Below are 71768 nucleotides of genomic sequence, written 5' to 3'. Positions count from 1 at the left end.
GGGCACAGAAATGCTCCGGGGGCTGGAGCCCCTCTGCTGCGAGGCCGGGCTGGGAGAGCTGGGGTTGTTCAGCCTGGGGAGAGAAGCTGCAGGGAGACCTTATTGCGGCCTCTCAGGGCTTGAAGGGGGGCTGTAGGAAGGGTGGGGGTGACCTCTTTAGTAAGGCCTGTTGTGACAGGCCAAGGGGTGATGGTGTTAAACTAAAGGCAGGTAGATTTAGACTGGATATAAGGAAAAAAATTCTTTACTCTGAGGGTGGTGAGGCGCTGGCCCAGGTTGCCCAGAGAGGTGGTCGATGCCCCATCCCTGGAAACACCCAAGGCCAGGCTGGCCGGGCCTCTGAGCAACATGATGTGGTTGCAGATGTCCCTGCTCACGGCAGGGGGTTGGACTGGATGGCCTTTAGAGGTCCCTTCCCACCCAAACCATTCTATGATTCTATGATTATTTTGCAGTTCTATAAAGTGTGTTGCTGGACCAACATTGAAATGGGAAAAGAGAAGCTCTGAACTTTTTCTGTCCCATGTAAATATCTCTAAGGCAAGGGTGAACCAAGGACTGGGTAGCTGGGGGTGCTTTGCTGTGAAGATTCTCTGAACTTTCCATATCAAGACTCAGTAGCCAGTCAAGAAAGTGCTCAGGCATCAGTATTTGGGATTCAGGTGTTACATCTGTCTCACCATATGGAATATTTGGTGCCACATGGAGTGAGAAGGATCCCTAAAGTGGCTGTAAGACAGACACAGTGATCTCACAATAAATACTGCTTTACCAGATAGCACCTGAGATTTTAAGATGTTTTACCCTTTGGCTTCCACTTATATTGATTCAAATTAGGCAATCCATTATGTTTAAGGGTGAGGGTCATGAAATTCTTATATTGTCTTACTCCCAGGGCAGCCCCCGTTCTGACAACTTTGTATTATCCTATAGAAGAGTGATCAATAAAAAAAGCTTTCTCACTCTCTCCCTGTTATGGGAACAAGAATTCTTATTCCAATATTATCTATGCTCTTTCATCCTCATAATGTAAAAAACCCCCAACTTTTAATTAAAACAGATGTTTTATTTTCTTCACAGATAAGAAAATGAGGTCCCCTGCTCATTAGTTTGTTATGTTTACAGGAAATGCAGATAGAAAAAATTCTTCACCCAACTGTAATGACTTCTGGGTAGATTTAATGAAATGCAAAATTCTCTACTCTCTCCCATTCCCTCACGAACAGTGCAGCTAACTTGCAAACATAAGCTCTCAAAGCTTGAGCAACATTTTTTTACCAACCTAATTTCCACAGTTTTTGAGCTCAGCTTCATCCTTGTCCTCCTCCTCCACCCCACCAATTCCTTTTAGGGTTTGCTTTAAATGTCTGAGTAGCATCCTGAATGAGGTTGCACCTGTGGGGATGCCATCTGACCCTACTACCCCAAAGTGTAGGCATCTGAGTAGGTGGGTGACTGAGGGACCCCAAGGAAGAGACGAGACAGTGGGTTCAAGGTGAAAACAGAGGCCGATTCCCCCATCTTCGCAGGTTTGTTTCCCACACCAGGGGCTTTAGCCCAAGTTTGGTGTTTTTCAGAAGCTAATCTTAGTGAAGAGCCATCTGATCCTCTCCTTGACCTGAGACTCCATTAAGACTGATTTCTTGAAACCTCAGACTGGATTACAGAGTGGCTAATCCCCGAGGGTCAAGCAGCTTTGTGAACAGCAACAGGAGCAGAGCACCACCACATGATCTCGGCGGTGGTGTCAGCTATTCAGCAGCCTAAGATAAAGGACATGAAGCCAGCATCGCCCTTGTAAACAGTTCATTATGTTCTTTACATCTCTGTGTTTCTTTTTCCTGCTGGCTTCTCCCTCCTACACTCCCAGACTAGATAATTACTTTTATCACAGGCTAAGTATGCAGTCGAGAGGTTCCAGTTGCCATCAGTAGTGTATTTTTAAGCTTTTGCAGCTGACATGCCATTTTAAGATTCAGGCTGGCTTATCCTTGGCCTTCATAACGTTGCATACCCTTTGGCTGGGAGGCAGGAAGAAGCGGGAGAAGGGATGAAGTAGCCCAGCGAAAATGAGTCCAGACCAATGGGAGACGTGGGATGGGTCAAGTAGCCAAGGAAGGGAAGGTCATGAAAACTTAATTCAGGAGCTGCAGGGAGTGAATTCAGCCTGGGATGAGTGGTGAGAAAAGGAAGTGAAGGAATAGGACATAACAATTATCGGATGAAAATCAAGGGAAGGATTTGGCTCAGCTGAAGGAGCAAAATTAGTTTCTGTGTAAGAAAGAAACCACATTTCTGGCCTTCTCCTGCTCTTGTGCATATTCTCCTGCCTCTGTTACTGGTTTGGCTCAGCTTCATGTTATGACAGGACAGCAGGACTGCTCTGTCTCCGGACACAGTCCCTGCTTTGATTCTTGAACAGCAACCTGATGCACCCTGAACTTCCACATTCTCCCTGCTGCCCACCAGCATGTTTACAGATTCACCTTTCCTCCTCTTTGCGCTCTCGCGCACTCCTGCCAAGGACACGTGCAACACAAGCATTCAAGCCCTTCATCCAGAACCACCCATATGCTGCTTATCCCTCCATCTCTCCCTCCAATGTATCTGTTCAAATCTTTCCAGAATGAATATTAGTTGTCCTCAAACTTGCATTCTAACAAAGTTCTCAGGATAGGCACATCTGTGCATCCTAATAATACATCAGATGCCTCCTGAACTCCTTATGATGCTCTATGAGACACCACAACTTCTGATCGAGGTGGTAAATTAATGATGCAGTGAAGTAAAAAAACCCAGCAATCCTTTGTCAATCTTTCCAGCGATCTTTCCCCTTTAGGGTTAAGACTGTTTATTGATTCCTGCTTTGCAATCCACATGAACTAAAGAACTTCTGAGTTTGTACAGCTGAAATTACAACAGGAAACATGTCAAGACTCGGAGATCTTAATCAGGATAAAAATCAATAGTGTCCAATTACTCTTGCGAGATAAAAGATGGTATCCGTAAAAGAACGATTGATGCCACCACCAACTTTGTGTGTGTGTGAACTCATATCTGTTGCTGTTCTGCTCTGGGAGATGGATAATCCAGCAGACAGCAGTTTTCAGTCACTGCTGCATCTGTCTGGCTTTACATCAGGGCTGAGAGCTTTGTGCTTTGTGGCAATGCCAGTCCTGCTAGAGCTGCCTCGGGTTTTCCAGCATTTGTTTTTATGGTGCAGAACATCCCCACTCTGTTGAAAGAGGCTTACGAGCTTCTCTGAGCGCAACTGATGCTGCTTGCATTGGAAATAATGCACCTTATAAAAGCTAACTGCCATTTAAATAAACACTTGCTAGATTACGGTAGCTCCCATCAGAGGCTCATTTCCAAAAACTGCTAAAGAAAACCTTGAAGAACAAGAAAGCAGGAGGCATTCCGGAAAAATTACCTTGAGTGTCGTGGTTTAATTCCAGCTGACAACTAAGCACCACACAGCCACTCACTCACTTCCCCCCAGTGGGATGGGGGAGAGAATCACAAGAGTAAAAGTGAGAAAACTCTTGGGTTGAGATAAATACCACAGTTTATTTTTCTACTCTGTTTTAATGAGGTACCAGTTGGGGATATTGCACAGACGAAATTGCATTTGCTAAATGGGTTTGTATCTTACCTCACCATTTCCAATCTTCTAGGATTTCCTTCCATTGGATTCTGGGGAATTTACACTATGTTAAGTGCTTTCTTGGTATGGAATAGAGGAATCCTGGTGGAGGCGTGTTTTGTAAACATGCCTTGGCTATCGGAACAAAGTTACAGCGAGCACGCAAGCTCGATGACTTTCTGTTGGGTGTGCAGTGTGCCTAGCACATCTGAAATTCTTCTGTGTGCAAACACGCGTGTTTCTCAGTGCTTTGGACTACTTGAGATGACAAGCGCAAGCTGAAAGGATGATTTTCTTTAAGTAAAACATGCTATGTAATAATAGCCCAGGGACATTTCACATGCAGCTGTTAACAGCAGAAAGCAGAACAAATGAACGCAATACCCCTGAACACTAAGTGTTTGCAGAGGGGAGGGATCAGGCTTTCAATATATCCCAGATTTTCTGATCTGCAAAAGCATTCCCTGTGTGTTGGAGCATGTAGAAAGTATTTGTATTTGCTAAGCTCCCTTCTTAATTCATGAAGAAAATCAGGTACCTCTAAGAGGTGATTCACCTCATCTTAAAACCAGAATGTAAGGTCAATTAGAGTAAGCCAAGCCATTCAGCTGATGTGGGGTATTTATCCATTACTGCTCTAAAGACCTTCTTGCCCAGATCAACTTCTCACAGTTAATTTTTCTGCACATATTTCTATCTATCATACGCCTTAGAGGAAGCTGTCTCTCTCCAGCTATCTACTGACTCTATATGCCTATGGACTATGCTGGCTCTTAATCTTCTTCCTTTTCTTTGTGGACTTCAGTGCCAGGTTCTCAGTGCCAAGGACCTGGGAATTCTTTCCTGGGAATGTGATATTTTGGAATTACTGACCTGAGAGACTCCGTCAGAACATGTCTAGTGTTCAAGGCACTGGGAGCCTCCAGAAGCTGCTATGAGAGGAGTAAACTAATGCAGCCAGATGCAAAACGTAGTTATACATTCTATTTTCCTGACTGCTGGGAGTAGGATTCATGTCGCTTGAAAATTAAGCACTTAGTCTAGGGAGGTTGTCTAGGCTGCGCTCTCAGGGAGCGGGTCACCTAGATTAGACACTTGAGTCAACACATGTTTACTGATGTGTAATGTTTATATGGATTCAAAATATGAACAAGTTAATGACAGCTAAAAACCACGAAGTTTACTATGTAAGGATACTCACTCCAGGTCAGGAAGGCCCTGAGGCAGAAATTTCTGGAATGTATTTTGAGGATGCATATTTCTTTTGATCTTATATTCTTCCTGGGCATTTACTGTTGGCCAATTTCCAAGCAAGACTGTGCTGGATGGATCAGAGTTCTGACCCACTGCAGTTCCTCTTACATTCTTTTTTTCTTTTTTTATTCAGGTGGGATGAATCACTCTCTGGAAGTACGCATACATTTTCGTGGCTAGAGAGAGAGCATGGATCAGTTGTTGCTGGACATGAGGAATGGGGTTCTCATCTAGTGTTAGGTAATGACAATGTAGACTTCTGCACTGTAGTTAGTCACTCACAGCCTTCTCCAGTCATTGTAGAGGAAAAGGGCTTTTTTAGAGTGCAATCCATCTCATGTTGAAGTCTGTCTCTTCTATAGACCAGAAACACTGTCCCTGCAAAGGTTCTATTTCTCCCCTGCGTATTTTTCAGACAACACATCTCATCCTAACTTCTGTCCTTTCTGCAGACCAGGTGCGTTGTGACCTCAGGGTTTCTGTTTCTCTTCTGTTTCTTTCCCAGACATCTGGGCTACACAACCAGTGGTAGGTGAGATGAACTCCCACTCCATACAGTTAGGTAGCTGAAGATAGTTGCTGTGGATCTCACATTTCTTGTCCTTGTTCCAGATATAACTAGCCTGTTTCATGCTTATTTTTCTCATAGAAAGAACTGATTTTGTTTTCTAGACTACACATAGCCTGCCTTTGACTGGTAATTTGGTCCTCATGCCCAGCGCAGTGGTCCCGTGTGATGCTGCTTGAGTCTCTCCGCCAGGGATATACAGAAGGCCTCCTTTGTTCTTTGAACTGTCCAGCCCACTGCGTCGGTGCACCATTTTCCACACAGCTCCCGTCATGGTGGACAGGGAAGGTTTTGCCATGTTGACATAACATGGTTTCCATGGCATCTGATTAATCTGTGATGTCTTTTTTGCCTCTTGGAGCAAGAGTAGGTACGCATTAGAGGAAACATTCTCTTGTGAGAATTACCAACCCCTATTCCATGGGGCAGTAATCAGGGTTAAAAAATAAGGTGAATTTTTATTGTGTAGGTCTTGCAGGAGAAAGCAATGACCTCTTAAAGGTCTTCCTGCTCCTTTCAAGACTTTGCATGACCATCTGACATTTTTTGATCAGCAGTGCCTATTGCTTTATATAAAAAAACAGGATCTCTCCAGGTCGTCAGGACAAAGATGCCACATCCACAGGTCATCTTGCAAAGGCAACAACCCCGAGACTCTCAGGCTTTCCGCAGTATGCAGTTGTCACACGGCAACACAGCAATCCTTGTTCCTTCTGAGCAATTTCTTTCACTCACCCAACAGAATCTCCTATATAAGTGGGATGGTGGAACATGCTGTTAATGTTTATTACTGAAAATTTGAGGGAAACCACATGTATTTGCTAGACAAGACTTACAAAAACAAGTTGCAATAAAAACTTTATAGCAACTCCCCCAGCACCCTAACATAGACTTCCTTTTTGTTTATGAAACATATGCATAAACTGATGGGCAAAATCTGCCTCTCTGGCTACATGGCAAACATCCATTTCTAACTCTGATCATATGCACCAGATGAAGAGTTTTCCTCTTACCACTGCATTTGAAAAATCTGCATTCAACACACAACTGAGATTTGCACTGCATGGGGCAGAGCTGCAGGAGGAAGCAGAGAGGAACACTATGTCACTAGCATAAATTCCTTTTATTTTACTTCACTTCTTTCTCCCTCCACATTGCGGACATTTACTATGAAACTGATATGTGTGATTCTGACGTCAGATTGGACAACTGTAAATGGTCTGATTATCTCAGCTTAATGAGCTACCTGTGACAGACCTCATCAATTTATTTCAAATGCCAAGCATGATGCATTGAGCAAAGGAATTCTTTACATAGCATGGCTCGGAACACATGCAAATACAGTAATTTCCCCACTTGCATTTTCCTTTCAACTTCAAACTAGTAATACTCAAATCTGTAGAGGGAAAAATATTAATATTTTGTACTGTTGCAGTACTACACCAAAGGAAGCAATTCTCCATATGGCTTGGTGCTGTATAAACTCGAAGTGGTGAAAGTTCCTAAGAAAAATGAACAGAATCTGCAGTGTAAAAATAACATAGTGAAGAAAGGGCTAGAAAGTTATTTTCAAGTTCTCATTGTCCAATCCAGATAGGCCAAATAGTCAGAGGGTGAAATTACAACAAGGATGAATCAGTTCAGGCATTTGTACAAAAGTAAACAAACAAAAAAAAATCCACCAATAATCTGTGTAATGGCTTGGGGAAAGAAACCTTCTATGCATTACTTGGGAAGACAGAGAGTTTCCCATCCCTGCAGATTTTAGGTACATTCCTGCTGGGAATGACAGGTAGACTCAGTCATCTCTTGGCAGAGGAGACATGAGTGAGATGATTTTCTGAGATTTCAACCAACCCAGCAATTGCAGAGAAAGGGTTAGTTTTGCAAATATTTTGTTAATTCTGCATTTGCTTTTTTTGGCAGGCAGGAAAATGAAGCCTTGTTAGGATGAAGATTTATAAATAAGATTAGGATCAGGCCTAATGGAGCAAAAGGGGATTCTGGTAGCTTTGCTATTTGACAGGTCCCGTCCAGTTTTCTCCCATATGTCAAGTAATGCTAACAAAGAGTTTCCTGTTGGAAGAACACTCTCAGGAAGTACTGCTTGAAATAAACCTAAACAGAACAAATTGATTTTGTCATTCTCTGGGGGAAAGATGAGGTCTTATAAACACATTTTACTTGCACACAATCACTTTGACTTCTGCATTTATGTACGTGCAATGATCTGCCTTTTACCTGATATAACATGAGCCAAAATGATACTCAAAAGTGGAGGAAATTGGCTTTTGCAACTCTGAAAGTGGGTAATTCCTATGACAAGCTGGGCAGCGCCAAAGGAGATTCCATGGGAGCAAGGAGAGATGGAGCCAGAGACTGACTCGTCTCTCTTTGACCATCCACCATGAAGACCGAAAAATTTCTTGCTCTTTACCTGCTTCCACCTTCTATCCCTTCCTGACTGTTTGCTGCAGATCCTTCTTTGAGGTTAACTGTCTTCGCGGTTTGCTTTGGAGCAGTTCATATGGGTGTTACCTTTCACCACAAGGTTACCTCTCTTTGTGCTGAAGTGGGTTAAACAGTGTCTCAGCTACCCTAATTAGGCTGTTTGCAAGGGCTTGAGGTTTCTTCTGGGGACAGGGAAGAACAGACATTGTGGGGATGCTGAAACCACACCAGCTATGTATAAACCCAAGCCTTCATCAGCAAATCTTAATGACTTTGCCTGGAGTACATAATGAATGTCAACATTGTCCTGTGAGCTAGCAGGCTGCAGGAATATCAAACAAACCTCTGTCTGATGAAGATGGGGTGCATTCAGACAACTGAAAGCACTAACATTTTTATCCAGAAGAACTAGGTCTGGAAGAGGTCCTCTGTCCACTGACAGCTGAACCTCTGGTCTGTCCCCAGGGCATGATGGCTATCTAGTGCTCTTTTTCTCTATTAGTGGTGAATATTCTCTGACTGTTTGTGCGATGAAATGTAAGAACTGAGATGTGCACATGAAAAATTGTTCAGTATAGGAAGGACAGTGAGGAAATGTGATCTGACATGAGACTGCAGCCCTTTGAATATGGAGATATCTCAAATCCCTTTCAGAAAGGCAGAGATATGTGACCTAAATTTAACAGCTATCCACCTTCTGTGCTTGGCTTTACAGAGAAAAACTCCTTTGACTTCAGCAGGTCTTGGACTGGCCCATCTGAAAAACCACCAGAAAACCACATTGAATTCAAGCTGGGAGAAACCTTGAGAATGAATAAAATCAGTACACATACCCCAAGGCAGAAAGGGGCTGGCTTTAAGGCAGTCTTCTGAGATGATGGACCAAGGGAGGTTATGGCAGGCCATTTCCCCATCTACCATCTTTCTCTGTTGGTGAAACAAGCTGAGGTTGAATATTGCTAGGCTTGGTAACAAAAAGTCTAAGGCTCTAATATCTGCCTGGCTGGCCCTGTGGTCATTTGGTCTCCTTTCCTTCCTCCTTTGCTTCTCCAGCGGATTAGTGAGAAAAAACTACTCTAGACTCATGTGACTCCCTTTGTTCCTGCTGGGACAGAGAGGATGCGCAGGTAACTGCTTCTTTCTGACTCGTGGGCCTTGCCATGTTTTTATAGCCTGTGCAGTTCTTAATAGCTACTCTGGTCAGGAAGGCTGTTCAACAAGAAAAGCTGGATCCCATCTGTATGAAAACTTCCTGGGGACCTGGGGAACCTGGACTGCTGTCAGCTTACCTGACTGCATAATTGGTACGCACCAGGCCCAGTGGTCTGCACGATGACTGCGGTGGTCAGAAAATGGAAGAGCCTGGAAGACCTTCAAGACATGTCCCAAGATTGGTTCACACACACACATAATCCTCACCAATAAGCTGGGGGACTCTCCATGGCCACGGCTCCTTTCCATGAGGTCACCTTGGTTACTGAGCCCATCTAGGTTTCAACGTGATGCCTTCAATGCAAACCAGAGCCCAAGGATCAGATGACAGCAATTGCTCCCACTGCATCCAAAACACTGTCTCTCAGCAGAAAAATATGTCTGGAATCCACCATCATTGTATTACACCGGGGTGCGATTTCACTGCAGGGGATACAGTAAACCCCTGAAAGATGTTGGCCGATCAACAGATCATGCCATAAGACTCTGCTCAGATTGCTTTTGGCATGGCCGCCTTGAGACAATTCTAATTAAAACCAGCTGGCCCTAACTATATTTAGTGATATTTATTTGGGTTTTGATGCTTCTTTTATTCTTCTGTTTAATCCATATGGCTGTAAAGAATTTTTAAACAAGCAAGAACAAGCATGTTGTTGAACAGCTAATGAGAACAAGAGCTGGATAAAAGGGCAAACCCAACCGAAGGGCACGATATACCAATGAACGGGCCACAGGCAGTATACTGAGCTGTCGAGATTTATCTGTTGTAGGATTGTGACTGGAAACTAAGTGGCTAATTGTCATGCCTGTGTAACTGAGAGGGAGGGATTACTTCTGATTCCTAGTGGGAATCCCAACATCCTTGCAGACCCTGAAAGACCATCCAGTCCCAAGGCAGGAACAATTGCATCTATGCTCTTTCTGACAGCAGTTTATTTAAACTCACCTTAAAGCTTTCCAGAAGGCAAAAGTTTTCCCTAAGACAGATTTCAGCACACAGCATTCGTCCTAAGACAGAGTTTCTCCTAATGTTTAAGCGGAAAAGTTAACTGTCCTGCAGTTTAAGCTTTTGATTAGGACAGACATTGAGAACAGAGTGGTTTTGGATACTCTGAAGGATTTTTTTAATGTTCTTGAAGGTTTGCAGTTTCTTGCCTTCTCTTCTTCTCTCCCCTGTCACATTCCTCTTTAGCCCAGATGGCCTCAGTTCAGTCAATCTGTCCTCACAGTTCATATTATCGGGATCTCTGTTGCGTGGCAGCATCTGAGGGAAGTCCCCGCTTCCCCTCCCTACACAAACAACAAACCTACTCCCGTGCCTCAGTCTATCTGTCTGCATGATTTGATGGGTTGCCGTCTGGGTGAGATGGGTGGGCTGCATAGCACGTGGCTATCCCCACATCACAAGCGTAGGTGCTCACCCCTTACCAACCAGTACTCATCGGACGAGGATTTACTAAACTGGAAGCCCCTTCTCTTCCTCCCTCCCTTTAAATCAAGTTCCGAGCTAGTGTTGTAACAAGTCAGATGGTTATATGGCTCCTATTACCCTGGGATCCAAGCAAGGCCCATCGCTTCTCCTAACACCTTGTGAGTGGTGGCTGGGGATCTGATGTTTTGTGAAACCATGCGTTTCACAGCTGATGAACCAGAAGGGAAAATCTGGTAGACTCTGTGTTTTATGAGACTGGGGAGAACAATGCTGTCAGCAGATTGCACTTAATCTTTCCCTCTTGGCAGCCCAGATGTTAGAGAGGTTGACATGCTGCTTTGTTTCAGACTGTGCAGTGCTGTTGTGAATATGGCAGTTCTCTCTGCAGCTGTCATTCAACGTGACACAGAGGGGACAAAACCAAACTCTACAAGACTTGGAAAACCCACCTGGCAGGTCCTCCCTCTGGCCTGTTTGTTCTTCTTAAAACCCTTTTTCTGTTGTTTTCCTACACTGAGTGGCTGTGCAAGGGGAAAGATGCCCAGCAGGCTGATGTTGACTGAAAAATGTTCATAAAATTCATATCCATAAGCAGTTGTAGGCGGTTCTCTTTCTCTACAGATGTTTTTACCAGTTGAGGATGGGAAATGGGGTGTAGCAATGTCCACTTCCATGCCTTACTCTGCATTCTTTTCATTAGGTTTACTTTGCACCCTTAGGTGAATCCCAGAAAATAATCTTAGTTCCTTATTTTTTGAAGACACACTGAACAGTTTATCATGGTTGTTCTTACACCGCGGGAGACCTGAACCACTCACAGCATCCATCTTTTTACTCATGCTTGTGGAACTGAGACTTGTTCACCAAATAGGTCTCTCCCTGCCCAATATAGGATCTTCTGCAAGGCTGACAGCCCGGGACCGCGCAGCTCCTCGGGCCTGAGCTGAACAATGAATATTGCCATCACCACCCTCAGTAACAGACAAATCTCTTTTTATTATTATGATTCTCCTTTACCAAGTCCCAGATCTGCTTTATTATGCCAGAAGGACTGTAGATCTTCCTCTACCGTGCTTTCTGTGCCAGGAATTTCAGGAATCTTGTGTCTATCCAGTGCTCCTGGCAGAAAATATGGATGGAGCATAAAACCCTCTGGTCACTCAAGAGCTAAACCGAAAGGCAGATTTTGAATATTTTTTTTAAATGACAATGTTAGTAATGCTTTCATATTGACTACACACATAATAATATATGTGACACACAAATTCATATATATGTATTTTCATAGATGCAAAATTTCCTTGACAGATTAACCAAAATACACTGTATTTTTAACTTTCTGCTATATGTTTATGTATTTACGCAGTAACCTACATGTATTCATAGGCGTGCTAAGACAATGCAGACACACAAATATACATATATATATATATATTTCCGCTCCAGATAAGCAAGTGTAACAAGCCAAAGAGCAAGTAAATGCTCTTTGATATCAGAACCTCAGAACATTCTTACAGCACCACTTTTGGGTTTGGAGAAATACTTTAATATGGTCAAGCATATCTCTGGTTTGTTGACGTCAACAAGGATGAATTGGAGTCATTCTTTCCAGGAGCTGTCCTCTTTTATTACGTCCTTGCGGTAAAACCAAGATGTGACTGCCCTGAGCTACGGGGGATCACATGTCTTTTATCCCATGAGCTGGAGGCCAAGGTCCGCTTGTGAGCTCAGTCCCAGCGTATATTAAGTTTTGATGTGCTCTCAGACACTGCTTTGGGATCTTGAAAGGGATACCCAGACCATCTTCAACTGCTGTCAAGTGCTAACTACTGGTAATAAATAGCTATTTTGGGAGGCAGAAGGGATTGCCTTTCTGTGTGGTGCGTGCAGGATATCCTGCAGGCAACACTCACGCGACATGGCTCATTAGTTTCTTCTGTAGTAGACTGATATCCCCTGTGGGCATCACAGCACAGAGAGGGACACATGATGGAGTGCAGGTTCAATGTTGTATTTCCCATGTCCTTAGCCCAAAACATCTTTTGGCCTTCTGTACAACATAATCTCTGGCAAAACTCTTGTAACTGAAACTGGGCAGGACCAGGCTATTATTTATTTTATGTCTTTTTATTTATTTCCGTCAACACTTGCTACAGAGATCTGAGACATCCTCTGTTGGGGTGGGCTTATTTGTTTTAATTTTGACATTTGTTCACTAGGTATGCTTGGAGTAGGTGGTGTCTTACTGGGAGAGTTCTGCCTTTTAACATATCCTGCATAAAAAGTGTAACCCCATAAGAACCAACATCCTTGAAATCTCTTTAAACAGAAAGCTGAATGAGTGAGGAAACCTGAGACAAGAATATCTATCTCTTCCTCATGTGTCATCTAATATCTCATTCATAAGACCATTGTGACACACAATCTACCTACATTTGTCTTACCACTGCAAAGTAGTCTTGGTCTCTGGCAAAGTCAGATGGGTAGGCTTGGCAGATGACTGGTAGGTCAACGTACTCAAGCCATTTTGGACAAGCGCACGAGGATTACAATGAAAGAGGAAAAGGTTCTTGAAGTTGTATCTCCATGTGGAAGGGTATCCACCACAAGACCTTTTTGAGATGAGCAGAGCACAATGTCAAAGGAAACACTTCATCCTAAAGTACCACTTGAGAGGTCAATGATATGTACTGGCTTTCCCAGTTAAAAATACATATTAAATAGAACTGACTCACGTCAAACAGCTTTCCAGGTCCCAAAATCTGTGCCTCTCTTATCTCAAAAGAGATTCAGTGAACGTTAGCAGTGGATCAGTTGACAAATCATAGAGCTCGTGCAGTCTTTAGTCATTAGATATCTGTCCAAACCTGAGTGCAGCTTCTTGAGCCTGTATGTGGGAACTTTCTCTTGGCACAATTAAAAAGTTAAGGGAAGGAGAGGAAGAGTACAACAAAAAAAGGGGAAAAGCGTAATTTTTGAAGAACAATTAAAGTTCAATTAGATGTCAAGACCAAAAATATGTGTTTGGTGGATACTTTATAAAAAAGAGCTCAAGCTCCTTCAGAAATGTGCCAGCTGATCAACAAAGAAACAAGAAATAAGAAGATAAGATGTTAACTAAGGCAGAGCAAGAAATGTAACTAGAAATACACCCAAGGGCAAGTCCTGAGTATGAATATGGGGTTTAGCATGGGATCATATTGCCCGTTCGTGGGCTGAACTGTGTCTGTATATCACGAACAGATCTATGGGCAGATCTGGATCTCCACATGTTTTGCATGTACTTGAATGCTAATTTGGCTGGCGGAGCTCAACTCTCTTTTCACACCTCCGTGGCTTCTCTAGCCAAGCAGTGCCTGGTGGAGGGTCCCCAGGGTTTCAGGAGCAGGGAGGGGAGCTAGCCCTTGAGTCCTTCAGCCCAGGACATTCCTGGCGTTCCTCTGCCAGCCGACTCTATGTGACTATTGTTCCCAAGCTGTTGATTCAGATTGGGTTACAGCCCTTCACAGGCAGGGTTAGGTTTCACAACCAGGCCAGAAATTCCACTGCGTGAAAAAGGAAAACGAGTATTTTGGGAAGTGGCAGTAATGTTACACGTGTGACATCACAAGAAAAGACTCCATGTTCCTTTCTGATACCCCCTCTACTTATTAAAACAAACAAACAAAAAACCAGCATCAACACCAAGTGAATTATTTACTCTTAAAGCATTGCTGTAAGGTTTCATGAAACCGTAAGGTTTCATGAGTATGTTCCCATCACACACACTATGTGCCTTCTGCAGGAATTGTGTTCAGCTCCCTGGATGTATAGTGTGGAAACATTATGAGAAATTTGTTTATTTCCAAATTCTGCCACAGACTATCTGACCTTAATAAAATCATCTATCTGCCCACTACAAAAAATAGGAATAGGATAACATCCCCACTCTGTTTTTCTCCTCCCGTAACTTGTATGTATATTCAAATTTTTTATATTTTTATTTCTATATTTTACATAATTTTTAATTTCTTTCCCCCTCCCTGTCTGTAACTAGAAAGCTGGAATTATGGTTTCTGTTCAGACCTCAATACAGTCCTGTGACTAAAATGATAATGGTAAATGATAGCAAAGCATAAATGACTCTCATCATCACTGCAAAAGTTGCCTTTATTGTTACGGCCCAGAATTTTAAACATCTCTGGTAATAAAAAAAGGAATAGAGAAATGAGTAACAGGGCCAGATCATGAGTCTTTATTGTTCATTTGAAGTTGTTCATGCTCATCTGCAAGCAGGATTTGGCCTACGGGAAACAGAAATGAAAGAAGCTGGGTACATCTATTTTTGTTGTTGAACAGAAAGTTCCAACAGAGGTCTGGCTTGTTGAAGGCTGTTTCTTGTGATGTGGGATTTCTGCCTTCATCTCCCATCACATCAGGAGATAACATAAGCGCAGAGCTTCCCAAAGCTATGCTTAGTGCTATAGCTGTGTATGTCCTGGGAACTTGCTCTGATGGACTCCGGGCTCGGGCTTTGGTAATGGCTGGAGTTGAGACAGCTACCCAGAAAATTCATGAATGTCTCTTGCACATCACTCTGAGAGCATCAGAACAGAAAAACAAGGGAATCTCAGACTCAGTCTGGGACCTTTGTTAACCCCAAAGTCACAATGCTGCAGCAGTTACCACAACTTCACAGCTCAAAATCCAGGTTTATTTGGCTGGAGCTCATTTCATATAATTATCCGTCCTGATTGATTGGTCTTCCAGGCTTCTTGCCTGCTAAGTGGAGTGATACAGATGCCTTTGAAAAGCAAATAAGACAGATCTCCAAGAAAGTGTGATAAGCTCCTCTTTCTTCATGGAAGTTTTTCTATTAGTTCCTAAAAGGGAACCTGAATGGACAATAACACAAAAGAATATGTGTATTTACGAGGAGGGAGGAAAGAGGGAAGGATAACTTGTAGATCCAGTGTGGGAGCTAACTTGGCTTTCACATTAATGTGCTGCCTTTTGGTGTCCAGATAAGGAAAGAGTCAATTGGAGGCCCTGACTAGAGCTTTTTTTTGAGGTTGAAAGCAAGGGTCTTAATTACTTGGGGTATTTAACAGTGGCCAGTGCTCAGACTCTGGAGGTGACTGGAAAACTTCAGTTTCTGGAGGACTTCAGAACAAACTTTGCTTTAGGAGGTCTGATCTACCACTGTGATTCATCTTCTTTGGGACAAAAAAAAATCTGCTTTTGATGATGGGTCTGGGTGAAGATGCTTCCCAGAATACCTACCACATTTCATTCGGTATGTGGTACATTGGTTTAATTTAAGTGGCAAGAATTTATGCTACAGCTTTGCTTGCATGTGACTGTTCAGAGAGGAGTGGGATATTCAACTTTTTATAGAAGATCCCATAAAAGAGGCTGTAGGATTAATTATCTCCTGTGTCCAGTACCAGATCAGAGAAGTCTCGTGACATGTCCTCTTCTCAGACTGTGAATCCAGATAAATTGCGCCTTGTTTTTTGTCCATCACTGGCCCCCTTTGGGTTGTTTTCTTAGTTTAGAGCCAGATCTCTGTGAATTCACTTCGGGTTGCTAGAAGAGGGCAGCTGTTACTTACAGTCCCTGGGATTATTTTTCAGTTAATGCCAACAACACAGCTTGGAAGAAAGGAAGAAATCCACCTTTGCCCACCCCTTGCTCTGCAGCTGTCTTTGGTAGTGGTTTAGCAACGACTTGAAATACTCAGCTTTGAAATTTACGGCAGCCACGTTGCAGTACAAGTGGGGACAGTCAGAGGCTGTAAAAATAGTTGCAGTGCCATATGAGCTGCTGATCTCATACAGTACCAAAAAAGAGAGAGCGAAGGAACAGAAAGGAGGAGAGCAAAATGCCACAGCCCCACGGAAATCAGCTGCATGGATCTCATTTTTCCTTAAAACGGGCTTTATAAAGTTCAAAACACAAGGTGATGATGAAATGGTGATGGTAGTGGGGACTTCTGGAGAAATCAACTTGGATCTACCACTTTTGCCTTCAGCATCTGCTCTAGGATCTGCAAGGTCACCCTGAAAAGAAGTATTTTCTTGCCTGCTAAGTAACCAGTGATCAGGGTATGGGTAGTAACCTGTTGTCAGCCTGTCAGTCGCTGAGGCTGATCGTTTTACTTTGTCCCTGAGAAGATCAGGAGTTGACTTGCTCATAGCCCATATGTATTCAAAGGAGAAGAATTCTCAGACTGTTGAGTCCCAGAGGCAAAGGCATAAAAACTTGTGATGGATGGAAGCTGGGGGTAGGTATACTCCTTTTGGAAATAAAGGAATGCATTATTTTATTCCTTTCCTGAAAAGAAGATTGAAATATCCTAGTGGGGATGAAATGGGCTGTATGAGTATGGAAATGTGGAATTTCCTTACTATAAGCAGCTGAAGGTTAAGCCTCCAGTGTGAACGGCTGGGACTTCCTTTGCCAATGTATGTAGCAAAAGAAAAGTCTAGAAGGATGTTCACCCTACCTGTTAGAAAGACCCAAATTTGGAAAGAATGACCATCTGGGAGTGTTTCTTCATTCTGACAAAGAAAAGGCACAGCTGATCGCTCATCTAAAAGCTAGACATTTCATCGATGCTGAAGTTAAATGACATCATTCTCCCCTAAAATTTCCAATAGGAACTAGATGATTTTCTGGAGAAAATAGAAGTCTATACTTAAAACAAGTAGGCTATCATGAAGCCTGCAAAATAGCTGTTAATTAGTCCTTTTAATTGTCATCTAACATTTTTTTCTCTCAACAGCCAGCTGTCGGATCCTGTTGATTTTTGTAGACTTCCACTTGCTTTGCAGCAGGACTTTAAGAGTTTGCTAAAGCTGTAATGCACAAAGCACTTCATTTCTGTTCCTTGTCCTTGTCCTGGTACTTAAATAGTCTTAAGATCCATGATATACTAATTTTCTACTAAACCCCACATGTAGCAAGGGCACATTCCCCTGAGTTTTGCGTCACCAGTGCTGCTTTGCTGCTTGTTATCTTCAGTGTTACATTTTCTATCTAGATTCAGCTATTATTTTTTTTTCTTTTCTTTTTTTCCCATCCCTCTCCCTGGCCCAATGAACAGCAAACATGTGTTCTCCTGATCCTAATAGTCAGAAAGTTAATGATGGTTACTGCCAGACAATCTACTATTCTGGTCCATATCCACAGCTGGTATAAATCAGCATAGTTCCATTGAAGTTAGTGGAACTCACTGATTTATAGCAGCTGAAAAGTTAGTCCAAAGGCAGGCGTTTGCTCTTCTTTTGAGCTGATGTTCCTATAGGGAGCAGTGGTAATATTGGTCAGACAATTCACCCTATGGAAACTGGGAGCAGCAAGAGTAATCTCAGAGAAAATTCTCAGTTTTACCTTTATTTCTGTCCTCCTCCACCTTTGCTCACAGCAGCTTCCCATCAGATAAACACCCTCTCGGTTGGCCCACTACATCCCTCTCTCTCCATCTGGATACAACCCCTTCTGCTGTTCCTTCCAGTATCTTCCTGTCTTGTTTTATCCGCTCAGGTATTAAGGCAAGGATGGAAAAACTGACAAGCTCCAGAGTTAACAAAAATAGGGAGAGAAATTGAGATTTCTCAGAAGTTCCCTATCTGGTTTTCTTTTTCTTTGGTTTTTTACTTTTTCTCCCCCCTTTTTTTTTTTTTTTTCATCAACTATCTTTGAAATGCCATTGCTGTTTGAAAATATCTGATTTTATAACTTGGTTATATTAAAGTACAGAAGTTGAGTAGCGTATGAGCAGATGTGGTTTGCAGCTTGCTTTCTTTGTCCAACAGCTGACAATACATCTGCTGTGCTGGGGACTGAAGGAGCAGAAAAACAGATCGTCTTCTGGTTTCAAATCTAAAAACACTTTTTCTCTGTTCTCTGGGGAAGACACTCAAGCTGCGACCATCTTACAACTCTAAGGACAGCATTCCTTATTGGGAAACGTTGCACAACTACTTTTGGTTGGAGAGAGAACATCTTTGACGTGCTCTCAACCTCTCATTTAGAGATGTCTGGAGAGTTTCCATCAATGGTTGTTTCTGAAGAGAGAATTGAAATTTAAATTCAAAGATTAATTTTATTTTTATTTCTAACCCCAACCTACTTGGGGTGTGTGTCTTAGTCTTTTGAGAAGTCAAAAATCAGAAAACTCAGACATTTTGGCCCCAAATACTTCAATTCAAATATCCCACAACATTATTTCATGAAAACTGTTAACTTTTCTCAGGTCGTTGTTTTCCTCAGGAGGAGGCGATTCACATTCTCTATAGTCTCCTCTACTCGGTCTGAGGGCTAGATAATCTCATCTAGGCTCCCTTTCCTATGAAATGTTGGACCAGATGGTCTTTTGAGGTCCCTTCCAACCTCGGCTATTCTCTGATTCCAGTAAAGCTGGGCTGACAGACTTATCAAGGACCAGAGAATCATAAGGCACTGTGGCAGTACTCCCAAATTTAAATGATTCAGATTTTGGCCAGAATATTTTGTTTTCACTTCTATTTTTTCTGGTTCTCAAATTCTTTTTTATTTTTTCCTGTGGGAAATGTCTTGAGCTCTGTTCTCTTTCAGAATGATCCCACTCCATCTCTCAGGAGAAACTTATCATAACCCAATGATCAAGAGAATTTTAGAAAATTCACAGCTAGACTAGCCTCTGCTGTAGGACTCTAGGGTGACTCTGGAATAGCTTTTTGGCGCTGAGATCTGCTGCTAACATCTGTTGTGAGCACAACTGAAAAACTGAAGAACTCCCCCCCACCCCCTGCCCTTCAAAACCTATTAATAGGAAAAGGGATTTTTGGTCAGGGTTTTTTTGCAGCTGCTGGGACTCTGGGGATCCTCAGGGAAGAGATGAATGGGGGGTTTAGGGCAAGATAAGCTGCATTGGTTTGGCTGTTTGCAGAAGGATTTACAGGGCATTGGAGTACCTTTAATCTGTGGAATTGATCCAAGACATCCAACAGTGGTTATCCAGCCCTGCAGGTACTTAATACTCATAAGGTACCTCCCTGGTTTACCTTGACATTGTATATTTAAATAAAGATAAGCATACATATATGCAGTAATCGTGTAGATGGTGTTACTGCCTGCCATCTCCGCTACTTTGTGATGAAAAAACAAAGTGCAGCTGTGAGAAAGAGCTGATATGAAGGTATTTTAGTCATCAATAGGTCTACATGAATAAAATAAACAGACATCAGGAGGGGATTGGCCATGGGTCTAGAAGAGGAACAGACAGGTAGGAGGCCGCATAAAATCCAGAAGTATTTAACTGATTTTTTGGCATTGCCAGGTGCCTCCCCTCCACGCAGAATGGACAATTTACAAAAAGTGGCAGGATACTGCAACTATTTTGGTTTTGACAGAAGTGCAAAGAAACTTTTCTGTGAACTGTGCCAACCAGATGTATTGTGAATATACTTTAGCATGAATATATAAAAAAATATATGGAGATAATCTTTGTATGACACTATGACTACTGAATTTTGGCTGAGAATCACACTGAGGTGAGCCTTTAGCCACCTTTCTGGATCACCTTTGCCACTATTTCTCTAATGTCTTTTTATTAAAGAACAGCTGAGGGGGAAACAAGAAAAAAACACCAACAACCTCCACAACCACGGCTGATTTGTGGAATTCAGAAGAGAAAGTGAAATATCACTCTCCTTGTTATTTTGGTCTCTTCTTATCTTGCAGAGGTGGAGGTAACAAGATCCCATGCTGCTGTTGAGCTGCTGCTGGCATCTTAATTGCCTGGTATTTTCCAGTGCTGTTTTCAGTTCAGGAATAAGATCTGGTGGCTTTTTCAAATGGTGTGTAAAACACACTTATGTACTTAGGCTGGTGCCTGCTCAGATGCTGTCCTTGTGGTTACGGCTGCTCCCAGAGAGCATGCTAATTTGCACTGCAGTACTGCTGCTTTGAATTAGCAGAACCCAGAATTTCCTGGGTCTGTGCTGGTTCCTGCGATGTCAACTAAGTCTGTAGTGGGGGAACCTGGTGAAATTACTCCCTGGCGGGTTTTTTTGGGATGGTAGAAAGCTCTTAAAAGTCTCTAGCCATGACTCAATTCGATGCAGAAATCAATGCAGCAAAACTTTTTACATGGCATGAAAACAAGGCATGATTTGAGTTATTTCTTCACAGAATTATCTCCAGCTTGCAAAATTTGCAGAGATTGCTTATTGTCAGCAGGGTACATGAGGTACTTTCCACACTTAATTCTTGTTCTGGCAGAAAATGGGCAAATGAGAAATAGAAACCTGCAGAAAAACCTCTACTCTGGGGCTTTGCAATATGAAGGAAATCTCAAAAGATGTAATTCAGCCCAGGTAGGATTAATCTCATTTAATTTAGGTGTCTACAATGTAAATATATTTATGCGAACTGTGTGGCTCTGCTCCCATCACAGTCAACAGAGATCTAGTCCGCTTATTCAGCGAGAGGGTGATGCATCTCTTTCTGCTGTAGGAATCTATGCCTTCACTCAGCTGCTGAAATGCAAGTATCTGGTGTCATCTGAGATGCCTCTGCCTACAACGGCCTCTCCAGAACTGTGTGGGTGTCCTGTAGTTTAATCAGGGGATGGGATTCATCTGCCTATGTCAGAGTTCCTAGAGCCGTTTCTGCTGCCCTGAGATGTGTATGGGATGGGCAGGTGTGCCCTTGTGGCACAGACCCTATGGGAGACTGAGTCCCTTCTGCAACGGCAGCTGACAGCCAGGTGGGATCATCTAGTGCATCTCTGTTGCATCTCGAATGCACGTGAATCCCACCCTACAAATGTAGGTTTCTACCTTAGGGAAGCTGAACTGCTCCCCTGGCTGCACTGATTGTAGTGAGCAGATCAATATGGCAGCCCAGGGGCCCAGCCGTGCCCTGGGGGGCACCGAGCCCTGCATCGCAGCCGGGCGAGGGGGGGATTGTCCCGCTCTGCCCTGCGCTGGGGCGGCCTCACCCCGAGTGCTGTGGGCAGGGTTGGGCGCCGCAGGACATTGAGGGTATAAAGGTACTGGAGAGTGTCCTGAGGGGGCCACGGGGCTGGGGAAGGGTTTAGAGGGGAAACCGTACGAGGAGCGGCTGGAGTCCCTGGGTTTGTTCAGCTGGAGCAGAGGGGGCCGAGGGCAGCCTCATGGCGCTCTGCAGCTCCCTCCCGAGGGCAGGAGGAGGGGCAGGGCTGGTCTCTGCTCTCTGGTGACCAACGGCAGGCCCCGAGGGAACGGCAGGGAGATGTGCCAGGGGAGGGTGAGGCTGGGCATTAGGGAAAGGCCCTTCCCCCAGGGGGTGGTGGAGCCCTGGCACAGGCTCCCCAGGGAGGCATCACGGCACCAGCCTGGCGATGTTCCAGAAGCACTTGGACAAGGCCCCCAGAGACACGGTGTGAATTTGGGGTGTCATGTCCAGGGATGGGAGCTGGGCTCGGTGGTCCTTGATGGTCTCTTCCAGCTCAGGACATTCTGTGATCCTATAAGTCTATGCTGATAAGTTGCTCTCAGAAACTCCTTCCCCAGATGCACGTGCAGACACGTGGATGGGACTGGTGGGCTCCATCGGAGTGGATCTGTGGCTGTGGTGAGCTGAAGGGGACTAGAGTCTGGTCTGGCTGGAGTGAGCAGGCAGATGTTGGCACCACTTGTCATGGAGACATATCCCTTCTCTCTTACCAGCTCTGTGGAGGGCACCAAAACCGAGTTTCCTGGAAGGTGGCAGGCTGCCAGGATAAAGGAAATTCTCCAGGCTGTCCCTATAACACCGAAACACCAAAATACCTCACCCGCTTGGTCAGGAGCAGCTCATGGCTCCTGTTATAGACAATGGTCCTGAAATGTCCTCTTTGATTAGAGGAGTTTTGCTTCCCCTTATCCAAAAAGCACAAATTACCATTACTGTGGTACTCACGTTATTGCAGTCGTGTATCGATTACTAATACTGTGGCATTGCCTCAGACCTGGAGTCAGAAAGCAGGCTCTGATCCAGGTAGGCTATGGACCTGTGTGCTACGGTGCCCAGACACAAAGCTCGGCCCTTCCCCATCCCCCTCCAGGCTCTCCAGCATCCCCAACTGTTTTCGCTTGCTGAAGCCATGATGGAGGCAGCAGCTTAATGAGGGTGGCCAGCTTTCTGCGTAGGATTCGTGTCACACTTCAAAGCTGCTTGTGTGCTGCTGGCAATGGATGTACCGTGATTTGGGAGCAGCTGGGCAGGATAAAGCACCACCGCTCTTCCAGCAAAGCCACCCAGGGAACCGAGGAGTGCGGAGAGGCAGGTACTGGGGGTGATGCTGACAGTGGTGTCGTGAAAAGCAGGACTCAAAGGGGTTTGAATGGTAGATTATGAGATACCATAGTACGTGAAACAGAGAGATTTATGATTCAACTGATATTTTTTTGAAATGCCAGCATAGAGATCCTTTTCAAATACGTTGTGTTTTGGTGGGTGGTTGTCTTGTTACAGGGGATGATGTTTTTTTGGAAAAAAAAATAATCTAGGCAATGTGGAAGCGTCCATGTCTCAAAGAGTGACCTCCTGATTTAGAAAAATGACGTAAACAAATGCATATCTGAAAATTGTTAACTCCATTTTGCTTTGTAGAGGGCTTACTTAAACCAAAGTAAGGATGGGATTAGAAAAGCTTTAAATGTATACCCTTATCTTAGTTATTTTAGTAGGAATTTGGCATTCAAGTCCGTAAAATGGTCTGGAAAATCTCAGCTATGAGGATGTACTTACAGACACCCAGTGGTATCCCAGACCATGCGTGTGTGTGCGTTTTAGATCCATCCTGCTATAAGCAATGCTGCTTCTTTCCACCTTCCCAGGAGAAGACCGGTGTGTGATCGGAGGCATGAATTCTCCCCTGCGCCAGCTGACATGGTGATGGTCAACCTCCCATATAGCTCCATCCTCATGTCTAAATATAAATCCGTGCTTGCCTTTTAACGAACCGCAGCACAACAAAAGCCAGGGGTGCCGTGCAGCCTCAAAGGGGCTCAGCAAGCGAGCTGAGAGGGTAAGTGTCAGCGTGGCTCTGCGGAGGATAAAGCGCATCGATGGGACCTGGGTTGTAAGCCAACCTCTCCCTTGCACACACACCGCATGCACACCAAAAATGTTTGACCCAGCGCCAGCCTCAGCCCTAAAACCCCCAAACTCTCTTTCCATTTAAGCGCTAATTCGTAACAACACCGTATCGAATGGCTCTAAAATAGCTGGGTAAATGTCTTGTCCTTTTATAGCAGTGGCCCTATTGTAAGCTCTGGCATGTGACAGGTCTGAGAGTGACACAATGTGTGACTTCAAGAGACTGGACAGGATAAAGACCTGTGTGCGCTGGTGATTTATCCTGCAGCAGCCACCTCTTTCCTGTCTGTCTGCCTCCCTCTATCCCTTTCTAAAGCAGCCTACCAGCAAACCGACATGCCTCCAAAGAAGCCCGAACCTAAGAAGGCCGAACCGAAGAAGGAAGAACCCAAACCAGCGCCAAAACCAGCAGAACCAGAACCCAAAAAAGAAGTTGAATTTAACCCAGCTTCTATCAAAGTATGTATTTTTTGAGCTGGCATGGGAGGAAGCAGATTGGTGGGGCTCGGGTTGGTGGTGGTTCTGGTGGTGGTGTATTCAATGCTGCAAGATGACATTCTCCAAAAGTAGCTCTTGGTTTCGAGCAGAAAGTGAGCAGCAAAAGCAATTGCCAAAGGCAGAGTAAGAGTGGGAGCAAGTCACTGGGGGCTTTGCTAAACAAAGATGCTAAAAGCTGAATCGTATTTTATCTGAGGATGTTCAGACCTGTTTGTCCCATCTTATCCCCAGAGTAGCAAATTTTATTGCATGCAAGCTTCACTGACCTCAGTGGGAAACTCGTTGCCCCTCTGCAGGCACTATTGCAGGTAGGTGCCAGGAAGCCTTGCTGTGCTCAGAGCTGACCACTACCTAACCAACGGCCAAGGCTAGACCGTAGGCTTGGAGAGGGCTTGGAGCATGGGATGAGTTCATTTCTCTCTGCCTGAAATGCATCACTTTAGTAGATATCACCAGCCTGAGGCTTCCTTAAAGTGAGCCGGTGACACCTCCTGTTGCTTTCCAGAAAAACCCAACTGAATGGTAAAGGAACTGCGTGCTTAGGTGTGCATTTTGGAAGGCAGAGAGAAACCTGGGCAAAACTCCAGATTTCCTAAATGACCTGCTGCTCTCAGGTTCTGCCCCAAGGATTCCTCTGAAGACCATGAGCCTTCTTCTCCTCCTTATCCTTTAGAGAAGTGTCTGCTGGAAAGAGCCACTGCTGATCTCAGCAGGGTTTGCTGAAGTCTTGCTCAACTGTGTAAGGACAAGATTATGTTTCCAAAAACATTTTGAAATAGGTTTTGAGAGAATCTGGGGTCACTGCTCTAATCCTGAGATACCTAAGTGGCATCGCATTGCCCTTTCAGCAAACCACCCCTTTGACAGGGAACTGCCAATGTTTAGGAAACACTCAAGGTTTTAAAGCCGTGAAGTAGGTAATTCCAGTGAAATGTTGCTGGAGATCTGCTTCTGTTTCAAATGCTGTTTTCTTTTTCTTCCATGGGAATTGACCCTTCAGCAGATATCTGACAGTGACTTTTATTTCAAAAGAAATTTCTCTCAGAGAATGATAAAGGGAAAGAAATTATATATTCCTACGGAAATGACCATGAAATGGACTATCACAGAGTGACCTCTTGGCTTATAAAAATGCAATAAGCAAATAAAGATCTAAAAATGACTAGTTCCCCTTTGCTCCTTCTGTACCACAGACATTTACAGGCAACGTCAGAGCCCCCCCCGCGCCCATCTTTAGGAACAGCTTTCCCATATTGTTTGCACAGTACATGCCCCATGATGGACAGGCACTGCAAGACATAGCAGGGTTGCTTTGCAAGGCATTGCCCTTTGGGGAAAGAAGAGGGGCTTTGCAGCACCTCACGGGTTTCTTTCTCACGGGGATTTGGACCAGACAACGAACTGGGTGTAAATCAGCTTAATTTTGTTGATTAGTTTAAAGGAGCCAGGTTCTTTCCTGTTACTTACAAGAAACTGAGCAACCAACCGGGGAGTCCTGGTGATGACCGGTGCTTAAGGTGAGCCAGAGGGCATGAGACAAGAGTAGATGATGCCAAGGAGGAAAACGGGGCAGCACTCCACTGCCATGCATGGCGCCAGCTCCTCAGAGCTCAGGTGAGGGATGGATGTCCCTGGGACCCTCTCTCGTTAGCTCAAAAAGTCATTTTCTTCCTCAGGAGAACACAGAAACTATGAAAGAAAGGGCATAAGTTACTCTGCCTCTTCAGCGTGCCTCCCGAGCACACCGCAACGGGTCCCATGGGTGGCTTGTAAACCAGGGGCTGCTGAAACCATTTGCTTCTTCCACATGGATCTGGCTCCTGCAGCTGGGGACTTCTAACAAAGGAAGCACTGGAAGTGGGTTTGTTCTTCCTTGAATCATAAAGGCCTTGAAAATCTTCCAGTAAAAATACTGGTGGGGGAAAAAAAAAAAAGCAATCATTTGTAACTATATGAAGAAGAAATCAGACCTCAAAGAATTCGGTTTTGAGCTAGTTGCTAGAATAATGACACCAGAGTTAGAGCTATGCTCTGAGAAGGACCTCCACTGTGACCTTGGGCAAGTGGTACATGGTGGGATCCAGCTCTCTGCTGACACCTCTGTACTTAACATTCCTGCACTGTAAAAGGAGGAGGGGGCAATTGTAATAGCTTCTCTTAGAGGGCATGGATACCTTCAGCTGGGGAGCCATGACATTGTGGTAATATTCAGCTGGGATACGGTGACACTGTGGTATGAAGGGCAGCGAAGTCCAGTAGAGAGATGAGTTGTAATTAAAAAAATAAAGACAAACAAACCCCAGACTGGCACCACTCAAAAATTAATCATGCATCTTTGCAGCCACCACAATTTCAAAATCACCAAATATATTTCATCAAAATAGGTCTTGAAAACAATTCATTTCTACATTTTTTTTAAAACTCACTCGCTCTGCATAATTCATAAAAATTCTTATTTTTTCTTCTCGTGCAATTTGCAATTACGGACTCTTGTGATGTTCTTTAAAGTGTATTGAGTTCCTAAAAAGTAAGTAAATCCAGCACTCCTGTGATAACATCATTTCATCTTTGCAGAGACTATTCCATTATCTACTATATTCAAAATTAGACTATGGAAAGCATCGGTAGATGCATGTTTTGGGTCTGTTTAGTTTAGTTTAGTTTTTCAAAAACTTGTAGCAAGGGGAGATGGTATTCTCTAAATACGTTTTCCTGGGAATTTTTCAATTAAATGTTTTTCATCAAAAATGCTTTTGGTAAAATTGAAGATATTTGTGCACAAGGGCTGGGTCTGGCAAATCTACGGCTTCCTGTTCCATAAACCTAGCCCTGGTGGAGCTCAGGCCATCTGGTGTAGATCAGAATACCTCCCTAGATCATTGAACAATATTTGAAAAAAATGCTTTAATGAGTTTTGAAATTCTCCAAACATCCCGTTTCTGCATTCCAAGATGAAACTGGTTCTTGTTTTCAGGCAGAAGATAATCTATAGTTAAAAAAAGGCGAGGGAAACAAACTTGTGTCAAAACAAAATGTTAAAAATGATCAGAATGCGTCTTTGATGGGAATGTCTCTAATTATCAATATTTATTCTCAGACCTTATTGTGCAATTGTGTATTTGGAAGTTTTAAAGTTTCAGAACTAAAATATTTCTATTTTCCTGACTGTTATAGCCTGCTGGCCTGATAATGGTCTAAAAGCCTTATTTCACACTCCCAAATCATCTTAGATTTTCCCGCTGTCTTTCTCTTGCTGTTTCACAGTCTCAATCTCTGTTGGGTCTGTATTGGGATGTCAGATATAGCGGCCTAAATGTGAGGTAAGTCTCCTTAAGTAAATGCAGTTATTTGAAACTTTTAGTGTTACTCCCATATACATTCCCATAGAATTTGACCCAATATTTAGAAATCTTCAAAGGAGATTGGGTGCGATTGATTGTTGTTTGCAAGTCATAGACGATACTTTGGGAGGCTTTTTTTTGTATTTCTTTTTCTGTGAGAGCGTGGCTGAGTCCATAAGCAAGTCATTCTCTTGGATGGCCCCTGAAGCTCTTTGCTTTGGGGAACATATTGTCCTGAAGAGATTTTTTTTTAGCAAGCAGATTGCCTTTCCCATATATCTAATGCATTTCCACCTGAATGCTGTCTTTTAGCGGGGGGGTGGGGGCACATTTTGCCAGAACTACATTCTGCTCTCCTGAAAAATAGGGAGGCGGATACGAAACAGGATTCATCCTTTCTTGTTAGGGACGCAGACTGTGTGACTGGCTTTAACTATTGGAAAGTTGATCATTGATCTCAAACAGATCGTCTATAATCACCAGAGAGAAATTCTTTAGAGGTTCATCCCTTGCAGTGGTGCTAAACACCTGTATCAGGATGGACTGAATCACCCTTGGGAGACGCTGATCTGTTGATAAAGGGAGATGAGACAGGTATTTGGGGGCCAATATTTCAGCAGCTAAAGTTAGCTGAGATGACGTGTGCTCAAAGTCCAGTGAATCCCGGGTGCAGAAAGGCCACAGAGAGACAGCTGGCATATGTGCGGACCTGGAAGGGACGTGACTTACCATATAGAGTTATCCTTAATAACCACATTGTCCCACGTCATCACTTGATATGCTTATTGCAGCATCACGCAGTAATACAGGTGCCTGGGAAAAAAAACAGTCATTGTTTATTTTTGTGGAGCGCTGTGATCTTGAAGCCATGTGAAACCTGTTCTCCCTGAAAAGCCCTGCAGGCTTCCGAAAATCTGCAGGGACACTAAAAAAAAATATAAAAGCTTCTTCCCTTTTTCTGAAAGAAAAGGTGTAAGAGCATCGGGGATGGGAGCATCGCGTTTCCCACGAGGGAAACACGCAGGCATCGCGCAGCACCAGCAAAGACGAGGCTTTGCAGGACGTGCCTGTTCCTCTCCAAAGCACCGAGCATGCCGCAGTGCGATGGTGGGGTCGTGGGCAGGCAGACGTGCAGGGGTGCACGTGCAAGCCGTCGCTGCAGCGTGAAGCGGGGCTGAGCAGAGGTCAGGGCGGCTGCCGTCTTCGGGGGGGCGGAGGGAGGCAAATGTCTCCTGGGGGAGATGGATTGATTTTTAAGGAGAGAAATGCCATTTCAACAACAAATGTCCTGGTAGGTGAGATTGCAAGAGCAGTTTTGGGTGCCTCGCTGAAGAATTTATTCTGGGCTGAAGTGACTGAAATAACTGTCTCAGAGTGAGCTTCAGCATGGGAGAAATGTGAGTTATTAGTGGACATTGCTGTGAGGAGGGCTTAGATGGGGGAATGAAAAAACAGGACTGACTTTGTGGATAAAAGGGATTTTGTTGGGTAAATGTGTCGCATTGGCGTGCATGAGAGAAAAAAAAATTGCTCTATTAAACATGTGGCTGCATTAAAGTAATTCGGTTTATGGGAAAAATGAATGTGTGTACAAGAGGGTGAAGCAGCATATGGCACCTTTGTGCCTTCGTGTGCGAAGAGGTACTTGTGCCAGGCAGAGGTTCTGTAGTCACGTTTTTGAGGAGTTTGTGTATGCGATCACTAGCCATGGGGTGTGTGCCCTGATTTCTTGGAGTTTTGAAGCTGCGTGAGAGGTTTTGAATGTACCTTTTATTCAGAGAGAGGAATTTAGCTACATCCCTGGCTTCTCTAAGAAGAGAGGGGAGTGTGTGTGTGTACGTGTAGGGGTGAAGGGTTTTGTAGGCAAAAAAGGCTTCTTTGTGAGTAAAAAAGCTGATGTGTTGGCCCACTTGAGGGAGAATTTGAGTGTGCAAAAGAAGTATTTTATCTGGATGTGTGAGGCAAACAGGGTACGAGCTCGTGGGCGCACATCTGGCGTAGGGGCTCAGCAGTGGATAACCTTGTAGCTGGCTGGTGGCAGGAGTGTAAGGTCCTGTGCAGCATAGACCCGTGGAAAGCACGACACAACCAGGGCTGTGTAGGAAAGGGGGGGCTTTTCTTCCCAGAAAAAGCCATTTTGCTGGGTCAAGGTTAGGACATCCCAGCATGGCCATGATTTCAATCAGCACATTGAAGAACCCTTTCCCTCTGCTGCAGAGACAACAGGAGCAGGTTTCTTCAGAGTCATGCACCAATCTGTTTCACCCCTGCTTTAAACCAGGAAAGCACATCTATGTCAACACTGCATCAGGTAGAAGGTGGTACAGCGTTGTCCCTGAGCCACCCACACAGGCAGCACAGTGCTCAATGTGGGGACCATTTCGTTGAGTCTCTGAGTAGCATCATAGAATCATAGAATCATAGAATGGTTTGGGTGGGAAGGGACCTTTTGAGGCCACCCAGTCCAACCCCCTGCAGTGAGAAGGGACATCTGCAACCACATCAGGTTGCTCAGAGCCCTGGCCAATATGTCCTTGGGTGTTTCCAGGGATGGGGCATCTCCCACCTCTCTGGGCAACCTGGGACAGGGTTTCATCACCCTCATAGTAATAAAGTTTTTCCTTATATCCATTCTGAATCTACCTGCCTTTGGTTTCAAACCATCACCCTTGTCCTGTCACACCAGGCCTTGCTAAAGAGGTCACCCCCACCCTTCCCACAGCCCCCCTTTAAGCACTGGGAGGCCGCAATAAGGTCTCCCCGCAGCTTCTCTTCCCCAGGCTGAACAATCCCAGCTCTCCCAGCCCGGCCTCGCAGCAGAGGGGCTCCAGCCCTCGGAGCAATTTTGTGGCCCAAAGATGATAACCTGGGACATACTAAAGGCATCCAAACCGCTAAGGGGTTGTCTGATTGAGAAGAGAGCCTGTCTGGCTATCCCATGCAGTGTACACAGATCATATCCAGCTTGGAAGATGAAATCACGTTATATTTTATTAAGATGGGGGGAATGTAGCTCTTTGCCCACCTTGAAACCTGTCAGGGTGTCAGATCTCACTGAGAGTTTGGCCAAGTCTTCCTTGAGAATGACATGGGAACTTTTTACCTGTATATACCTGAGCCTCCATGATCAGACATCAAGACAGCTGAAGGTGGCCACCGAATGCGTTCTACCTCCCAACGCACTGTCATCTTTCTCTCTCCAACCTATTTTTTCCCTTGATTTCATTCCCTCCAGGTGCTACATATCCCCATTGTCATCACCGGTATTATTATTGACCTACAGTGCATCTCAGCAGAAATACTTTTAGAGAGCAATTTCCCACCTGTGCTCACATATTTGAAGGTTTCTGAAGTGGGCAGACACCTGCCAGGCTAAACCGAGTCCATGCTGGGCCTCTTTTTTTTTCGGTGATTTCTTCCTGAGCCTTTCAAGCACAGAGAAATTTGAGTAGCGAGTTTTGAGGAGGCCCCAGGAAAAACCAGCTAAAAGTTTAGCAAAGACAAGAGACCCCATAGCAAGCTCGTGGGAGCCCGTAGGAGATTTTTCCTTTTGCATTTTATGGGATTTCCCTCTGACCCACCGTTCTTGCTATGGCAAGGTGTGAGAACTTTTGTGAGCTTATTGTGATTTATTTTTAATTTAGCGAGCGATGAATGCCTCTTAGGTATGGGCTCAAATGTTGCACTGATCTGGCAAAATATGTTCAGATACATAGAGACAACTCTCTTTTCAGCATAATAATGGTGCAAACTGCTGTAACTCCAGAAGATTTCAGATGCCATCTATTTTAAACACCAGGTATTTTTCTTAGGATGGGATGAATCTTTATTTGAAAGTGGAAAAATCCCAGCTTGGCTTCTAGGGAAGGAACCTAGACACTTAGCTTAGATAAGATGTCCATCTCAGCTGTTTGTAGTGAAGAACAAGGAGGTCCACCCTGAAACCTTTGGCTACATGAGTTTGAGTTACTAACTCAAGCACGGGGTCTTTGTAGACTATCCAGAAAAGTGCAGAAAATCACTGGAGATTTGGACTGCATTATTTAAATATTTCCACAACTAATTAACATGCAACCCACTGCCCTCTTGCACTAGAAAGCTGATGAACCAGAGTGCCCCGATACCCTTGGGGTGGGCACAGGAGAAGAACCAGAAAACAATAAAATAGGAGCAATTCCATTCAGTTGGGATAACCGGGATAACCAGGGTCCTCTGCCCTGCTCAGCCTCCCCGAAATAGAAATATGAGAATCAGTAAAGAAGGACAAAGGAGAAAGGCTCCTGCATGATCTATTAGCATTTACTGAGTGTGGTGAGTAAGTGTTTTATAGGGTTTAAGGCTTTTTAATCATCTAATCTGACATCCTATAGGCAGTTTTAGACCCAGATGAGATCTACTGAGCCCACTAACTCTACTGAGTCAGGGAAAAGCATTTTGGGCCTGATGGGAAAGAAAGAAGGAAGGAAGAAAAAAAAAAGTGGGATTTGACTGCTGTATTTCAGGCATCTACCAGTCAGATATTCAAGGCTGACCTAGTCTCTTCAGGCTCCCATTACAGTTGTTAAAGAAACAGGCACTTCCAGAAGTTCATTTATTTCACCCGAAAATGAGCATATAAGGGGGATCAAATAAAACAGTGGTAGAGAAGAGGGCCCATTGAAGAGTAGGGACACTCAAACCATGATCTGGATGCAGCGAAGAGCCCTGGCCGCTCACCTTTATGCCTCAAGTAACGAGAACTGCAAATATTTGGTGCTTACCAGTAGAGCACTGCAAGCGCTGGACTGTGCCTGGATGCGAGCCAGTAAAACTATCTGGTTTGTACGGTGCTGTTTAGCTCCCCTGGTTTGGATTTCTACGAGTCTGGGGACTTTTCCACAGTAGAGACGTTGGCTGCTGAATGTTAGTGGTTCTGTCTGAGGCCCTACTTTAAAAGAAATTATAGACCTACTCCAAAATCCTGGCTGTGCACTGACCATGGAAGAGAACAGATCTGCAGGATCACGAACCTGAGCAATCTGTAACACATCTGAAAGAAAATCCCGCAGCCTCCCCATCTGTCATCCCCACAAAGCTGGGGGGAATCCACCTTCAGCAGCCTGTGGTCCTTCCTAGGAAAAACCTGACCCGAGGTTTTCAGGTCACAGCGGGCAGCAATTGCGTTGGGTGGGGACTGGAAGAGGCTCATCCTCCCAGAGGGATCCACCTCCCAGTTCAGGACAGCTAAAACCTGAGGCATGGCACTTTTCCTCCATAAATGATGCTTTCTCCTACCCCGCCTCATGCCCTCTGCGCTGCGGGGGGGTGCAGAGGCCTGATGTTGCTCACACAGGCGCGCTCGGCGAGGGGAAGCTCAGCTGGAGGGGGCTGTCAGAGCTGCAGCACAGCCTCTCTTCCCTCTCCAAAGCCTCCCCGCCTGTGAGAGGCTGTTGTAAGCAGCTACCACAGGTATTTCTCAGGAGTCGGTGGCTGAGACGTGCTGCTGTGCAGATAAAAATCAGGTGATGGTCAAGCTTATAATGTCCCGTTAACAATTTTCTTCCGTGCTTCTGGATGGACCCCAGAGATAAGCTTAATTAAAGTGTCATACTGCCATAGCACGCTTCTAAAGGCAGCTCTGCTCTTTCATTCTCCCCTTTATTTATCACACTCCATGTCACTCTGGAAGCTCCCAGCCAGGCTGGCCGTTGTGGGACAGCTTTTAGTAGTGGCGAGAGCACCTTTCTCCCTCCTGTCCCTTCCTTCGGAGCAGATGGACATGAATTTCGCAGCTTTCCTGACAGAAATGAATCAGTGCCTGAAAGCATAAAGGGTATTTCAGCATTAGAAAACAACCTGTAGCCTTGACCCAGTGAACTGTTTCATCAGAAGAGGGGGTGTGGGATGACTCAAGTCCCCGGGGCTGTAGCATCCCCAAAAGAGGTGATCCCCAAGAGATGCAGGCCAAGATGCAGAGCGGCAAAGAAATAGCAAGATGTTGAGCAAGCATGCTTTAAAACACAGCGAAATAGTTTCTTTGTGGTATATTCCACTCATTCTTAGGGCCAAAAACGAATAGCACAGGAAATCAAAGGAGCTTTCCAGATGAATTTTCTGGGCCAACGAAAGTCTGGCTATCTTTGTATATCTCTCTTGTTCGAAGAGCTGAGTGATGTTTCTCATAAAAATACTTTTTGGGGAGACTTGAAAAGTGCAGTTTGGCGGTACCAGAATGTTTTACAAATATACACAAAATTTGTAAAGTGTGTTCAAAAAACAAATCTGAAAAGGATAAAGAAAATTACCAGTTTCAGCTTTTTTTAGTTAATTCTCTGTTGAGATTTTTCTTTTATCTGAAACAGCTATTAATTTTGAGGGTTCTTTCCTTCTTATATAAAAAAATACCCAGAAATTTTTAATGGTTGAAATTACTTCAATTTGGGCAAAAGAGAACTTTTTGACCAATCTGGAACAATTTTTCTCCCTCATTTCCAACTAAAACTGTCATCAAGTAGAACACAAAACCCAAACCTGCTTTCATTGCTAATCAAAATTACTTTTTCCCCGAAAATTTGGAAATTGGTCAGTGGCACCCTAAGATACGTAGTAGTATAATTTTTTTTTTTCTTAAATAATTTTTCTGGGCAGCTTCTCCTTCCAAGTCTTTGTTATGCAGCTGCCAAAAAATAACATTTCTGCAAAGTTTGATGTCTGTGGCGCAGGGACTTACAAAACCAAACCTGTAAACAGCTCAGCTTGGTCTGAGGGCTGTAGAGATGAAAACCTGACAAGTTTCATGTGCTCTTTTTTATGTGAAATAACTCAGAGTTGCAGCATTACTGAATCCTCAGGCCCTGGAACATTTAAAGTGAAATGTGCAGCTTTCTGAGTCTGTATCTGGATTGCTGAGGGGCAGGAGTGTGGTGGGATTTTCTGAACGTGACTTGCCTTAGTTTTTCATGGAAAGGAGATGATTTCTGTAGAGGGTCTTAAACACCATCAGCTTTATATTCCTAACACAGAAGAAAAGGCTGTGGCATCAGGTAAACCCCGCCTAAGGGTAGTCCAGTTTTACTGAGTCATTTGAAATCATCGAGAGTTAGGTTTTCTTCAAATTTATCTAGGGTTTTTTTTCATCTCCCTCTACATTTCCCCTTGTACCCCTGCCTGCTTCACACCTTTATCTGCCTCCCCTGATATTTATACACCCTTTGCCTCTGCAGTATTTCCCATCCTGCTTTTCATTCCAGTGCAAAGCAAAGAATCGTGCAAAAGCAAGGAGTTGGTTTGAAAGGGTTTGCACTGCTCTCAGCAGGGTGATTTCAACGAAGTTATTATTTTCCTGGTCCATTTTGTCTTTTTAGTCATCACAGACAAACTAGGACATGAGGTTGTTTATTTCTGCTTTGCCGTTGAATGAACTTTGCAGCTTTTCGAAAAGGGGGGGATAAGAGAATAACAAATAAGCCCTGTTTTGACAGTTTCTGGGGTTTCCAAGTGGCCTTGCAGCAGGTCCTGACTTAGAAAGCCCTTATGGCAATACATGCTGCCATGGAAATTTATCTTCTGACACCTCAGCCAACATGTTTTTCTGCTTCTCCAGCACGTGGTGTGGATGTCACCTCTGTAGACCTGTTTGCATGTCTATAGTAGTGCATAAAGTAGGTTGACAGGCCAAGGGGTGATGGTTTGAAACCAAAGGAGGGTAGATTCAGAATGGATATAAGGAAAAACTTTATTACTATGAGGGTGGTGAAACCCTGGCCCAGGTTGCCCAGAGAGGTGAGAGATGCCCCATCCCTGGAAACACCCAAGGCCAGGCTGGCCGGGGCTCTGAGCAACCCGATCTGGTTGAAGATGTCCCTGCTCATGGCAGGGGGTTGGACTGGATGGCCTCGAAAAGTCCCTTCCCACCCAAACCATTCTGTGATTCTATGATTCTATGATTTTCTTTGATTTATAGATGGGGAAGTAAGCAACGTATCGATGTGGAGATCTCACGTTACGGGTACGCGTGCCTGAGGTGGGAAGCGAGTGAGCACTGCCCAATGTGCAGCCTTACCATCATCCCTCCAGCCAGTGCCTCCCAGCCTTGCCTCTTCCTTTTCCTCTCTCCAATCTGCCCCTTGATGAGCAGGGAGTTATTAAAAGCACACCCTGGATATGAAGCAGCTCTGTAATAAGATCTGCATTTCTCACATAGCTGCTAAACCTCAATCAATATGGTTTTAATCGCCGTTTGTGTAACGTGCAATAACTATTAAATTTAAATTAAATGCACAGCTCAGAGCATGCTGAAGGCCCTGGCCAAAGTGCTAACTTTTCCCAAGTTGCTGGAAAGCTGGACTGTAGAGACAGAGTATTTATTCCTCTCGTAAACCAGTTAAATCTTAACTTGGAGAAGGGGAAAAAAGAGCTGAGAGTAGCTATAGGAGGGACAGGGGTGGAGAGGAACAGTGGCTTTTAATAGAAACAGAAACTTTGGGTTTCCCCTAACATTTGCAAAGGTGTTAGTGTTTGGGCAGAGGTGCCTGGGTGCACTTTTTGCTGACATCTGTGCTGACAGGATGGAAAAAGGCCTTAGTGTGTGTTCGCTGCATGGAGCAGAGTCACACAGGTTGGGAGTTGTAAGGGGACGTGACTCAGAGCCAGACGATGACGTGCTGCCTTCCCTCCTGGTCCTGCACCCATCCCTTCTCAGGGGCGGGCTGGTTACCAAGTCCTTGCCGCGCTGGCCCAAGACAAGGCATCCCCGTATGAAATGCATTCCCAGGTGAAAGAGCCCTTCAGCTTCCCTGTGCAAGCCGCAGAGGTAACCTTGGGAGCAGTTACCTTGGATAAAGACCTCTCTCTGTACATAGATGCTCCAGCTGCACAATGGAGACAGCGATACTTATAGTTCTGAGATGGGCTTTCATGAAGGGTTTTGATGTATTAGAAGAGTAGGGGTGATATACATACCTAAAAGCTACTACAGAGCACTTGACAGAAAAAGGCAGAAGGTAACTACACTGATTTTCAGCCAGGGGCGTGCAGTGGGTACCTGCTCCGGCTGGCCAAAAGCAGGGTAACCTGTTAGCTGTGCACCAAGACCAGCAACATGGGGAGAGCTCCTGCTGCCTCTCTATGCACATGGCTCCAGCCGATGAGACCTGCCCACCTCGCTGCACGGGCTCTAGGACTTGGGTCTGAAATCATCCCAGGCTCTCCTAAAGCTGTAGTGGCTCTGAACGGTCTCAGCTGTGGGGCTTTCTGACGTGAGACTAATAGGGAGCTCCTCCACCTCCTTCTTCTTTAATCCCCCAGCCCAAGGACTGGTCGGTTGCTTAGACCTTGTTGTAAGGTTTCCAAGTGGCAAAAGGATTGGTTAAAGCCCAGGTGTTATTAAAAACAGCATCAACAAAGCAATGTCAAAGCATATTTCCTAACCATTTCATAAATATATATATGTATGTATGTATAAAATTATCATATGCTGGCCAGTGTAAAGAAGTGGAAAGAAATATGGGAAAGGAAATGGATGTAATATTAGTAGAGGGGCAATGCCAATATAATCTCCAGAATGTTTTTTTTCCCCTCCTAAGCAAATTTCCTTCTTGAGTTTAATTTCATGTCTCATTGTACATATGCATCTTACATGGCATTGTTCCCTCCCCTGTCCTATCTGTAATCTGAATCCTAAAAAAGCAGACAGGGAGAAGAAGGACTCAACTAAATTTAAACTGAAATCATCGTGCTATGCTCAGGGTATGTGGTCAGCTTGCAGCCCAGCTCTCTGATGAGATGGCCGCTTCCCAGAATCCTAGCCATAGCCAGGGAACCGGGTGTTGCTGCCACTAATAACAGGGATGAGGAGAGCTTTAGAGGCTTTTGCTCGTGAATGCTGTCCACCTCATGGATTGATTCCCAGCAGGGGGGTCAATCAGCATAGCACCCTCCAGCCACGCATGCACCCATGCTGACTTATCCCAGCTGAATACCTGCACCCTACTTTTGCAAAGATCTGTACTCTGCATCGAAAAGGCTCTAGATTTAAAAGGATCAGTGCAGATTTATACTGGTCCTTTATAAACCATCATCTCTCCCTTCTCGTTTCTCTGGCTGGCTTAGGGTTTAATATGTGTGTATGTGGTGGTGAATGTGAGTTGTGCATACGATGCGTATTAGGAAGAAATTAATTACTGTGAGGGTGGTGAGGCAGTGGCTCAGGCTGCCCAGAGTAGCTGTGGATTCCCCATCCCTTGAAGGGTTCAGGTTGGACGGGGGTTTGAGCAACCTGGTTTAGTGGAAGGTGTCCCAGCCCATGGCAATGGGGTTGGAACTAGATGGTCTTTAAGGTTCCTTTTAACCTAAACCATTCTATGATTCTATGATAGATATCTATGTAGTAAGTATACATATATAAATACATACTATGTGCGCATGTGCGTAGGAAAGAAATGCAACGTGCATTTATGTATGTTCATATGTAAATATGGATCAATACCCACATATATACAGACGTGTATAGGGGAGCAAACACGGACACCCACGCATAGCCCCTCCGTGCAGTTTGTTTTCTTTATCCAAACGCCCAGTGCATGTATAAGCACAGACCGCATCCACGCACGGTGCCTGGATGGCTAACTCAGGGACCAGTGCCCCCCTCCCAGCCCTCCAGCAGGTGCAGGAGAGCTGAACCCCACAGCCCGTCCTGCCGGGATCGCTCCGGGAAGGGAGGTGGCACTCAGCCCACGACCCGGCCGGAGCCAACCCAGCCTCCAGCCTGCAAAAACTGCTCTGATCCAGCAAACTTACGCATCCAAAGCCCAGAATAGAAACAGTGACAATCCATCAATTGTGTTTTCTGGGAAGCAGCGGAACATCGCAGCCACTGGGCAGACGTGGCTGAAAAATCTGCTGCAAGAAGTCTGCTCCTGTGAATGATCTTAGAAAAACAAACCAGTTTATAACCCACCCAGACTTAAAAAAAACAGCAAAGGGGAGCAAGGAAACAAGAACCCATCTTCATTGAGAACCCAGCTATGGTTGAGAGAAGCCTGACAATAACTGCTGAGTGCTTAGGGAGGAAGAAAAGATAAAATAAAAGGAGAAGAAAAAAGAGAAGAAAAAAATCAAGAAAAACAAAGATTAAAAAAAAAAGATAAAATGTCGGTAAGAAAAATAGCTCAAACTTTTCAGTGTTTGTGGTCAGTACTGATTAGTAGGTAAAAATCACAGCCTGGCCAGGGGTAAAAATGGTCTTTCTCTTAGATTTAATGGTTTCAAAAAGAATCCCGCCCTACCAAACGCACCCCCCTCTATCCAGAAATGAAATGCCATTGAATGCCGTCCTGCTTAGTGGCAGCACTTCATAAACATGGTGACTGCATCTGCCCCCAGCATCCCTGCGTGTGGCGGCAGAGGCTGGCTGTGATGAGTGTAAAAGGGCATTGTGGTCTGAGGCTGGGGGCCATGCACAGACCCTGGGGGGCTCGGGAGAGACTTGTTTTTCACTGTCACCTTGCAGGCTCTGCTGCAAAGCCTGGAGAAAACCATCACGGGTCAGAGCACTTGTTAATAGGATCAGATTTTGGACGTTGACACCGTTGTAAGCGGACCCCCCCAAAAAAAACCCAAAACAGCACTCTGAAACATCAGCTCCAATTGCGGTTGTAGGAAACTTCAGTTTTGGCTTTTTTGTACATAAATAAATAAACCTCTAAATCAAGTAAAGGACCCCAGGAGGCTGAACTTAAAGGAAAATCTTGTGGCGGTGGCAGGGAGAGGGAAAGAGTTTCTCCCTCTTTCTTTTTTTCCATCAGAATTTGAAATTTCAATAAAAGGTCAGGATTTAAAATTTCTGTCCTCGTGACCGACCTCCCAGCTGTGGCTCGGCTTTTCGGACTTTAGCTCCCTGGTGATGCTGGGGACGGGCAAGAACATCCAGTACAGCTGCGGTTACACAGCGAGATCAGAGCACACTGTTTTTCAGCTCACAATGAATAATGTCCTGCTTTGGAAAATAATTTAAAAGAAAAAAAAAAACCAACCGAAACCAACCCCCTGAGTATGAAGTATGGCAGATATTAGTTCGTGCTCATAGATTTTCTACAGGGAAGTTGTGGCCCATTTGAAACCGGGGCTGGGTTACAGAGTGATTATTTTGGGAGCGGCATGCGTGCTACGCCTGCCAGCCCCGTACAGCAAAAGCAGAGCTCTCCCCGTTGCCAGCACGTTATCGCAGTGACTCGTTGGCACCTTAATCCTGGTTTGTTGGTTTTGGTTTTTTTTTTTTCAAGACAGTTACAGGGCAAGGAGTGTGATATTTTAAAGGGGACCAGCTACCGCTTGATTTTGCAGGAGCTGCAGGTACATGAGGATGGAGTGGATTTGCTGGAGGCAGATGGTTGGCATCATCCCGTCCCTGGGAGGGCTTGGGGTGGTGATGGCTGCAATGCCAACGATGGGGGAAACTAACACCTCTGGGATGGAGCTGGGAGAGAGCGATGTCTGCATCGCACTGCACGGTGGGAGGTTGTATCAGGGTATGCCTGGGAGAACCTCAATACTTTGCACCCAGGATGCTGGAGCTCTTTTTTGTGTATCACGGGGCTTCAAAACCCTGTCAGACTAGGCCTTGGAGGAATAAAAGCACGGTAGATGGTTGTGGTGGCTGGGGCTGCTGGTGGAGGTACTTTGCCAAGGCGTTTTGTTTCTTGGGGGACCTCGCTGTGTACGAGGAAGAGCTTCCACACCCAAATCCGACTCCTTTGCACCCAGGAGGTTTTTGCTTTACAGACGCCTTTCTGCCACATCTTGCCTGAGACCCATCAAACTCATTTCACTTAGACCAACTAAATGCCACATATGGTCTCATTCACTACTGGCAGGTCAATCAGCAGCGTAGAGGAGTTACACAACTGTGTCATCTGAGAGCAAAATTAGTTCAGCAAAGGGTAGTTGTTTTTAGGCTTGGTGGGGGAATTAAAATATTAGAAGAAACCAGCTTGAATTTTCAGGAGGAGGTTTCAGCAACACACAAAAAAGCCACAAAAATTCTTTTTTGGCAACTTAAAATGGATTTGTTCAGCCCAAAAAGAATTGTTTTGGTAGGGTTTTGAGTGGTCTAATGTGGGGGAATGGGATTCTTTAAGTCAATTTTTGCATGAAATATGTCATTTCAATATAAAAATATTTGAATTAAAAAAAAAAAAAGAAAAAGCTGCCAGTATTTACAAGACAAAATATTTGATTTTGGAAATGAAAGACAAAGGGAAAGGCTTTTATGTCAAAATAGTAAGTGTAATAATAATAATAATGCCTAATATTTTTTTTCTTATTTAAGCTGCTTACCAAATTAAATACAGAAGTGTTTCACTTTCCCTGGGCTCTTTCCAACATATCATATCTACCAAATGTATTATCTGGTGACTAATTCCCCTGTCCTGTTTGAGACCTTCCATCTTAAGATGATCATATTGCGAAGGGCACAAGTGCAGTGCTGCCCCATAATTATGTGTGGAAGGGTGGAGTCCACTTGTCCCCATGCATGTGGATTGTGAGATGGGCCTTATTCCTTCTTAGCACCTACTTACCAGGAGGTTTGAGGGCCTGAAGCCCCTAGGAAGTGCTGTGATGTGGTTCACAAGTTCTATCCTGGGGGGGGTCTTCTCCATTAGAGACCCAACCCATGAGCTGTTGCCTACTTCAAGCAGACAGCGCAGGCAACATCTGACCTTTCCTACACCCCCAGGCTCCCCTCCAGGATTTAAAAGAGGGTATTTTTTAGGTTTTATAATTTCTTCCATGGTTGTGAACATCTGAACAAACATCTGCTGGTGAGGTTGGTGAAGGGGGGGAGTTACAGAGAAGGCGGGAAGTCAGCCGTCAATAAATGGCTGGAGAATCCAAAACCATGTTGCTACAGGGAGAACAGTCAGTCTACAAAGTGTTTTATATTTCTGGTGCTGGCCGTTGCCAGCAGCTGTCTCAGTTCTCCAAAGCGGCTGTGTCATTCTCCTGTTGAGGCTCTGGAATTTCCCTTTGCACTCCGGAAAGCTGTGGCAACACATCCCCCATCCAAGAAAGGGAGCGATCAATTTATAGGCTATTACCAGAATTAGAAAAGCACAGTGGTGGAAAAGCGTACAGCTCCTTCAACCCCAAAAGGTATTTGCAAGAAGCAAAGGGGTGTGAAGCCCTGCCAGGGGGCTGCCACCCAGCGCTCTAGCTCAGGCTGAGGATGCAGGGCATCAGCGCCGAAGGTGAGGCTGCTCCGCGTTGCCATGTGCTTGGACAGGCTTCCTGCAAAGCGCAAAACAACCCTGTAGACATATCAGGCTGTGGTTCCTCGCTCAGTGGAGGTTCAGAGCACAACGGTATGGCTAAGCAGATTTAGTCTGAGGTTCAGGAGCGTCTTGTATTTCTTTCCTTGGGGTAGGAACCTCATGGATTCCCCAAATCTGGTTCTCATCTCATGTCTCGACTGATCTCATGTCTCTCCACAGTCCTTCCCCACCCTACAACCTTTAGAGCTACACACCTGCCTCAGCTCTCCCCCTCTCCAGCTCTGTCATCACCTGGGAGCATCCCATGGAGCGACTCTGAGACCCTGGTGCTTTCTAACCCCAAACCAGACACCATTCCTTCACACAAGGCTTTTTCACCCTCTTCTTGACAGACTAGGTGAATAAAAACCACAACATGGCAGACCCCATCCAGACTTATTACAAAATAGTCACCTGGAAGCCATAAAATCTGCGGAAAGGATAGGGGGGGCAGTGGTGATATACTGCTGCAATTTTTCAGCTCTCAGGAAACACAGATAAAAGCAAGATTAAAGGTGATCATCTGGTGAAAAAGATTGCAGGCTGGAGAAGAAAGTGCTTGTGTGTTTCCTTATGTAGCAGCATCCTCTGCATGACCTTGACAAAGACTTTGCCTCAGTTTCCTGATCTTGAAATACGTATCTTTTTTTAATAAAAGGCTTCACCAATTCAGCTGAAAATAATGGTTGATTTCTATTTTCACTTCACTGTCATTATCAGTATAGTTAGGTATTGCAAAAGGTCAGCAATTCAGTTCTCTGTTTGACTCCCAAACAATATATTTTCTGCCATTCCAAAATGACCTGTCCTTTCAGTCCAACTTGAAATAATTTTTTCTTTTGAAAATATTGGGGACCAAACAGAAAACTGAACATAGGGTATCAGCAGAGTTTTATCAGTGGGTTTCTATTCTGCAAAATCTTCATTATATTTTAGCTATTCCCCATGAAGACCAGGTGGAGCATCTTGTGCTGTCATGTGTCACAGCTCATATACTGGTCAAGCGTCCATATGATGTGCGGTACCTTCCCTCCCACCAGACCGTTAGCCAAGTGGAAATAATGAGGGGAGTCCTTAGGGCAGCCCTGGGAGCTAAATGTAGATGTACCAAAAGAGTTTCAGAAGGCAGAGGAGATGAGAGATCAGGAGTGACTATCGAACAACGGAAAGGGATGAGGCTGCATGAGACCTGACCATGTGTCAAGGTTTGCCCATGGGAAGTGGAGGAGTTTATGTACATCATAATTGCTCTGTGGAGGAAGTGATGGGAGAGAGGATGATGGGGATGACGTGTATTAATAGGTTTAAAAAGGTCTTAGTGGAAAAAATCACATGCTTGTGAAATACAAATGTAACCCCAACACAACGATACCGATCTTGATGGCCTTCTGGGCCTCTTTCCATCTGCTGCATTTCTGTCTCCTAAATCAGTCTCCCAAGAGTACAATAAAATAAAACCCTTCTCCTTCTCCAAAACTAGCCCAGACACGGCTTAGTGAGAACCTTGCTGTTTGTATTAGGATTCCTCAGTGTACTACGAAACAAGAAGAATATTGTTTCTTTCCTGGAGGGGCTCCTTGCTTGCATTGTCTAAATGCTTCCCCCCAGATAACCTCCCAACTGCTGGTTAGCAATGGTTTTATTAATAGGGCTTATTTCAGACTTAGCTGTGTCTGACTTATCATGCACAGTTACGTGCTTCTTTGAGATACTATGGGTTTATAAAACAGTTCCCCGAGATATGAAGCTGTGAATGACGTTAACAGCGCCAAAGGGCGCGTGCGTCCCTCCCGGTGTCTCTGGGTCAAAACCAGCTTAATGCCATGGTTTAAGCCAAGAGGACTGTAGCGTTAGGGCTACAGCTGATGCCACTAATGACCAGGTGATGATTCCCTAAAGCCAAGATTGTTAGAACAGCAGGAAAGCTGGCGTAATACTTCCCGTTTGTTCTGGAAATATTTTAATTCAGACGTCTGGTGTCTTTAAAGAACATCACAGTCCACGCATCAGGGCAGGAGACAAGTGGAAAGAGATTAGCAGTCAGCAGCTCTGTCTGTCATATGGATTTGTACCAAATACCACCACTGTCAGTCTTGGTGCTGTGGATGCTTGGCACTGATAGGAATGTCCTTGCTTTACAATCTCAGTTGCCAACAGAAAAAATGCCAGGGAAACTCAATTCTTTTGAAGTGCCAGTATATTTAAAACAAACAAACAAACAAAACCCCAAGGGAAATCATCCTAGTAAGGAAAGATAATTCACATTGAGCCTGTGAGTAGGTTTTGCAGCCTCCAGCTTTGGGCAATGAGGGCTGCTCTGCTGACTGAGCTCGAAGTGTGGGGTGATGCTGGTGTGCAACACTGGAAGGGCCCGATGACAGGAGTGGGTCTGGGCATCAGAGATACCACTGGGGGCTTTCACTCCCTTGGATGCCCGTTGCATTAGAGCAGCAGGCGCAGAGCCGATTCAGAGCACGGGTGAGGGTCACTGTTAGTGGCTGCAACGCACTGGGACTCATTTGCCCGCTGCTTAGCTTAGGCTGACCTCATTTTTACAGCCTGTCTCTAGATCCCTCCTGCCTGGGGTCTCTAGGACAGTCATCATGGACAGCTCCACTGTTGCTCTTGGTACCTGGAGCTGGCTGTGGTTTTGTATGCTCCACACAGTTCTGAGAGAGAGGGGGAAAAAAACCCCATCTTCAGTCTAAACTTAGCCCAGAGTTCATTCCGTCCATCTGCAATGATACCTTGTGGCTGGGTGAATAGTGACTCACCTTTCCCTACAACTCCATGGTGGTATGTGCTGAGAGGGGAGAAAATAACAGCAGCCGCCACCCACACATCTCTGCAGCTTTCCTGAGAGGAAGCTGTGCCTGGGTGGTAGGTCTGGTCAAACCGTCTGCCACTGCCTTGCCAGCTGTTATGCACGGTCCTCCAGCTCTGGGTGGTGTTTTTACAGGGGCCATGATTAGAGGTGAGGCACACTCAGCCCTTCAGCTCAAACCTTCCCTTTGATCCAGCCGTGGGAATTTGCAGTCATCCATTTTTTTGCCCTGGCACAGTTCCTCCTGATCTGCAGTCTGCCAAAGGGCTAGCTCATGCTTTCTGCATGAGACTCATCAGATCAGAAAAGGACATCTGCCTCTGTGCTAGTCACCCACACTCTTTTTATCATCATTGTAGGATTGATTGACCCACTCAGTGAAAACGAGAGTGTAACTCATCTTCTCCCTAAGTACAGACATCAACCAAGTCAAATCGAACCCTACAAGTGCTCCTTCTCTTCTGCTGGTAGAGAGCAAATGTGGGGTCACTGACACGGCTGGATGTCTACGTCTAAGTGTAGCTGAGATGAATTCTTCCCTGAGAGCAATCCATCATAGTGATTTAAATATGAGTTGCCAGCAGCTCTGGCCTCATTTCACCCACACTGGCTATTGATGCCTGAGTAAACTCAATATGCAATTAGCCTTGGTCAGATTCTCAAAGCTTGATATAATTAGACACACTGGGCATAAGGCTGCTGCTGACAATGCACCTGTATGAATGTGTTCCCCAATGGTTATTTATTCCTAATTAAACTAAGGTATGTGGATTTGGGATAGGATACAATCTAGATTATTATAATCTTCACAACAAAGAGGTGTTTGGAACCCTCCATCTGTTGGGAAAGGGAAAAGAATTGCTGTTCTTTTGGGGGGTCCTTTCTTGCATTCTTTAAATGGTTCCTTCCAGACAGCCTCCTGGCTGCCACTTAGGTAATTCTTTTATTAATCAGATTTCATTCAAGGTAAATCATTACTGATAATTGCAAACAAAATGGTAATTCCCCTGAATGAGCTAGTTCAGATAAGAATTGAAAATAGTGGCCTGATTTTCAACAATAGCAGGGTTAGTGTTGAGTCCTGCCTTCCAAGTCCAGCAGATATTTTCTGTTTCTTCCTTTTCCTAAGCCAGAAGATGCTCAGAACCACTACAGTAGGGAGAGATAGGCAGGACACTGGTAGGAAATATGAGTTTTAGGCTGTCTGCATCTGTCCTGTAGACCCTCATTTTGTCCTATGAATGCTAGAGCTCCTTGTGCTGCTCAGGGTGTCTGGAGACAGAAGTATCTGGCAGCTGTCCACCGTGGCCTGCGTGGAATAACGGGGTTGGTCTCATCACGCTCTGCCACGTCACAGCCATCCTGGCTGGAGAGTTGGGGAGTTACAACAGACCCATTCTATAATATTATGAAAATCCCAAGTAGATGATGAAGGGATTTGTCATGTTGCCTTTCACCTTGAAACAAGGAAACAAGGATTTTGTGTTTGAGGTTCTCGCTATGTCTTCTTTCCACTTGGCTGCTTTGTTACCAAGGAACAAGATATGAGACTAAACTATGAGAGGTGGTCAGCTTCATAAGGAAAATCTGACCCAAAATGTGTGGCGTTGTACATATATTGGGGAGGGGCGAAGGGTCATATATGTCCACAGAGGAATGCTTCCAAGGGTGCGTACTCCGGGACTGTTAGGTTTGTCCCAAGCGTATGCTTTGCATGTATTCATTTGCATGTTTATGCATACCAAAATACAGTTCCTCTTTATTTATGTCTTCACCATAATGGCAATCTGTACCCCAGGAACGTCCCCATCAGCAGAGACACCCACCCTGTCATTTTTCTGTGAGAGGCAGGTGCAAATTCTGGTGTAAATTCACTTTGCTGACCCGTGCCTCTTCATTCACAAGCTTGGACCTTACATTCTGACATTGTGTTTCCTTCTTTTGCATCTGAGCTCAACAGCAGCTTGTTGGCATCTTGGAGCATCTTGGAGCTGATAGAGGGCAGTGCCATGTAAAAATAGGGAGCGGGACAACCGTAAAACTTAGGGAACAGGAGGAAATATGAAGTGATGAGAAAACAAGAGACAGACGGCAGAGTCAGAGCAAGGTCCGGAGAGCTGTCCAATAGAGTACAGCAGCGGTTATTAGAGGATGCTTTAGGAAAAGGTACAAGAACTGGGCAAAACTTCTCTGAAACACTCTCCTAAACCTCAAGCAAAGACTTCCTAAGCTAAATATTTCTGAACATTTTGTATTGTACAGAAACGGATTTATTTTCCAGGTAATGGGCCCATGACCCTTTACACATTTGTAGACTGTGAACATCCACCGTATCCCATGACCAGCTTTCCACAATTCAGCTGTAAGAGGAGAGAACCACTTCCTTCACTTTCCTTTGAGCCTGATTCATGCCAGCTTCACTTGATGCCCCCTAGTTCTTCCGCTGGAAAAGACTGTGGACAGCAGATCCCCATCTGTCTACAGATAAAACCTTTTCATCGAAGTAGCCTGGGATTTACCCTGGTGCTACCATAATCACCCCTGGAGGGGGCATCAGCAGTGGGGAGTCACCTGGGATAGGGGAAAGAGGCTACAGCAGGAACACAGGAGCAGCAGAAGAATGGACAAAGGGCATCTGCACCCTTGTGGTGAGGGCAGAGGTCCTGAAGGTGGGACTGGTGAATAGGGAAGGTGGAAGAGGAAAGAACAAGATTCTACAGGCTCTATAAAATTTTTCTTGGAGTTATGACTCAGTTTCTTTCATGGACCTCAAAAACACCCAGAAACATAAGACAGAGACTAAACCAGTGCTCTTATTTGTTTCAGTCTTCTGTTTTTCATCTGGCTGTTATTCTTTGTCTCTTTCAGGTTGAATTCACCCCTGATCAGATCGAAGGTGAGGAAGATGAGTTTGTCTTCTGTGCACAGTAAATACTGTCACTGGGAGGTGCTGGCAAGTGCTGGGGTGAACATGGGTGTGATATCGGAGCTACCTTGAGAAGGCAGCACTTTAATTCATGGCTTTGCTCCTGCTCTGTCCCTCCTCCAAATCCTCTGTTGAGTTGGTCAAGAGAAAAGGGGAAAGGTCATGCACCATGGAGAGTAGGTATTTATTTCAGTAAAGAAAACATCAGTTCCACTGCCTATGAGGCAAAACCAAAAAAGAAACAAAACACCCCCATACCCTCAAAACCTCAGCCCTAATATATGTACTTTCTTTAAGAAAACCCACTGGCAAAATATCAATCCTTTCAAGAGAAAGTCTCCCAACTCTGATTTTGAGAACTTTTCCCTGTATTCAATCAGAATTTAATGTGTTACAGTTTTGTGACAGCTCTCCAGAAACCAGCAAATAATGACAGCAATGGCATTTTTTTTTTCTTTCAAAGCAAAACATCAGCACTCGTTTCTGAAACCTTTGTCCCAGCCCAAGAAACTGATACTAAAACCTCATGTAAGAAGCCCTGGGAACACTACCACTGCAGCTGTCCCCTTTTCCCTCAACTACCAGCCTGCTTTTTACTTAAAGGATAATTGATAGATGGAATCAAACATCTGGCAGAATTCTGCTTTGGTCTTTAAACACTTGGCAGAACTTGATAGAGCCTATGAAAGATGGTATCAGAAGATGGGTTAATTAGAACAGATGAAAAAAACCAGAAATCACAGGCTACCAAGTCAGGCCGATTCAGACAGGAGAGATACAGAAGGAAGGATTTTCTGAACTGGAACAAAATGCCATAATATTTTAGAGCCTGAGGCTTTGCCACAGACATCCATCATTACCTTGGGGTTTTCAAGCCCCCCTTAATGGCTTTAGTTTCTATTTTCTAATGACAGGTCAAAAGTAACTCATGATTAGAGGCAACTGTTAATTTCTGGAAACCTGCCCCTTTTCTAGTCCCAAAGTCACAGGAGAGGCACAACTCTGAGCCACAAACCTTTGGACTATTTCAGCAGCACACAACAGCTGGATCTCTCATCAGCTAATATTTTGGGGATTGGACAGGACCCACCAACCTTCTATGCCTTGTTTTCTTTCTCCCTGAGGAGAATTAGCTCCAGAGACTATATCAGAGAATGGGAAAAGAAATTACTTATTAAAAAAAAAAAAAGGGATCTTTGTTGAGTCATCAACCTATTGGAATGGCTAAGAAATGACAAATTTGGGGCAACCCTAGGGCTGGCATAAAGCATAGCAGGTCTAGAGCAGATGTAGACCATCCCTAAAAACATAAACTTGCGTCTTCTTTCTTTTCTTCTTTTCTTCTCACACCTGCCTTCTGGTCTAGCTGTACTCACTGCGTACACAGAGAAAAGCTGGGAATCCAGCGCTTGTGAAAGAGGATGTCCTTGAAATATCAAAGGGAAAGCCATGGGGCAGGGAGCAGACAGCATCACCTGTGTGAGAAAGGCTATGAGGCCTCCACATCAGCTACAACAGCATAACAGAGTTATACTGTGTGCTTAGCCCTGGGGAGAAACACTAAACCCACTCAAGTTTAATCCCACGGTAGGTTCATAAACTCTGCCATGACTGCCGAATGGCCTGAACATCCCCTGGCTACTGATCACTGCTCATCAGTCAGCTCTCCTCTCCTTCACCTGACCTTTAGAAGGTTCTTTGGTTTATAGATGAGTAGGCAGACAGATGATAGTTGCTAGATAGATATTTACTCCTAGGTAGAGCTTAGATGCTTCAGATGTAGAATTATATCTACAGCATGGTCCACAGTTGCCCCTGGATTGCCCCCAGCACATGCTGTCCTCTGTCCTAGTTTGCACATGTCAAAACCTTGCTGAGAAGTGTGCCACCAGTTTAAGAAAGTGGACAACCAGTATGCCGGTGCTTGAGACTGTTTTATTTTGTGTCAAAAGTACAGGTTCAAAAGCAAGCACCACTTGGCACGATTTATAGCTGTTATACTGGCTGTTGACGTGACTTGAGAGTTAGGACTCACAGGAGCTCTAGATTAATATGTCAAAACCAAATTTTTAAATTTTTCTTCTCCTTCCCATTCCCTCCTCACTTTTTCAAGCTTCCAAGACTGCCAGCTCTCCCTTTCTTCTGCGTTTCAGTTGCACTTTGTTTGCTCTGGATTCATTTCTAGCTCCATGCAGCACTGTAAATTTTGTCAAATTTCCTCTTTCAGGAAGTCAGCAGGAGGTCAAGGTCACCTGTCATACCTTTATATGTGTTTTTAAAAGAATAGACCTCTAAAGTATAATCATCACCTCTCTTTCTCTATTGACCAGATGAGGACCTAGGTGTCTCAGTGAGACTAGATGCTTCAGATGGAACTGTATCAATAGGAAGTCCATCCTATGTGTTATATGTTACTGGCTGTCAGTCTATCACTAGTGACCCAACTCATTTTCTGGCAGCTGATTTTGAATTGAGGTGGTAGAGGAGAAATGGGCAACACAGTATCTCAGGGTCTTTTCCAGCCCTATCATGTAGGATACTCCAAACTTTTCCTCTATCAAAAGGTTTTGTTGCACCAGACTTAGTTCCCTGCAAGGACTCATTATTATGTTAGCCCCCAAAATGTTACTCTCAGAAGGAGAAGAATGGTCTGTGGGTGAAGCCATGTGTAACACACCCATCTTTACACGTCCTCCTGCCTCAGCTGTGAGTGAAATTCATTGGTTGTGGCGATGTGTATTTATGAAACTGGATTTCTGGCCTCTTCAGCCCCCTAAATTGCTGAAAAGAGAAGAATACGAGCTATTCAAGGTGAGAAGGTAGGTAGCAATTAGGCATATGAAAATACACACTGCTCCTGCCGGTGGTTTAATGGCTAGCAGAGGGACAAAGGAGACCATAGCCATGCTGGTTTCATTGCTTTGATGGAAACTTGCATTAAGCCAGCAAATGCAAATGCAAAATTTTTTTTTTTTTAAAAAAGGCTGCTTCTGTATATTGACAAAATGGGGTTTCCAAACCCACAGGCCAATGCTTTGGTGAGAGGCGGTTACATGTGATTTTAATTTTTTTTAAAAAAAAAAAAGGGAAATGTGAGCTGTCAGTAACTATGACAAGTTGTGAACCTTTAGGAGGTGGTGCTCAGGGTGCTCAGGCAATTGGTCTCAGGGAGTAAGGACGCGGCAGGAGGATGAGTAGCTCAGGGACGTAGGTGTATTTCTCACCCACCTCAACTGCTGAGACACCCAGGAAAGGGCAGAGCTGGGAGTGGGTCTCTGGCCCCCTTCCACTGTCAGAAAGGAGCCCATGAAAATCCACTATTGCCCTCTGCTGGAGTGAGGGCTGCCAATGGGACCTGGGCTCCGGCCGGTGACAGCGGCACAGATCAGGAGAGGCAGGAGGAGAAGGAAAGGGAGAGCAAAGAGGAGAATGCAAAAAAGAAAACAAGGGGAGCGTTAATCAGGCCAAAATGAGAAAATGCATCATTGTTTGAAAGTGTTGGATGAAGAAGGAAATGAGTAAGATGTGAGTGGAATGATAAAATGAAAAGGGAGGGAGAAAGGAGGAGAGGCAAACCCAGCAACACTGGAAGATGGAAGGAGAGAGGGAAATAAGCAAAAATGGAAGGAAGGAAAAAGGGGGGGGGGGAATAATGAGAAGGAGAAGAAATTCAGAAGGGAAAGGTGGAGAAAATCTGGCATGCCCAGTGCATGGCTGAATGGTTGAATGAGTCAGGATTTAGGGAAAAAAGAGGTAGCCTTACTGTGTATAGACAGTGTGGGGGGAAATATACAGAAGAGTAACAGCAGGGCAAGGGGCAGATTCAGGGATTCACAGCTTTAAAGCCAAAGGGATATTTGTGCTCACTTGTAGACCGTGCAATATGCAGCGTGTTCATTAAAGGGTAACAGCCTGTTACTGTCGCTTGTGCCTTGAGATGCTCCTCTGTCTCTGTGATGTGTCTGCAACCCCAATAGAGAGAGGCAAACCTGAGTAACTGGTGTGTCTGGGGAAGCCTCCCCTGGGATCCTGCACTCACCCCATTAATTAACAGTGAGCATGGGAATGCTCACGTCAAGGTAATGCTGCTCAAAGGGACTCCCTCTTCAGCCAGATTAAAGGGAAGACGTGAGGATATACCCACAAGGAAGTAGCGGAGGGGAGCTGGCTGGCTTGCAAGGGGAAGGGGGAAAGCAGGCAGATGTGAAACACTGGAGGGAATGATTGCATCTCCACACATGAGATGTGGCCTGGCATTGGTGGCTGATGGCATACCGAACCTGACTTCTCCAGACGCAATTGGATTGGGTGTTAGAAAAAAAGAAAAATCAGATGATTCTTCTAGATCTGCTCATTGACACTGTTAAAGACAATTATAAGTTTTTCTATATACTTCACCCTCCCTCAGCTATAGACTGCCTGCTGTGTGATTATTTCTGTAGGTTATCATGGCATATCTTGTTACCCGCTAATAGAGGCGCTCCTTTAACTCAGTGGGTGTGTCAGTGCTCTCTAAGTGTATAATGCTGGATACAACATCCAGTTAGCTGATGAGCAGAACCGCTATTGAATTCTGTGCCATCCTGAGTGCTCCTGATGAGCTAGAAAGCTCTCAAGGCCAACCGTTTCTATAAGGTTTTCTGCACTTCCGACATTAGCTGAGATGGAAAACCATGAGAAGAGCATTTGACCTCTCTGATTCCATTCCCTGATTGAACTGGAAAATGCAGGGGAGGAGGAACACAAACAGTGCAGATAACAGCAGCAGCAAAGCTCATCAAACTTGTTCCCAAGCTGCAAAATAAAAAGGGCAGGCAAAGTTAGTTATGGGGAAGGTCTAGGCTTGCTTTGGGTTTATCAGAGGAAGTATGGCATGCATTTCTTTTTACCTTCTTGTCTTCCAGAATTTAAAGAAGCGTTCTCACTCTTTGACCGGACTCCTAAATCTGAGATGAAGATCACATATGCACAATGCGGAGATGTCTTGAGAGCCTTGGGGCAGAATCCAACCCAGGCTGAGGTCATGAAAGTGCTGGGCAGACCCAAACAAGAAGGTTGGTGTCCTCCTCTGTGTTTGTTTCAAAAAAGATCACTCTAAGAATTATTTGTGAAGCAGATGAGGTCTCCATTTTCTCCATTTTCTGATGGAAAGATTGTGAAATAACAAAGGATATGGAACAGCCTCTGCAAATTGCTAGCAGAAAAGTAAATGAGGAAAAAGATGATCCTGCAGTCAATATAATTGTCTCGAATTTAGGAGAATGAATTAATTTAATGGCCCTGTGCATCAACATGTTTTACAATGACAAGCTTTTGCCTTTAAAAATTGCTTTGATGACAGGCATTCACTTGTGTTTACTAAAAATGCCATTTTGAAGACATCCAAAGGAACAAAGGGATAGACTGAATGAGAGGACATAACTTGTTCTACGAAAGTATGTATTAAAGGGTCTGTAACGATTGTGGTAATATCTCCCTTCAGCATCCGCCATACACTGGATTTCTCTTCAGAACAAAGGAAATCTTTTCCAGACCATGTCTAAATTCAAGCATTTTCTAGAGTATTATCTCCGTCCTTTCCTTCCATTGGGGTGGAACTGACAATGAGGCCCTCATTCAACAATATGATATGTCAGGATATGGCAATGACACAGTGGCAGATGGGACAAGGGGTCATATGGGAACAAAATGCCCTCTGATGCTCTTGAAAGGCAAAAAATCAGGAAAACAGGATACACAGCCCTGGTCCTGCCTATTTCCTCTGAAGTTCCTCTCCCAGTATGATTTTACACGTCTCTGTTGTAGGGCTGAAAAGCAAAGCTGATTTCCTATTGGCAACGAGCTTCTCTTACTGTCTTCTGTTTAGTTTCATACTTTTTTGTTGCATGAAACAGTCTTGGGAGTCTAACAGTAGCGTCTTTCCTTGATGTTTCCTTGATATGTCAGGTACTAGGACATTATCTATGTATCTGTCTGTCTGTCTGTCTGTCTGTCTATCTATCTATCTATCTATCTATCTATCTATCTATCTATCTACTAAAAATCATTTTTCTCTCTTTGCCAGACCTTGTTCCCACGCTATCCCTTCTTCCATCTGTACTTAACAATATTTCTAAGCTCTTTTCTCCCCTTTAGCTGGCATTTATTGCCAGAGTTCTTCTAACCTCACCACCTACCCATGGTGGATGCCCCATGATTAATCCTCAGCTCTCCCAGAATCCACCAAAACTTCCATTTACATCCATTTACATCCATTTACATTTGTAGAGATGAACTCCAAGATGATCGACTTTGAGACCTTCCTGCCCATGCTCCAGCATATTGCCAAGACAAAAGACACAGGCACCTATGAGGACTTTGTGGAGGGTCTGCGCGTGTTTGACAAGGAGGGAAATGGAACAGTGATGGGGGCTGAACTCCGCCACGTTTTGGCCACGCTGGGTAAGGTGATCCTTTCCTTATACAGTTTCCTCATTGAGGTCTTTCCCATACAGCTTGTATCATGCTGGGTAACCTTTACGGAGAAAATGACTGAGCAAGACTTCGGCCATCACATTGTCCTCAGTTATAAAGACAAAAAAAATGTCCGTTAATAATGAAGCTAAAAATCACTGACCTACTTTCCTTCCTTCTTTGATCTAGCGTTTTATTTCTCCAATAAATATTATATTTCTATCACCATAAAATCATCCAAACCCATCTATTCCTTCAATATTTTTCTCCATTTTTCTGTACCTTCAAGAAAATTTTTAGGATTAAGCACTTTTTTAACAGTCGTCTGTTTAACAGAAGTGTGTCCGAAATGGAAAGCTCCTGTTTTTACAGTAGGGATCAATACCTCTCCATCCTCTCAGACTTTGACTTCAAAAGCTCAGTTTTTCACAGAGAGTGATGACAACAGAATGAGGGCAGGACAGAAAATTAGGCTGTAACTTAATGACAGGTTTCCAATTTGGACTAGAAGGCACTGACATGTTGTCATCTGAATCCAGTAAGCATTTCTCAAGATCAGCCTTTTCTACTAGTGGTTGTCCACTATTTTAAAAAGGGATGAACCTTTACAGAAAAGATTCAATTTAGACCAAAGAATTCTAGTGATGGGTTTTGACCTGGAATATCAATTCAAAAAAACACATATTTTATGCACAGGGCTTTTCATTCAATGACACACCATGTCTATTAATGACACAGGGAATAAGAAAAGAAAGCAATGTTATTTTCCTTTTTATCCTGATGCTATCACATCGGTTTGGGGACCAAATTCAGTGATGGCAAAAAAAAAAACCCACAAGGACAGGATTGTTGCCCTATGTAAACTTGCCTGGGACAAAGAAACCACTCGGTGCGGTTTTGTGAGTTTCACAGCCCTACAAGAAACACTTTCACACTTACCTATTTCCAGTAAGCCAGAACAATGTGGCCATGTCTGATTTTCAAGTACCAATAGGAAGTATTCAAATCTTAAGATTTAACAGTCCTGTTCAGATTAGCATCTCTAAATACTGGCAAACTCCTAGGCATAGCCAAATATTCTGTAAATTAGAGTGCTTTTCTGTTCAATTTAAAAAAAAACTAGCTGAATTTTCAAAGGTTTACATCAGCTGAGGACTTTTTTCTGTGCACCAGAACCCAGTGATGGAAAAGTGGAAGACATGAGCAGCAGGGCACACCCGATGTGTTTTATTTTATTTTATTTTATTTTATTTTCATTTCTATGATTTCAGGTGGCCAAGGAGGCCACCAGCCCCCGGGCTTGTGTCAGCCCTGGGGTGGCCAGCAGGAGCCGGGCAGGGATGGGGCCCCTGTGCTCGGCCCTGGGGAGGCCCCACCTCGAATGCTGGGCTCAGGTTTGGGCCCCTCGGGACAAGAAGGGCCTTGAGGGGCTGGAGCGTGTCCAGAGAAGGGCAGCGGGGCTGGGGCAGGGTCTGGAGCACAAGTGTGCTGGGGGGCGGCTGAGGGAGCTGGGGGGGTTTAGCCTGGAGAAGAGGGGGCTGAGGGGAGCCCTTCTCGCTCTCTGCAGCCCCCTGAGAGGGGCTGGAGTGAGGGGGGGGCTGGTCTCTGCTCCCAAGGCACCAGTGACGGGACGAGAGGGAATGGCCTCAAGCTGCGCCAGGGGAGGTTTAGGTTGGGTGTGAGGGAAATGTCTTCACCAGAAGGTTGTCAAGCATTGGAACAGGCTGCCCAGGGAAGTGATTGAGTGACCATCCCTGGAGGTATTTAGAAGATGTATAGATGTGGTGCTTAGGGCCATGGTTTAGTGATAGACTTAGCAGTGTTAGGTTTATGGTTGGACCCAATGATCTTAAAGGCCTTTTCCAACCTAAATTATTCCATGATTCTATGATATCAACCTCAAATTTCTCCCTTACCTTTATGGAACTGATTTGATCTCATCCTAAAATCAATGCCTACTATCAGAATAAAGAGATGGATTGGGGTGATCTTTGATTAACCAGAATGAAGCCTTACAGGTCAATAGGCACCTAATATTTAGATAATTAAATTCAATGGAGTGGATCACTAATCCAAATCAGAGATTCTAAGTTTGATCTTAGAAACTTCCTGAACCTCAAACTCTGAGGCAAACTAGACGGTGACTCTACTAAGAGTTTACGTAGTGAGGACTTGGTTAAAAAGTTACTAAAACCTTCAATATTTGGCACTTAGAGAAAGCTTATTCTTAGAAGAACGAATATGTGAACATAATATCATGTGGGTTTCCATATTTATTCTTTCATTCTGGTTTTCAGATCAAATTTTCTCAGCTTGCAAGTTCAAAAGTAGCTTTCCTAGCAGTCAGCACCACAAATTAAACTGAAGAGACATTCTCCCTGCCTTCTCTCTCACTCTTTTTTTTAATTCTTGGATTCTTTGAACTATGCTTTGTAAATTCTTAAAAAAAAAAAAAAGGGTGCAGGTACCAAACAGGCATTTTGCTTTCCACCCAGGTGAGAGGTTGACTGAAGAGGAAGTTGATAAGCTAATGGCTGGTCAGGAAGATGCCAACGGCTGTATCAACTACGAAGGTAGGTATGACCACTCGTCTGAGCAGCGGTCGTATGCTTGAAGGCATTGTTGCAATTATCCTGAGAAAGTTCAAACCTGTGGAAGATCTGACTCCCAGAGATCAGGATGTGTGCTCTTCCAAATTTTAGACCAACGCAGATTCTATAATTCACCTGATATACCCTATCTTTTGAAACTTGCTTGTATTTTCCATAGCTGAATGGCCATGGCCGTTTCAGGAGGTGGGGCTCTTCATTCCTGTTTTGTTTGTCTTTTCTTTAAAAAAAAAATTATTATTTTTTTCACCCTATCTCACAGTTTCTTGTCCTCTCAAAAAAAGATACACATCCCTTTTGAGACTTCTTTACAGAAAATCACTAAGTTTTCCCTCAAAACCTCAGCAAAAAAATGTTATCCTTAGTATTGTCTTTGGTGTTCTAAGAATCCTACCAGCTCCTCTAAAGACCTTCCATCTTATTTCATTGCTATTGTAGAAAGCCATAATAAAAGGATTTGGTCATGAGTAAGTGGACCATGGTTCTCTCCCGCATCTTGCAAGCCTACATGCTTCAGGCTGTTCAATAAAACAACAATATTCTAGCAGGGATCATGAACACATGTTATTTTACACAGCTGAGTCCTTCTTAAGGTTAACTGGCGGCTGGTGATTGTATCATCTTGGTGATTTAGCTGGTCTGCCATATTCACTGACCCTTTAATGAGTATTTGGTTTGTTAGTCTCCCTCTACTTATAAATGCTACACCAGCCATTTGAGCTCAGGGAAACATTTCTTTACAAGTATTTTATTGGTAGAAATCTGTAGATTTAGCCTACCCAAATGACTTATGAACCTATGCTGAATTCAGGGAAATTCATAGCAGGGGGGGATTATTAGGAAGGAAAAAATATTTTCTTGCTGCAAAATGTACTTTTCCTTTTGAATTTCGAAATTATATATAATGAATGTTTTTTTAAATGGAGAAAAATGGAACCCAAAACTTTTTGAAACAAAAGCTTAATTTGACTCTGAAATACCTCGTTTGTTCCTAAACCTGAGTTCACTGCAGAGGTGTAGTCACGATACCTGACTTGGTGACGTGCTCCGGATTCCGGAGGTTCATTCCAGAGGCACCTTCGGTACCCCCTGACTTAGTACAGATGTGCTGAAGCTTTGAAAGCCTTGCAAGATGAGGACCCAGAGTTTCTGATGGCTGTATACTTTGGAAAGCCAGTTCCATATGGCAGCCAGGGGTAAGGGATTAAGCAAGCTATGGATTGACTGATGGGTGTGTTCATTTCCACTGGCTACCTAGGCTGCTGGCTACGCTGCACTCGACATATATTATCGTAAGAACTTCCAAAGCATTTAGCACCTGCTCTCGGGAATCTTATTTACAAAGTAGCGTGGTCTTCATTGCATCAGAGGAAGTAAGAAGGGTGAATTTAAATAACAACCAAGCTGAGATACCCAGGATGTTACTGAGGGAATTGACAAATGACCCTTCTCTTTCTCTTGTTTCCAGCTTTTGTGAAGCATATCATGGCTAACTGAATGCCAGGTGAGTCTCTTCTGTCCTCCTTGCATAGCCTATTATTTTGGTTTTGGCATCTAAGACAGGCTTGAAGAATGTGTAAGTGACTAATCAAAGACAGTGAGTATTTTCATCATGCTGTACAAGGAATTAGGACAAGAATGAGTAAAACATCGTCAACCTATCAAGTGCACAGAAAATTGGTGACCTTTCTGCAATTGTCTGGTAAATCTGGATGCCTTTATGTTAGAATTCTGACATAATATATCCTAAAAGGATTTGGTTTCCAAAGAGCAAGCGTCATTCCTTTATGACTGACTGGAAACTTCAAAGGATACACATCTTTCACATCCACTTGCAAGTGTCTGTTCATAGACTTCTAAAAAGGCAAGGAGACAGAACTGAGCTGACTAGAGAAGGAGTGGGCAAAAACTACAATGAAAAGTAGTTAAGGCGTAATGCATGCCTATGTCACTAAACGTAAGCTTGGAGGCTAATTATTGGCCTTCCATAGATCCGGCTCCCAACATATTCTGGCAAATGGGTTGGTTTTCCAGGAAAAGCGATCAGCTGTGTCCAGCACATCTTCTGGCTTTATTCAGTAGTGTTCTCCAAACCACAGTACTGTTAAGGGGATCGCCGTCTCACCATTGCACATGAGCTGAACTTTATTTCCAGTATTTCCTGGTCATTCTTTATTCTTGTATTCCTGGAAAAGGTGCCCACTGTTTTCAGCTGGCACTCACCATTATTTATCTCTGCTCAGCTCTTGGGGAAGGTCTGACCTGAGAGTTAACCAACTCCTCCTATTCCGCAAAATATCTGATAAACTGGGGAAAGCAGTGGCTTCTTTCAGATGTTTTCTAGTTGTTTTGGGTTTTATTTGGGTTGTGGGTTTTGGTTTTGTTTTGTTTTTTTTCTGCTTTGGTTTATTTTTCTACTCTGTCCTGACCAGTCCTGGCTTTGTTTTCCTTTTGGAGGGGGCATTATCCCAGCCCACTGAGACCTGTCTGTTGTGCGGTGGCCCTTTTTTTATGTTCACTGGCACCCCAGGGAGGAAGCTAAGTAGAAGTCACATCCAGGTTTTGGGAATTTTTTTTCCACGATATAATTGAACAAAATGTAAACTGGCTAAAAAAGATGCCTAGGTTTCCTTTCTTATTACAGTCCAGTTTTCTTTCTTAAAGGCATTTATCTTCTCTGAACACACACTCAGTTTTCCAGCACTGGCTCCCAGGTTTTGATTCCAAAGATCTGGACTGGCCCACAGCCATAGTGGGTAATCCCACAGCAAGCGTGATCCTTACTTGGTTTTTAGAGATATTTTCAATCCTTAGTCCTATCCTAAACCCACAGCCATGGCGAATTCCCATTCTGATGCCAAAAGTCTTTTTAGTCACCTAAAGCAACGTCAGCCAGAAAAGAAGACAAGTGAGCAGCTGTAGGTCGTAAAGCTGGCACAGGGCTGGGACCTACAGCACAGGGGCCACAAGAGTGTCTTTGCTCATTATGGAGCTGAGAGCTCCTGACTCACAGAGAACCAACGTGCCACTGATTTGCCAGTGAGCCATAATGGACATCATCCAGAGGTGGCATCTCTTATCCCTGCTACGTTGTTGTTGGCGTGTTTAGGGAAAGGCAAAGGCAGTGTTTATCCTTGAAAGGGTGATAGCCCTTTGCCTTAAAGCATATAACAAACAAATCCCAAAACACTGGATTTTAACTCAGTGGGAATCTGGATCTGAGTCTAAAAATATAGTGGCTTGTGTTTATTGGTCATTCCGATATGCTGGAGAAAAGCTAGAGCTGTATCCCAATATAAGAACTGGACTGTGTCTTTCCTTTTATCTTTATTTTCTGAGCAGAGTTGTTGTGACTGCTCTGTATTAACTTTTTCTTGTACACAGCCTCTCCACTGGCTTGCCCCCAGGTGCTACATGCTATTTATAACACAGAGTAATCAAGTACATCTTCAATTAGTGACTTTTCCACTGTGGTTTTTTTTCAGCCCCCTCAGGTCAAGTGTTCTGCAGGATTATAGCCAGCTAGTCTTCCTTCACATCAGGCATTGCTGTAGAAAACACTCCCAGATTAGCTACACACCTACCCCTTACACTACTCAGCAGGAAAGACATGGGCAGCAGGAGACACTAGGCTTTCTCATGTAGCTAGAAAGCACTGGACCCTCCTCGTGGCCCAATGACCACTGCAGCGTGGAGCAGGGCTGTGGACTACATGGAGCCCCGTGAAGGCAACACACGTAACTCTCCCCCTGACACGTGACTGAATGTGTGAAGCGCAGAGTCCACGTTATGTCATGGTCTGGGGTTTGGATACATGTCCATTCATGGGAGTTGATCAAACAGCCCAAAATGCTGGGAAAGGGCATCTTTGGGAGCAAGCTCAATGTTGTCAAAGTTGTTCAGATACCTACTTCTGTAACACAAGCTTTGTGTTACAAAACCACCCTATTTAACTTTCAACATATAAGCTCAAGTAGTAGAGCAGTACAGCTGGAGACACGGTCCATGGTGTGTACACAGAGGCTCAATTTGGTGTTCCACATGCAGGTTCATGGTGTTGTTTGAGATGCTCCAGGTGTTTCATGTATCAGTGCCCTCACAGATGGGATGCAGAGCCCACGTCACACCAGTGCTTCCTGGCAGTTGGCAGCCAGGCAGGGTACTCTAGGACATCTCACGTGGCTCTAGGTGCTGAGGTGTGGGGAGCTCAGTTCAGCCCTGTGGTTTTGACTCATGTGACTGTAAGTGAAATCCTAGAATATGCCATCACTATTTGACCAGCTGACATAGTCTTCCTCAGCTCCCATCAGATTAAGATGCCTAAAAGTAGGTGTCTATGTGAAAGCGGAGAACTTCTGTTTCCAGACCTGAAGAAGGTCAAGTTAGATGGAGAACGCAGAATGATTCACCTCATCCAAAGACGGCACATAGATGCAGTGAGTCCAGGGGCCAACGCTGAGGAGGACAGATCTCCCATAACCCCTGTGTCATATTTGCCATCTCTATGGGAATGTTCTGAATGCCTTGGGTCTCTCAAATAATGATATCAGATGGTTATGGTACAGGAGATGGATCCTGCCTGAAATCTAGACATCAGCTAAGAGAAACCCCTGTGCTCAAACGTTGCTGACCGGCGACTGACTGCAGATAATGGAGGGATAACAGAAGTAGGAGAAACTGTCTAGGGGTTCAGGAACTAGACTGTTTTTCTGGAAAGCTGAGTCTTTACCCTAGCTTCACGCCTGACATGGCTATATTGCCTCTCCATATCACTGTTTCCCATGTTTTATCCATCATTTACACTTTGAGTGTAAGATTGTGGGGTTGGGACTGACTAAGGATATTTTCTCGTGTTGTGCAATTGCTCTCTGATGTCAGTTGGCATCTTCGTAGTGCAGAGACACTCTGCTGCAGGCCTTGCTGCCAATAAGCTGAGTACAGATGCATGAGGATGACTGAGGCTGATTCCTGGTGGCGTTGTTTGTTTATCCTTTCTTCCTCTAATGCTTAAAAATAACTTTGTTTTTAGGACAAGATAGGCGCCGAAAGCCCCAGATGCTGGCCTTGGATTTCGATGTAACGGAATGTCTTCTCATTCTTCAGCCCAGATTCCCATTACAGAGCTACAAAATGTGCTGTCCCTAAAGTTATTTGGATAAATGTTTTTTTGTTTGTTTTGTGTTTTTTTCTTCATGGGAAGAGGGTGGTCTCCGTGGAGGTTCAATACACTCAGGAAACTGAAGAAACCGCAATCTGAACTATGAATACCTGGGCATTGTCATTTTTTTTCTGATACAGAATATAAACAGCAATACAAAATTGTTAAGGGAGAGGAGAGAAAAGGGGAGTAATTTTTTTCATTACTAAATCAGTAAAAAAAAATTTATTTGTCATTTAGCCATATCCTTCCCTCCACTCCTCTCTTCCAACAAACAACTGGACCTTTCTCTTTGTGTTTATCGCGTTTATAAAAAAGTAGCTGTGAGTAAGGGAGAAAAGAAACTAAACCAGTTGTATAAATCTCATGTATGCAAGGAATGCTTTTAATCTTTAGAGAAAAACGGTAAAAGTAGAATGTCCAGCAATCAGCATAGCATTTGCTGAACATTGTTCACATGTTTCTCAGCTTTGGAAGATACCACCTTTAACATACCAGGTGTAACTGAAGAAAACAAAGCATACCAGAAGCGTGCACGTTTGCTAAAATGCATCCCTTCTCCACCAGGATTACTTCCCATTCCAACAGTCTGGCCTGTGAAAAAAGTAAAATATCTTTCCCTGTGCAAACTGGAAATTGTTCTCATTTACATATCTTGGTCCTGTAGCTTTTCGCAGTAAAACTTGGGATTCTTTGTCACCTGGTTTCATCGTTGTTTCTGTGTCTGTGGGAGAAAGGGGAAATGGGAAATAAATGCTGTTGAGAAAAACCTCGGTAGAGGCAAAGGAAAGCTGAGAAGCGTGAAAAAGTACGCAGATTAAGTTGGCTCATTTTCTGGGGAACAGTAATTTAAAAAGGAAAAAAAAATAAGCTATATCCTTTGGGGGTGGAAAAAGAAGCAATAGGCTGCTACAATTTGTTAGGAAATACCAAAGAATCTACATACGTGACACTCCATTTAAGCAAGAGGTATTGTTAAAACAGACAACTTGGAAACTTAATGGAGGGAAGATAATCAGTGGAACATTGCAATACCAGGATACAAACTGCATAGCAATGACTGAATAGGTCAGCCCCGCAGAGAAGAATTGCTATGAACGAGAGAACACAAACAATCGAATTACGTGAAAATACGAGCTGTAACAAAATGTACCATTGAATAGCCATAATAGAAAACCAGCAGTTAGAGAGCTAAATGTAGTATCAAGCTGATGGCAATAGCAATAAAATGCCAAGGGAAATTCAAAAGGCTAGTGCAGAGGGAGGAGGAGAAAGATGTTAATAATGGCAGGAATGTCTCATATCCAGCTTGGGTGAACTGTACACAAAGGTGCAAATAAGAGGCAAAACCCCCAAACTGTCACCATAAATCACTGGTTTTGAAGAAACTGCCTCTGAAGCATCAGTCCTGAAAAGAGCCATGTGTTGAACAGGCCATTGATGAGGCCATGACATTAGCAACTAGGTCTGCTTTAGTGTGCCAGAGATGGACACTAGAGATAGTCACCACCAGTGGTCCATCCTCTCCTCAAGGCTCCCGTTGCTGGCACCCACTTCCATTCTCGGCATTGGTACCTGTGATCTCCTAGGGCTAACGCCGTTTCATAGGGACCTTGCCTTCGCTGTCTTGTAAATACATATTTGGACCCCAATGATAGCTTAATATTGTTTTGAATCAAAGGTGTACAGTAGTTGGAAAATGTAGTTTTTTTCTCCCTTTGCTGCTGGTGCAATGAATCACTTGGGAATACCTCCTGTCTTCTGCGATACTCTTACAGGGGTATCTCTAGTTTAAAGACCCCTCGAGCTCTAGGACTCACGCAGCGGAGGAGCACTGTGAGGGCTCAGCGCAGAAACACCCAGCTGGCAGGTACCATCTGTTTACCTCCTCTTCATCCTCCATCCCGTTGTTCTGCCACCAAAACTCATCTCTAAATTGGGCTATTGCAACAACACAATGAGTCCTACCTGGACTAGTCTAGGGCTAAACCTGTCAAAACTTCCATCAAATTCAAAGCACGGTTGCTTGGTCTGGCTTCTTTTCGGAGAGATTTAGATACCCCATCAGGTACAGTTTAGGTGGAAGAGAAATCCTGAACTCTCCAATGGGCCATCAGCTGCTTTCTTCCTCAACTACTAAACACAAAGCCACCACCCTGCTTCTACTCAGACTCCTAGTAATGGGTTACTTTGAGGTATTATATCTAAATCTTGCAGAATATTTCACCACTCATTCCCCAAACAACACCTGTCCTCCTCCACAGATACAGGTGAACCTTTCATCTGGGCATATGGGTGGGATTCACCCATCTAACTGCAGGTATCTATAGATTTTGTGTCTCCATCTGTCCCAGGCTTCAATGCTTATCTTATAGGCACAGATGGTATCTGTACCATAAAAATTACATGTTATTATTGGTTTTGTTACTGGTTTTGTTGGTGCTGTTGCTAAGATCACAGTTGAAACACCCTCATCACACGAATCCAGCAGATGGGACTTAGATGAGGCTCACAGATATTTCAGGAACACCTGAAGGGCTGGTAGTGCTGCAAGCAAGCCCTTTGATGGAGCATCATGAGAGGCAAAGACCGACAAGCCAAGCACAAGCACCTGAGTCGATGTGCACCAGCCAAGGGTGCAAGGCAAGAGGGCTGCCAAAGCGCAGCACACGGGGCAAGCTGGGCTCGCCGGTGGCCTAGGGAAGCCGAACAGGATGAACAAACAGCTGGTGTTTCACCCCAAGTGCATTGGCAGAGCTCTTTGAGGAAGGATCTGCAGGTCAGTCCAAGGTGCATAAGCAAACCTGCGTGCGGGAGAAGGTGGGAATTGTGCCTATTGCCTTCGGTGTCTCAGGACATGTTATCGCTGAATCTTGTTTTTATGAGCACAAGATTCACTCACAAGCAAACTGGAATAAATAAGCAATATCTCCCCTTCCCCTCCCTTCCTCCTCTCCCTTACCCCTAACCCCAAATTAAAAAAAAATATAACCTCCCATCTACAGAATGTTTCTTTAAAAAAAAAATGTGGGCAGGAGACATGCCAAGTTTCTAGAAGGTCTTTTTATAGCAGTAGCATCTGGCTCTTTGGGAGCCTCCGTAGGGAGTTTTGTTGGTGACTTTACATCTGCTGTGGTTAAGCTGCTAATGGACTGGCCGTCTGGGCTGCTGCCTGCTCCACTGATTTCTCAGTACCATGCTTTGGTTATTTGAGGAGTTTGAGCCTATTGACTTCTTGCCAGAATTACATAGTACATTCCAGCAGTAAATTGCATTGCGACACCCAGTTATGCAGAAGGGGTTTCAGATGGAGTAGGGATATTGGCTGGCATTTCATTACCCTCTCCTCAAACCCACCCAAGCCTGGATTAGAGCAGGGGATGAAGCACAGATTTTTTTTGATCAGGAAGCCAAAAGGAAAGTGAATACTGTAATATTTTTTAGTGATGTCCACAAGCAAATAAACAAGTAAATACATCAATAGCTTAATCTGGAGGTCAATTAAAAATACTTCGCCCCCTAGTGATATGTTCTAGCTCACTTCTTTTTTTTTTTTTTACTTATTCATCAATCTAAAAGCTATTTTTTAACCTCAACTAATTATTTACTGCTTTGGAGTGAAAAATCAAAATGCATCCATCTGCATCATTTTGAAATGAAACGTTTTTACATTTTTCAACATTTTCCTCTATGACCAGAATTACTTTCTTCAGCCAAACCTTTTGACAAAATTACACCTGCTTTTAAGCATGAACTTCCTCCATAATGCCATTCCCTGGGGAATCTGCAGTTTTTCCCAGAACTGGTTTCAGGATTAATCTTTCTCAGCTGACCCATTTGGTTTTCAATAGCTTTTGCCCCTATGGTGAGAGCAATTGGCCCTTACAAACACTGTTTTTTCCCTCCACTGAGAATAAAATGACCCTAAACAGCTGCCTCAGGAATAGGCTTTTTGAACTCAGTTCAGTGGCCTAAATAGTGATATGTCTCGCCACTTGTAATGCTCCAGGCTATTGCCCCATTTTGCTCAGAAATACGGGTAACTTCTGCAAGTCCTGTTTTGAGTTTTCATCATGAGATTTATCCTGCCCAACGCCTAAGCTTGACTGATTTGCTCACAGACAGAGACTGTTGCTTCATAGACCTCGTCTGCCTTGCCCCACGAAGATAAAGCCCCCACCCAAGCTAAAATATGTTTCTTTACCTGATTGTAGCAGCAGTGTTTTGGGAGGAGTAATGATGTGAAAATATCTGTGAATTCGGGTTTACCGGTAGAATTAATATCTGATTATGTGGTACTGATCTTAAATGCATTTATGAGTGTTTATGCAGAGAGGTAGCTACACTGCACAACGTAGACAATGTGAGCTATGAATTCACCAAATGCCTTATGATACAGTGTAGTTATTTTTTCCTGGGTTTATTTAGCATAGAAACTCTTTCGATTCCCTCAAATTTCTTACGTAGCCTGTGCCCATCTATCCCTCTTCTCCCATTTATCTCTGGAGTTGTTGAAATACGTCAAAAACCCAACAGAACAGCAAAATGAATGTTTTCATTTATAAATCCAAAAGTGCCTGTGTTTCTGAACCAGCTTTTCTGTGAATTCCTTCATTTTCCTGTAATAAAAGTGCCATGGGAGAGTTACGATGCATGCCAAAGATAAAAGACAGGAGTAATGAAGAAAGAAAAGTGTATATGTGTGTAGGTAGTTCTATACTGAATCGAAGCAACTGTGTGTCATTTGGGACAGCATTAGCATTTGAAGCTGTGCTTCTGTTGCCACCAGGAAGAATCAATGGGTGCATAGGAATAAGCACACGAACGCGTAGATAACACAGACTCACACAGAACCTCTCAAGAGGTGGTTTGACATTTCTGGAATGAAGTTTCTAGTTTGATAATACTAGGCTTTTGGGAGCCCAGTAACAGATTTAAAAAAAAAAAAAAAAAGGAAACAACGCCCAAACCCAAGGTCGTGCAACACAAAGTACTTCTCCAGTGTAAACTCACTGGGTGTCTTCAAACCAGCTCAAAGCTCCTGAACAACTTCACTTGGTGTAGGTAGACTCACGGGGCATCACCTTCGTCTACCACTCTCATTTCATGCTGGCTTGCCAGAAGTAAAACCTCAGTAGTATCCTGCAGCTTCTGTAAAGTGGGTATAAGAGCAGAAACTCAGTGCACACTCTGTATCACACACACCAGACAGCGACGGGATCACGGTCCCACACTCAGCGTTGGTCTGGATTAAAATCTATGGGTGCAAGTTTGTCTGTGAGCCCCTTCCAGCTGCACTCATGACAAAATTACATGCACTAATACATAAAAACAGAGACAATACTTGAAAATCCTTTTGCATACATGACATACCTCTTCACATTTTTTTCCTGCATTTCAAAGCTTCTGGCCTCATGAGGATGCGCTTGTCCCCAAAGCGGACCAAACTGTGTCTTAATGGTGGCAGATGAGACATTGCTGGAGCACCAGATGGGAGGAAAAAAGATTCCCATTATAGAAAAAGTGAAAAAGATGTGCTTTAGGGCCAGAAGAAGAGGGCATAAGTCTGTCATACAGTACTTTTCTGAGTGAAGGAAGCAAAAACAGTCTTGGGGATTCCTGTCCTGATTTAGGCAGCTCCATCCTCGATGCATCCCTGCTCCCACCAGAGTGTGAAAAATCACAGCTGTGGTACAGGAGACGTTTCACCTCATCCGAGCTGAGCAACCTGAAAGCTTAGAGAGCGATGCTTCTGCTGATCATTTCAGTTTTGAGGAGCATACATTCTGCTGATGCTTGGTAATGTCTTCCTCCTGCCACACTGCCTGTATTTTAGCTTATCACCCACCAAAGAGACCTGTAAAAAAAAGAAGGAAAAAAGAAACCAACCCACCCTTATCCCAGTCAGCGCAGCTGCAGAAAACCTTCCAGCAGGTGCCGAAGCCATGGCTAATTCCTCCCCACTGCCATTTGTAAATGCTGAGGGTTGGTAAATAACGGGAACAGAACTATTTGGAACGTGCCAGGATGTTTCAATAAATCACACACAGTCACAGAGTAAGCCCATGCAAAGCCTATCTTTGAGAACAAAGTCTTTCCCAGAGGAAAATATTTTTGAAGTGCTTATGGTGTGCAGAAAACAATATAGTTGTCTTCTCGATTGCCTCAGTCCATCTCACATCTCTGTGCTGTTAGTAGGATTTATTTACTCTCGTAGGGTACCCAAGCCTGAAATGTCACTGCTGATTTTAATAGTAGTGGGGTCAGTTTACTCTCCTCTCCCGAGGAAGTACTTACAGGTAGGTTTCTAAAGGACATAAATAGCTTTGGATGCTAAATCCCCATAAAGACAGTTACAGCAAATGAGATGGAAATGATCTCATGTAACTCAGACACCTATAGTATAGACCATATAGACTGGAGCGCCTACCATCATCAGCGAGGGGAAAAATGTAGTCCTGTGACATGATTCAGCTCTTCTATTTTAGATATCAGCAGTAGAATAAAGCACATCCTGCTTAGAACTGCACTGAGTGTATTATCCATATCTCAGCTACCGAGGAAAGCTTGGGTGGACGACTCTTCTCTAGACACCCACGTTTGATCGGGTTTTCACTCTGGCTACCTCAATGGGAAAGGACAGCTCCCTGCAAACATGGCATGTGTTCACCACATTTTATTTTTGTTTAATTCTCACCCAGACCATTGTTCCTTTGCTGAGCTGAATGCCCGAAGCTTCAGTTCATGTCTGAAGCTGCTTGGGATCAGTGTTCGCTCTGGCTTACGTCTTCTGCACTGTAATGCGATGAGTGGAAATGGCCTGGGAGAGAGAGAGGATTTCCAAGTACTACATTTAGAAGCCAAAATCCAGGTTTAGTCTGTACAGTTAATTTATTGTCTCCATAGCAAGGCAATCCAAAGCAAACTTCTGCCCAGATTCAGACCTTGTGTAAATTTTATGAAGATCTCTCCAAAGTCCCAGGCATATAACGTCAATATTCCCAAACCAAACCAAAACACAGGCCTCCCCCCCCCAAAAAGAAAAAAACAACCCAACCAACCAAACCCTAACCCAAAAGACCCCACTTCCCAGAGCTTCCTGTGATGTTCTGTAGATTTTTTGGCCTTGTGGATAGAGAATATGCTTTTTTTGTGTGTGGTGGGGTCGGATCTGGAATGGCATTTGCTGCAGAGCGGGGAGTGGGCCTGGGATGGGGTGGGGGTGGGGGTGGTGTGTGCATATCTACCTGATTTTAAGAGGCAAATTTTACAATAATGAGGTAATTCTTTGCATAGAAGTGGATCTTGGGATAAACTGAGTAGCATTCGGACAACCCAATGGGATTGAATTCTATCCATCGCTGGTGGGTATTTCTGAAGCATCAGCAGTAATAATACCATATTAATAAACCATCTCCAGGCAGACAGAGCTGCATGTCCCTGTCTTACTGAAGCCATCTTAGTGCTGGACTATGGAGACCCCAAAAATTTCCTTCAGGTTGTGTCAGTTGGGACGCACATGCTGACACAGGCACCAAAGGCAGCAGGTTGGAGTGGAAGGACTTGAGGCAGCAGAAGCGCCATGGCAGTGGACTGCAGAGGCTTCTGCCTCCGTCAAGTCCTCTTAAAAAGATTAATTTCTCATCTCTGGTTCAGCAATGCAAAATTCCCCCAGGAGGTCCCAGGAGGGACCCTTCTTTACTGCCCCAAAAATGGAGTCTCATACATTTTGAAAAAAAGGAGGTGGAAAAAGAAGGCTGATGTGTGCACATGGGAGACAGCTAGCAAATGCAAAATATTTCATTAATACACTCCAGTATCACAGGCATGATGAGCAAAGCCCAGAATGAACAGAGGCACTATTGGTAACTACTACTCATTAGTAATTGCTATTAATTTATGAATGCCTAATAATCATTGCTCTTGCAAAGGATGACAGGCATTGACTGGGATCACGCTGTGCTTGATCCTAGACCAAAACGGAACAAAAGGGACTGCTTCACTGTGCCATTCACAGTCCGGTTTCTTTCAAATCCATTGTTTTCATCAAAATGCATATTTACAATGTTTGCTCAGTGATTCATGATGCCATCAAACAGAAAAGTGAGCAATTGACAAAAAAAATATAATTTTAAGCAACATTAAAGTGTGCAGGAACTGGAGGAAAAATTATGGAGGAAAATTCTTCAAAGTAAAGCCCAAATTTCCATGACTTTCTGGGACCAAGCTGTAAATGAAAAGTGGCAGAGTAATTTCACATGTCTGTTTTGGAGAGTGGGGATGAATCCTAGTCTGGCAAAAGTTATCAACACCCCCATAAGCTGGAGTTTTGCTTTCTGACACTTTTCTTTGCACCTCTCCGGCACTCACATTACAGCTGACTCACATAGTCACGTCCCACTCAGCAGCGAAGTGTGGGCACGGCGGCTGTGCGAGCATTTCATCACCCCACGAAACGTTGCCGCAAAAGGCTGGAAGCCGCATCGTCTCTCCAGCTACATGCTCAAAGTCCCTGTTTGGAGGCATTCCCAGGGGCCAAGTGCCCTGCTCCACAGCTCTCTGATGCCACCCCTTAGGGGTGCGTTGGCTTGCTGTCTCAGAGTACACTGCAGACAGCGGTGGGATCGGTTTCCACGCTTGCTGCAGGTGATATAAGGGAGAATTTTACCCTCCAGAACGAGCGTGACCACTGGGCTAAAGGGAACTGGTTCAAACCATGAGTCGATGCAGTAAATGGTGTTTACACTTCAAGTTTCTCCCTTGATATAGGCTGTTTGGTAGCATGAAAAGGTGTGAGAGTTGTCTGGTGCAGCTCTGCCAGCAGAAGCTGTGACGATAATTACACAGACAATACTGTTTTTATTATTTTTTATTTTATTTTATTTTATTTTATTTTATTATTTTATTTTATTATTATTTATTTTATTTTTTATTGGTATGGTCTGTGCTCGGTGGTGAAGCTGCCTGATCAAAGCTCCCCTACTATAAACCTGCTATAACCGAGAGATGCAGCGTTTCAGGCATGAATGAAATCTAGATTAAGTATCAAGCCGGTGAATTTAGGAAGTAGCAAGGTCTTTGGCCATGTGCACAGAGGGGACGATGCATCTGGCATCACGTCTAGATGCTTTTAACTCCCTTTAGAAATGGAAATAACAGCTCAGTTATTCGCAGCAGTGTCAGTGAAGATGGCAGAGAGTGCATGGGTAGAGCAGTGATGCGTATGTAATGATACCCCTGCAGCACTGCAGTCTTAAGGGCATGGGATATCAGATAGGACCAGTACTAATAAATTCTGATACTAAGGTGCCACCCATGTTATGACCCCATAGCCCGGCGCTGTTTCATCAACTGAAGGGGATTTTTCTGGGAGGAGAATTATTAGCCTCACAGATGTAGAGTTTAGAAGGATGCTGTGGCTGCTCAGGGAGTCATAGGACACCTGAAACCATGTTGAGGTTGTCCTCATCCTAAAGAAACAGACTGTTTTAGTTAAAAAAGACTCTTCATCCATAGATAATGGTATAATGCTTATGATGAACTGCTTTGGGAGCCTAGGAGCATCTGCTACAGGGCACTGACACTTACACACAGAAACCAACTTCCCATTGCTGCTATTTAGAACAGGGGTGATGGATTAAAGTGATCCTTCCCAAGGTCAAAGCTGGAGGCTGTTTCAGAGCCAGGGTAAACACTTAAGAAATGCTGACTACTGTCCAGACCTTGTTTTTATGTACAGAAGCACTGAAAAAAATGCAATCAGATAAACATTAATAAATAATATATAAATAACAAAGAGATGTCAAATTCTGCTCCAATGCCCAGTTTGCCATAAAAGCAAAGATTTTAATTACAAAACCCCAGAAGATGACTGAAATATGTGCCACAGGGGACTGGTTTATATTTCTAGCAGAAGTCAAAAATACTGTCTTAAGGCGTTTCAAGGTTAGACTTGGTTCATAGCATGCAGATCTGTGGGTGGCAAAGCGTGTGCCCTAGGCTATGTTGGCAATTTC

The 71768-nt window shown here is 44.2% G+C and overlaps 1 protein-coding gene across 2 annotated transcripts; it reads left to right on the top strand.

The window, feature by feature from the left end:
• Positions 1 to 23389: 23389 nt before the first annotated feature.
• MYL3 (myosin light chain 3) lies at positions 23390 to 62451 on the top strand. 2 transcript variants are annotated; one of them, XM_064445201.1, is made up of 8 exons: positions 23390 to 23584; positions 23972 to 24114; positions 47475 to 47502; positions 52437 to 52586; positions 53800 to 53973; positions 56481 to 56558; positions 58063 to 58098; positions 61624 to 62451. In XM_064445201.1, the coding sequence occupies exons 2-7, from the start codon at positions 23992 to 23994 to the stop codon at positions 58089 to 58091; spliced, it is 582 nt and encodes a 193-aa protein (XP_064301271.1). In that variant the 5' UTR covers positions 23390 to 23584; positions 23972 to 23991; the 3' UTR covers positions 58092 to 58098; positions 61624 to 62451. The 2 variants fall into 2 exon arrangements, with proteins under 2 accessions (XP_064301271.1, XP_064301270.1); XM_064445200.1 differs by lacking the exon at positions 23390 to 23584 and having other exon boundaries at positions 23904 to 24114.
• Positions 62452 to 71768: the final 9317 nt, after the last annotated feature.

Source organism: Phalacrocorax carbo, chromosome 2 (assembly GCF_963921805.1).
Source record: "Phalacrocorax carbo chromosome 2, bPhaCar2.1, whole genome shotgun sequence".
NCBI classification, from domain to species: Eukaryota; Metazoa; Chordata; class Aves; order Suliformes; family Phalacrocoracidae; genus Phalacrocorax; species Phalacrocorax carbo.
This window is presented reverse-complemented; position numbering and strand designations above follow the sequence as displayed.

What these genes read in the sequence shown, in the direction of transcription:
- MYL3 (XM_064445201.1), top strand. Translation starts at nt 23,992, where the DNA reads ATGCCTCCAAAGAAGCCCGAACCTAAGAAGGCCGAACCGAAGAAGGAA. An exon ending in CACCCCTGATCAGATCGAAG is followed by an intron (nt 47,503 to 52,436) that starts GTGAGGAAGATG and finishes CTTGTCTTCCAG; the next exon opens with AATTTAAAGAAGCGTTCTCA. An exon ending in GGGCAGACCCAAACAAGAAG is followed by an intron (nt 52,587 to 53,799) that starts GTTGGTGTCCTC and finishes TTACATTTGTAG; the next exon opens with AGATGAACTCCAAGATGATC.